Source organism: Schistocerca serialis, chromosome 2 (genome assembly GCF_023864345.2).
Source record: "Schistocerca serialis cubense isolate TAMUIC-IGC-003099 chromosome 2, iqSchSeri2.2, whole genome shotgun sequence".
NCBI classification, from domain to species: Eukaryota; Metazoa; Arthropoda; class Insecta; order Orthoptera; family Acrididae; genus Schistocerca; species Schistocerca serialis.
Window position 1 is genome coordinate 970,795,294 of NC_064639.1, and position 72,089 is coordinate 970,867,382.

The window sequence follows — 72,089 nt, forward strand, 5'->3', positions numbered from 1 at the left end:
TGTGCAATGCTGGCCGCAATACTTTGCAGTACTCATGAATTGCTTTTGGCTGATAAGCGAAAACATTTAAGAAAATGTGACCTGGACAGGGAGGAGGTACTGAATTGGTGAATTAGTAACACTGACCTTTTCAATAGTGAAATTGTATTCGAAGTTAAGTTTGGCTTTCCAAAACATCTGACAACTGAAATTACATTACACAGAAAAGTTACATCCTTTTTAATAATTGAGTGATAAACAATGAGATTTATAAAGAAAGTATTATTTAACCTCACTAAAAAAGCATAAAGCATATCATCAAATTGCCTATACCTTTGTTAACATATCTTAGAAACATTCATCATCATCATCATTTAAGAGTGATTATGCCTTTCAGCGTTCAGTCTGGAGCATAGTCCCCTTTATAGAATTTCTCCATGATCCCCTATTCTGTGCTAATATTGGTGCCTCTTCTGATGTTAAGCCTATTACTTCAAAATCATACTTAACCGAATCCAGGTACCTTCTCCTTGATCTGCCCCGACTCCTCCTACCCTCTACTGCTGAACCCATGAGTCTCTTGGGTAACCTTGCTTCTCCCATGCGTGTAACATGACCCCACCATCTAAGCCTATTCTCCCTGACTGCTACATCTATAGTGTTCACTCCCAGTTTTTCTTTGATTTCCTCATTGTGGACACCCTCCTGCCATTGTTCCCATCTACTAGTACCTGCAATCATCCTAGCTACTTTCATATCCGTAACCTCAACCTTATTGATAAGGTAGCCTGAATCCACCCAGCTTTCGCTCCCATACAACAAAGTTGGTCGAAAGAATGAACGGTGCACAGATAACTTAGTCTTGGTACTGACTTCCTTCTTGCAGAAGAGAGTAGATCGTAGCTGAGCACTCACTGCATTAGCTTTGCTACACCTCGCTTCCAGTTCTTTCACTATGTTGCCATCCTGTGAGAATATGCATCCTAAGTACTTGAAACTGTCCACTTGTTCTAACTTTATTCCTCCTATTTGGCACTTAATCCGTTTATATCTCTTTCCCACTGACATTACTTTCGTTTTGGAGATGCTAATCTTCATACCATAGTCCTTACATTTCTGATCTAGCTCTGAAATATTACTTTGCAAACTTTCAATCGAATCTGCCATCACAACTAAGTCATCCGCATATGCAAGACTGCTTATTTTGTGTTCACACATCTTAATCTCACCCAGCCAGTCTATTGTTTTCAACATATGATCCATATATAATATGAACAACAGTGGAGACAGGTTGCAGCCTTGTCTTACCCCTGAAACTACTCTGAACCATGAACTCAATTTACCATCAACTCTAACTGCTGCCTGACTATCCATATAAAGACCTTTAATTGCTTGCAAAAGTTTGCCTTCTATTCCATAATCTCGTAGAACAGACAATAACTTCCTCCTAGGAACCCGGTCATATGCCTTTTCTAGATCTATAAAGCATAGATACAATTCCCTGTTCCATTCATAACACTTCTCCATTATTTGCCGTAAGCTAAAGATCTGGTCCTGACAACCTCTAAGAGGCCTAAACCCACACTGATTTTCATCCAATTGGTCCTCAACTAATACTCGCACTTTCCTTTCAACAATACCTGAGAAGATTTTACCCACAATGCTGATTTAAGAGATACCTCTGTAGTTGTTACAATCTTTTCTGTTTCCATGTTTAAAGATTGGTGTGATTACTGCTTTTGTCCAGTCTGATGGAACCTGTCCCGACTCCCAGGCCATTTCAATTATCCTGTGTAGCCATTTAAGACTTGACATTTCACTGTATTTGACGAGTTCCGACTTAATTTCATCCACCCCAGCTGCTTTATTGCACTGCAATCTATTGACCATTTTCACCACTTCCTCAAATGTGATCCTATTTCCATCCTCATTCCTATCCCATTGTACATCGAAATCTGAAACATTACTGATCGTATTTTCACCTACATTGAGCAACTCTTCAAAATATTCCCTCCATCTGCCCAAGGAATCCACAGGATTCACAAGCAGTTTTCCTGACCTGTCCAAAATACTTGTCATTTCCTTCTTACCTCCCTTTCGAAGACTGCTAATTACACTCCAGAATGGTATTCCAGCAGCTTGACCCAAAGTCTCCAACCTGTTTCCAAAGTCTTCCCATTACGAAAGGGAAATATCTAACTAGCCTTTGCATCAAATCTGTTTACGTACATTCTGGGGTTACTCAACAATTGCCAATTATCAGGCAACTCATCTAAACTAGCGCGCTGGCAAAACGAAAGCCCTAAATATTAAACATCTTTACCTTGCTTGCGAGAAGTTTGCTTCCAGATCTATGGTTCCAGCAATACATGTAGTCGTAACTCCTACATTATAATTTAACAGTTGGTGGCTTCACAGAGCACACCACAAGAACTGCCTCCTCCATCCTCTTTCGCTCAGCGAGAGCTTGCTGTGCGCCAAGCACTCTCTTACCCCAACACTACAATCTCAGACCAGAAACAGTAACTTTGGCTCTGCGGTCGTGCACAGTCAGCGTTCAGTTTTCAGATTTATAAAGCCCATGAGAGACATACACCGTTTATAACATAATAGTTTCATTTTAGTTTTCATTAGTATCATTACAATATTCGGGTGCCACATATAAGAGTATATTTATTAAGATGGTATACAACTCCGCCATACCCGGTCCCAAGGCCGGTTGAGCAAGGAGGAGGGGGAGGAGTAACACCTCGTTAAAAAACCTTGGATCGCCTGGCCCGGGTGATAGTACCTCGTGAGGGCCCCTTGCCAGGGATACGGTGAAGCCCTCAACGGCAGCGAAGGCGGAGAAGATGGACTTCGGTACGGCGGAGCTGGCGGAAGAGGCAGCCTCTTGTCCAAGGCACAATGATGTGCAAGAATAAAAGTTACACCCTCATAAACTGTCATGCACCTATAAATGCCGACTACAGAAGAAATCTGGAGAAAGTAAATAAATTCTGGGATCTTTTAGAATCTGAAATTTCTATCATACCTAAAAAGAACGTTAAAATACTTCTTGCTGGCTTCAATGCGCAAATTGGGAGGGAAAAGAAATTTCGAACTATTGTAGGTGAATATCCAGCACACTCAAGAACAAACAGAAATGGTGAAAGACTGATCACATGTGTAAAATGTTCCAGTTAAAATTCATGTCCACACATTTCCGCAAACTGCCAAGAAAAGCCAAAACATGGAGACATCCAAATCCAAACCTAGGCGAATTTCAACTGGATCACGTAGCCATATCTAAAAGGTACATCACGGAAATTATGAATATTAAAATAGTCAGAAATGGGGAATTCGATTCAGATTATTATCTCTCTAAGATTAAAATAAAATTTCTCCCATCTAAACCAAAAAAGGAGACCAAGAAAGTGATCAGATACAACACCACTACAGCTAATACTACAAAAGAAAATATAGAAAAATTTAGAGAAGAAATTGAGACAAGTAAAGAAGGTGATTGGCGTGAACTCCAGATGAAAATAACTCAAGCAGCAGAGAAAACTTCAGGATTATCCAAGAATAAAAAGAAGACACGGTGGAATGAGGGGTGTGAAGAAGCACTAGTACAAAGGGCTCAAAAATGGAGAAAATGGAGATGTTCGAAAAAAGAGGAAGACCTTGAACAATTCAGACAACAAAGAAAAGAAACATCAAAAATAATACGGAAAATCAGAAGGAACTTTGAAAATTGTCAGCTTATTGAAATAGAAGAAAATTTCACCAAAAATAATTGTAGAAATTTTTCCCAAACATTTAAACACATACTTAAAGGATATCAGGCACCGAGTATTTGTTTCAACGATGAAAATGACAAAATAGGATTAAATAATAAAGAAAATTGTGAAATTTTAGCAAAATTTTTTGAAAAGTTGTTAAACTGTCCACTTCCAACAGATAAATTAGAATTTCCAGTGACACCTCAAAATCTAGAGGAAGATTTCCCGCCAACAGAGCTAGAAATTCATGAAACCATCAAAACACCCAAAAACAATAAAGCAAGTGGTGAAGACTCCATTACAGCAGAATTGTTGAAGTGGTCAGAACCAAAAATCATAAAGGATCTACAGCTGCTTTTTGAGAACATTTGAAAAACTGAAAAGATTCCAGTTGAATGGAAAACAGCATTAATCCACCCGCTACATAAAAAGGGAGACAAACAAAATGTAAGTAATTACAGAGGAGTGCCACTTCTGCCATTGGCATACAAAATATTATCAAAAATTCTCCTCAACAGTGTGGTAGATACTTTAGACAAACAACTAGGAGAATATCAGGGTGGTTTTCGAAAGGGAAGATCCTGTGCAGAACAAATTTTTAACTTAGTAAATAATTCGCCATATAATGTTAAGCAGCAAACCAATACTAGTGTCATTTATAGATTTCAAGAAAGCATTTGATTGTATAGACTGAGAAACGATAGATAAGGTCATTAGAGAATTTGGTGTTAAATCAAAACTAGCAAAGATAATTCGTGAAACAGGTACAGTATCTAAAGTCAAATTTATGGGAGAAGTATCTCAGCCTTTTGAAATAATAACTGGTGTTAGACAAGGTGATGGTTTGTCACCTTTACTGTTTAACTGTGTTCTAGAAAAAATTGTAAGGATCTGGAATTTTGAGCCAAAATTCACAAAATTGAACCAATAACCCTGGGAAGGAAAACAAATGAAATTAAGGTAAACTTGGCTTTTGCGGATGATTTCGCAATACTTTCAGAAAACCTGACAGAAGCAGTTACTCAAATAAACATTCTGGAAAAATTAGCAAACAGAACTGGTCTCTCAATTTCAGCTGAAAAAACAAAATTCATGACAAATATAAAAAATGCACCAAAGTACATAGAAACACAAATAGGAAAAATAGAGGGAGTAAATAAATTTAAGTATCTTGGAGAAACTATACAACAGAATGGACTAGAAAAATCTGCAATAGACGTAAGAATTAACAAAATGGAAAGAGCATATGGTTTGACCAATAATATTTACAACAAGAAATGTATATCTAGAAAAACAAAACTAAAACACTATACCACAGTGATACGACCAGAATGTTTATATGGATCTGAATGTGTAACGATGAACTATAAGATGGACAAACTAGAGGTATTGGAAAGAGGGATTATTAGAAAAATAATGGGTGCAATGAAAACTGCAGATGGTTGGAAAATAGGAAGTAATGAGGATATCTACAAAAATATAGAGAAAATATCTGAAGTAATGGCTAAACGAAGATTAACCTTTTTTGGAGATCTCTACCGAATGGATGGAAATGGACTAACAAAACAAATGCTCCGATATTTTTGGAAGAAGAAATCGACAATAGGATGGATTACAGAAGCAAGAAAAGATCTTGAAAGAAACAACATCAAAGAATCAGAAATAGCAGAAAGAAACGGTTTTAAAAAGAAAATACTAAATTTGGAAGGCTTTTAAAGCAGAAGAAATAAAAAATCGGGAACAACATGGACAGAAGAAAGGAAGAGACTTCATGGGGAGAAAATGAAGGAATACTGGAAAAATAGGAAACAACAACAACAAACAATATATAAATTTGACAATCTTCTTCTGTGCGGATGCACAAACAGTGCCCGAACTTTTACGGGAATCGGCAGCAAAGCCGCGAGTTGTGAGTATGATGGGCAGGGGCACTATGAATGTAGTGCGGGACAGCACGGTAGCTCAGCGTGTTCAGAGGGTTACCTGTCCTCTGTAATAAAAAACTGAGTCAACGGCTCAACACAACTGGAACGGTTGTTGTGGGACATCCGCACCGAACAAATGCAACGGAAAAAATGGGAAAAAGAAAAAAAAACGATAGATAGAGCGTCTGCCATGTAAGCAGGAGATCCCGGGTTAGAGTCTCGGCCGGGGCACACATTTTCAACTGTCCCCGTTGACTTATATCAATGCCTGTATGCAGCTAAGGGTATTAATTTCATTGTAATTACATATAAGTGTGTTCCAGTTGATTCCTTTCAATGTGACCGCTTGTGGAAAGCCTGAATAACCACCTTTTGCAGGACGGAGTGCTGCAAGACGTACAGGAAGACAGTCAATGGGTTCTGGAAGGTACGGATAGCGATGTGGAGCCATGCTGATTCCAGTGCCGGGGCCAGCTGGGCTAGTTTCCTTGGCTGAAGATCCACGACGCCAACAACATGGTCGAGATGGCTCCACAGATTCTCGGCTGGCTTTAAATCCGGGGAGTCTGGTGGCCATGGAAATACAGTAAACTCATGGTAGTGCTCTTCGAACTACGCACGTACACTGCAAGTTTTGTCACGCACTGCATTGTTCTGCTGGTAAATGCCATCGTGCAGAGGAAAAAATTCATTTCACATAGGGTTGCCTATGGTCCACAAGGGTAGATGTCTATTTGTTTTGATCCACTGTGCCTCCCAGAATGATAAAACCAGTCAAGGAATGCCACGAAAACATTCCCCGGACCATACCTCCCCCCTCCTACAGCCTGGAGCCTTACAACGATTGTTGCACAGTGTTTGCGTCCAGATGTTACACGCCACTGAGCGGACACCAGCAGCGGTACTGGCCTGCAAGTCCCAGCTTTCGTCGCTGATGAAAAGCCGACGGTATGGGTCCATGAATCAGGCGCGTGCTGTGGAGGCCCATATGCAGCAATGTTCACTGAACTGTCGTTGAGGGGGCACTGTAGGTAGCCGCCCTGCTTTTGTATCAGTTAACTGTACCGCTCACATGAAAGGTAGGTACACCACTGAAAATCATCCTCTGGATGAAATCGTCCTCTTCCATTAAGTGCTGTGGATAAATGAAAAACTTTTCCTGCAAACGTTAGTCGCCATGTTGGAACAACTGAATCCGACATGGTTTCATTTCCAGGCGGTTCCTCAGCATTTCCCGAAGAGATGGTTGTGGAACTCCTAGCTTGTGACTGGCACGGGACGTGATTTTTGTCGACTTCAGAGGAATGTATCCCTGATCTGTTCAACTTGTTCCTCAGGTGCAGACGACCGCCCACTGCTTTTCCCTTTACAAAGAAATCGTCTTTCTTAACATTTCTGTATCCACTCGTAAATAGATTGTCCAGTAGATGGAGCTTTGTTAAATGTGGTCTTGAATTTGTGCCGGAATCTGGTTGCGGACTCGCTCTTGCAGAATTTCGCACGGAAAATGCCTTCTCCGTTGGTCTGACAGCCAAGTTGCTGGAGATCATTGTAACAAAAAAACATAAAAAAATAACTTCTTTAGATTTTCACCCTGCAGGAGAGCTTCTGGAAAGTTTGGAAGGTAGGAGAAGAGGTACTGACGAAATTAAAAGCTGTGAGGATGGGGCCTGAGTCGTGCTTGGGTAGCTCAGTTGGTAGAGCACTTGGCCGCGAAAGGCAAAGATCCCGAGTTCGAGTCTCGGTCCGGCACACAGTTTTAATCTGCCAGGAAGTTTCATTTTCTTTAGTTACTGTTTCCATACGTACAGCGATTGGACAAAAATATGGGAACACCGCGAGAAATGCTCGCGTGAACATGGTATTGTGTATATGGAACCGGGGACCTAGAAACGAAGGAGAGGCTTCGTCCCGCCGTAGCCCTCAGTGGTTCACAACCCCACAACACCCCACACGGAACCCTGGGTTGTTGTGCGGTTCGGTCCCAGTGGACCCTCCCCCCCCCCCCCCCCCAGGGAACGTCTCATACCAGACGAGTAGACCCCACTTGTTTGTGTGGTAGAGTAATTATGGTGTACGCATACATGGAGACAGAGTTTGCGCAGCAATTGCCCACATATTGTAACTGAGGCGGAATAAGAGGAACCAGCCCGCATTTGCCGAGGCTGATGGAAAACCGCATAAAAATGATCCACAGGCTGGTCGGCATACCAGACCTCAACACTAATCCGCCGGGCGGATTCGTGTGGGGACCGGCACGCCTTCCCGCCAGGGAAGCAGCGTGTTAGACCGAACGGCTAGCCGGGCAGGCTGCGTGAACATTAATTCGAATACTAACCAATCCTGCAGGTTGCGCTGTTGTATTTCGCCACGAACGCCACTTGTGCGGTATCCTCAATACGCTGGAACTGTCAGTCATGGTCTGAACACTTATACGTAGCGAGCGCATTTATCGGAGCCAAGTGAATTCAAAAGTGCGCAAATTATTGGTAGTCGTTTGGTTGGTGCTTCTGTAACCAAGATAGCCGAAGTACGTGGTGTGACAAGAGGCATCGTTTCGAAAATTTACATGGCATACAGGGAAAGAGGAGAAATCGAATATTTATACTGTACATAGGGAAAGCTACACTACTGGCCATTAAAATTGCTACACCAATAAGAAATGCAGATGATAAACGGGTATTCATTGGACAAATACATTATACGAGAACTGACATATGATAACGTTTCCACGCAATTTGGGTGCATAGATCCTGAGAAATCAGTGCCCAGAACAACCACCTCTGGCCATAATAACGGCCTTGATACACCTGGGCATTGAGTCAAACAGAGCTTGGATGACGTGTACAGGCACAGCTGCCCATGCAGCTTCAACACGATACCACAGTTCATCAAGATTAGTGACTGGCGTATTGTGACGAGCCAGTTGCTAGGCCACCATTGACCAGACGTTTTCAATTGGTGAGAGATCTGGAGAATGTGCTGGCCAGGGCAACAGTCGAACATTTTCTGTATCCAGAAAGGCCTGTACAGGACCTGCAACATGCGATTGTACATTACCTTGCTGAAATGTAGGGTTTCGCAGGGATCGAATGAAGGGTAGAGCCCCTGTTCATGACACATCTGAAATGTACGTCCACTGTTCAAAGTGCCGTCAATGCGAACAAGAGGTGACCTAGACGTGTAAGAAATGACACCCCATACCATCACGCCGGGTGATACGCCAGTATGGCGATGACGAATACACGCTTCCAATGTGCGTTCACCGCGATGTCGCCAAACACGGATGTGACCATCATGATGCTGTAAACAGAACCTGGATTCATCCGAAAAAATGACGCGTTGCCAGTAGTGCACCCAGGTTCGTCGTTGAGTACATCATCGCAGGCGCTCCTGTCTGTGATGCAGCGTCAACCGCAGCCATGGTCTCCGAGCTGATAGTCCATGCTGCTGCAAACGTCGTCGAACTGTTCATGCAGATGGTTGTCGTCTTGCAAACGTCCCCATCTGTTGACTCAGGGATCGAGACGTGGCTGCACGATCCGTTACAGCCATGCGGATAAGATGCCTGTCACCTCAACTGGTAGTGATACGAGGCCGTTGGGATCCAGCACGGCGTTCCGTATTACCCTCCTGAACCCACCGATTCCATATTCTGCTAACAGTCATTGGATCTCGACCAACGCGAGCAGCAATGTCTCGATACGATAAACGGCACTCGCGATAGCCTACAGTCCGACCTTTATTAAGTCTGTAGTACGTCATCTTTGTGGTGTAGCAATTGTAATGGCCAGCAGTGTAAGTGACAAGGCGGAAGAAATCCTGCGTTGAGAGATCGTCACGGACCGTCATTGTAGGGGATTGCAACGAAAATCAAGAGGACGTCAGCTGCAAAACTACAGGAATGGGTGTCGCAGTTGTGATGTCTGTCAGCACGAAGCAACACGAAGTAGGAGCTCCATAAGCAGGGAACTGCAGGGCCAGGTGGAATTCCACAACCACACTTCAGTGACGCAAATGCCTGTGCAGGGAAACGAAGTGCTGAATCCATAAAACCTGGAGTATGGGGCAATGGAAAAAGTCATTTGTGAGGATGTGTCACGTTGCAGATTGTTTCCAACTTCTGGCCAAATTTAAGTCCCAAGAGTGAAACATGACGGGACCTCGCTGATGATTTGGGCAGCCGTATCGTGGTATTCCATTCGCCCCAAGGTTACTCTGTAAGGTCGCATTACTGCGAACGATTATGTGACCACTTTGGCTGATCAGGCCCATCCAATAGTACAATGTTTGTTCCGCAGTGGTGATGCTGGGTCCCAAGAGGAGAGGATCCCTGCCACGCATCTCGGATTGTCCAGGACTGGTTTTACGAGAGCGAGGATGAATTGTCGCATCTCTCCTGTCCGCCACAGACACCAGACCTCATTATTAATGTGCCTTTGCAGTTTCTGCATCTACATCTACGTGATTACTCTGCTATTCACAATAAAGTGCCTGCCAGAGGGTTCAATGAGCCACCTTCAAGCTGTCTCTCTACCGTTCCACTCTCGAACAGCACGCGGGAAAAACGAGCACTTAAATTTTTCTGTGCGAACCCTGATTTCTCCTATTTTATCGTGATGATCATTTCTCCCTATGTAGGTGGGGGCCAACAGAATGTTTTCGCAATCGGAGGAGAAAACTGGAGATTGAAAATTCATGAGAAGATCCCCTCGCAACGAAAAACGCCTTTGTTTTAATGATTGCCACTCCAATTCACGTATCATGCCTGTGACACTATCTCCCTATTTCGCGATAATACAAAACGACCTACCCTTCTTTGTACTTTTTCTATGTCATCCGTCAGTCCCACATGATGCAGATCCCATACCGCACAGCAGTACTCCAGAATAGGGCGGACAAGCGTGGTGTAAGCAGTCTCTTTAGTAGACCTGTTGCACCTTCTAAGTGTTCTGCCAGTGAATCCCAGTCTTTGGTTTACTCTACCCACAATATTATCTCTGTGATCGTTCCAGTTTAGGTTATTTGTAATTGTAATCCCTAAGTATTTAGTTGAATTTACAGCCCTCAGATTTGTATGACTTATCGCGTAATCGAAATTTAGCTGATTTCTTTTAGTACTCATGTGAATAACTTCACACTTTTCCTTATTCAGGGCCAATTACCACTTTTCGCACCATACGAATATCTTATCTAAATCATTTTGCAATTCGTTTTGATCATCTGATGACTTTGCAAGACAGAAAATGACAGCATCGTCTGCAAACAATCTAAGACGGCTACTGAGATTGTCTCCTATGCCGTTAATATAGATCAGGAACAATAGAGGGCCTATAACACTTCCTTGGGGAACGCCGGATATTACTTCTGTTTTACTCGATGACTTTCCGTCTATTACTACGAACTGTGTGACTTTTCTCACAGAAAATCACGAATCCAGTCGCACAACTGAGGCAATGCTCCGTAAGCACGCAGTTTGCTTAGAAGACACTTGTGAGGAACGGTGTCGAAAGCCTTCTGGAAATCTAAAAATATGGAATCAATTTGACATCCCCTGTCGATAACACTTATTACTTCATGTGTATAAAGAGATAGTTGTGCTTCACAAGAACGATATTTTCTGAATCCGTGCTGACTATGTGTCAACAAATCGTTTTCTTCGAGGTACTTCATAATATTCGAATACAGTATACGTTCCAAAACCCTCCTGCACATCGACGTTAGTGATATAGTCCTGTAATTCAACGGATTACTCCTACTTCCCTTTTTGGGTATTGGTGTGACTTGAGCAATTTTCCAGTCTTCAGGTACGGATCTTTCTGTGAACGAGTGGTTTTATATAATTGCTAAATATGGAGCTATTTTATCAGCATACTGTGAGAAGAACCTGACAGGTATACAATATGGACCGGAGGCCTTGCTTTTATTATGTGATTTAAGCTACTTCGTTACTCCGAGGATATCTACTTCTATGTTTCTCATCTTGGCAGTTGTCCTTGATTTGAATTCAGGAATATTTACTTCGTCTTCTTTGGTGAAGGAGTTTCGGAAAACTGTGTTTAATATCTCTGCTTTAGTGGCACTGTCATCAATGACTTCGCCGTTGTTATCGCGCAGTGAGGGTATTGATTGCGTCTTGCCGCTGGTGTGCTTTATGTATGACCAGAATCTCTTTGGGTTTTCTGCCAGTTTACTTTGGGGAGAAGGGTACTTGATCGCTATCCACCTCTATCACTGTTACCTGAACTTTCCAGTACTTTGCAGGAAGAGTGGTATATTAGTCCCTCAAACATCATACGAGACCTGTATTTATCCATTCCCAGACGACTGGAAGTTATTTTGACTGCCAACGTTTTTCCTGTACCGTATTAGGCATGGTAATGTGTTGTTTTTCCAAGTTTTTGTCCACGCCCTTTATAACCATACACTACTGGCCATTAAAATTGCAACACCACGAGGATGACGTACCTACAGACGCGAAATTTAACCGACAGGAAGAAGATGCTGTGATATGCAAATGATTAGCTTTTCAGAGAATTCACACAATGACATGAGGAAAGTTTCCAACCGATTTCTCATACACAAACAGCAGTCGACCGGCATTGCCTGGTGAAACGTTGTTGTGATGCCTCGTGTAAGAAGGAGAAATGCGTACCATCACGTTTCCGACTTTGATAAAGGTCGGATTGTAGCCTATCGCGATTGCGGTTTATCGTATCGCGACATTGCTGCTCGCGTTGGTCGACCTCCAATTACTGTTAGCAGAATATGGAATCGGTGGGTTCAGGAGGGTAATACGGAACGCCGCGCTGGATTCCAACGGCCTCGTATCACTGGCAGTCGAGATGACAGGCATCTTATCCGCACGGCTGTAACGGATCGAGCAATCACGTCTCGATCCCTGAGTCAACATATGGGGACGTTTGCAAGACGACAACCATCGGCACGAACAGTTCGACGACGTTTGCAGCAGCATGGACTATCAGCTCCTAGACCATGGCTGCGGTTACCCTTGACGCAGCATCACAGACAGGAGCGCCTGCGATGGTGTACTCAACGACGAACCTGGGTGTATGAATGGCAAAACGTCGTTTTTTCGGATGAATCCAGGTTCTGTTTACAGCATCATGATGGTCACATCCGTGTTTGGCGACATCGCGGTGAACGCACATTGGAAGCGTGTATTCGTCATCGCCATACTGGCGTATCACCCGGCGTGATGGTATGGGGTGTCATTTCTTACACGTCTAGGTCACCTCTTGTTCGCATTGACGGCACTTTGAACAGTGGACGTACATTTCAGATGTGTCATGAACAGGGGCTCTACCCTTCATTCGATCCCTGCGAAACCCTACATTTCAGCAAGGTAATGTACAATCGCTTGTTGCAGGTCCTGTACAGGCCTTTCTGGATACAGAAAATGTTCGACTGCTGCCCTGGCCAGCACATTCTCCAGATCTCTCACCAATTGAAAACGTCTGGTCAATGGTGGCCTAGCAACTGGCTCGTCACAATACGCCAGTCACTAATCTTGATGAACTGTGGTATCGTGTTGAAGCTGCATGGGCAGCTGTACCTGTACACGCCATTCAAGCTCTGTTTGACTCAATGCCCAGGCGTATCAAGGCCGTTATTACGGCGAGAGGTGGTTGTTCTGGGTACTAATTTCTCGGGATCTATGCACCCAAATTGCGTGAAAATGTAATCACATGTCAGTTCTAGTATAATATATTTGTCCAGTGAGTACCCGTTTATCATCTGCATTTCGTCTTGGTGTAGTAACTTTAATGGCCAGTAGTGTGTAATACACATGCCTTATCTCAATACAAACATCTGTTACAGTCGGTTGAAAGTGTCTAGATCACAAAGTTAAACGAGACGCATTTGTTTGTGGCAACAGCAGCTAAACAAGGAAATATTGGTGCCTTCATCAGATCACAGACATGTGATCTTTTTCCAGCTTTACTTGGGAAAAACCGCTTGAGAAATCGTTAACTCGCAGGGTAACAAACAGGCTCTAAAACCTGAATGGCAGTAGCGTGTTTTATTACTACTATTTTCTTTCACTGAATGAAGCGGCAGCAGTTGCAAACATTGTAGTAAGGATTCATTAAGGCTGACGACATTCGGCGGGTAGGTTGCGAAATTCAAGGTCACCTTCTTCTGGCCGTGTAGAGTGACACAGCGAAAGTCGCATCCCGGCGGCGTGTGTGTTTACTGCGCAGCTCACGAATGTGCGCCTCAAGATACATTGGTAACCTCATCATCATGTGTGACGAACGTCCTCCAAACATGTTACGGGGGTCTTGCCACGTATAGCCTAATCAAGTCTGAATCTGAACACTGCAGAACATTTCCTTTAAACTTAAATTTGGCCATTATGCATGGAATTAATTGGGTCTGCGACTGCATTTCATAATTTGTAAAACAATCCTTTCTCAGCTCCAGCCATGTTTATTTTCCGTTGTGTGTTGACTCGATGCTTTCTGCCAGCATGCTGCGGCTGTCAGTTTACTTATACATCAATTATTAATTACAGACTCATGTGAACTGCGAAGAGAGTTACTGAGCAACTTGGCAAAACATTGAGTCACCACAATTCTTTGCTGATGAACATACATTGATATGCAACAAAGGTTTTACAAAAGAGAGCGGATGTAGTGCAATAAACAGCGGTGATAACAAAAAAAATTACACAATGTTTGTCTTTCTTTGGTTTCCTGGGGGCCTTGGGAGGTATGAAACGGTACAATTACAAGACAGTTTCGTTACTATTCTCTTGTACCTACAAACATGTACTGATGAATGTCATTTTCTTTTAAAAACAAAAATGGCTAGTAAACAATCTTTTGCAGAAAGGCTTCGTATACCTACACAACAACGTGAAATTTTGTTCGCTACTTTTCTACCCAAATCAGTGAATGCGGAACATAGGAAACGTCCATGGGATGCAATACCTGCATTGTTTAACGTACCAAATAAGCCACCATAACTGTAGGTGAAGACGAAAACCACGCAGACGTCATAATACTCGCAAAACGTCAAAAGCAATAAAAAAATTTCCAACACAGAAGAAACCAATACTACCATTGTTGCTAGACCCGAGCCACAAACGGCAAGAATATCTTAACACAGTCGTATTCTGAAGAAAAGTAACTACGTTTACGAAAGTAGCCGTGTGTTAGAACGCCGAGTGATATGTAAAAATGAGCGAATTATTAGCTTTTGTGCAAATTGTTACATGTGAAGAAAAGTGCCTATCATAAAAACAGATGAGAGCAGAAATATATGCTTTTCATGCATGGAATATTGTCTTTATATTTTCTTGCTCCGACGCGGAGTAAGCTGCAACTATAAACAAAATGGTAAAGTATTTCTTCATGAATATGGTGTAGCGTATGTCACGTAGTGAGATCCAGCTCTTTTTTAATTTACTCGTTTGTCGATATCATTCATATCTCTTGATAATTTACTTATGCCTGGGTTGTAAAAAATATAACTAATTCATCAATTAAGTAGAAAAGTAATTAAAAACAGACATTATTCTTAAGGCGTTTTCGCTCCGTTAGGGTCGCTAATGTCGTTCCAGCTGTCAGATGATAATTTTCACATCAATGAGTGTCGCGACGTATAATGTTGGACTGCGATACTCCTATAACTTTTTACGGATGAATTGTTATTAAAATAAATAGTACATCACTCATCTCAGTATTTCTGCCATACTTTTTACATTCTATTCAGGAATTTGTTAATTTTCACTGCTTCTTCCGAATCACATCATAACGCTTACTCATCATTGGCACGTTGGTACGGCGATGGTCTACTCTAGGAGGTTCTTATAAAGCTGTTCCAGCGTTTTAGTAGTCAAGTAGCAGCCTAATTTATTCTTGAAACTAGACACTTATCTCTGCCGCGGGAATCTCACCAGCTTCCGACACAAATCTGGTCGGCTATAACTTCGTCAACACTCTTAGCTACTTTCACTGCTGCTTTCACTGACGCTTTCATCTGTAACGAAGACGTTTCTGTTAGCTGCTCTGCAATGGCTGTTACGTCGTTTTCGTTTTCATGTACTACAGTAATGTGGATACTGTGTCGGCTCTATCGTCTAGCTCTGCCCACGTTGTTGGTCCTCGAGTTGCTTCTGCCATGTTCTTCTCGTGTTTGTTACAGTCCACTTGCTCATGTTTAACATTTAGCCATCCAAACATATTGCGGAGTGATTATAGCATCTTCCGCTTTTTTTATTCTGTATTAATTTCACTTTCTCTTTCAAATTCTGAAGGTGGCAGGGGTATAATACAGGGAGCGAAAGGCTATTTACAATTTGTACAGAAACCAGTAGGCAGTTATAAGAGTCAATGGGCATGAAAGGGAAGCAGTTGTTGGGAAGGGAGTGAGACAGGGTTTTAGCCTATCCCCCAAGTTATTCACTCTTTATATTCAGCAAGCAGTAAAGGAAACAAAAGAAAAATTCGGAGTAGGAATTAAAATCCACGGAGAAGAAATAAAAACTTTGAGGTTAGCCGATGACATTGTAATTCTGTCAGAGACAGCAAAGGACCTGGAAGATTAGTTGAACGGAATGGACAGTGTCTTGAAAGGAGGATATAAGATGCACATCAACAAAAGCAAGACGAGGATAATGGAATGTAGTCGAATTAAATCGGGAGATGCTGCGGGAGTTAGATTAGGAAACGAGACGCTTAAAGTAGTAAATGAGTTTCGTTATTTGGGGAGCAAAATAACTGATGATGATCGAAGTAGAGAGGATATAAAATGTAGACTGGCAATGGCAAGGAAAGCGTTTCTGAAGAAGAGAAATCTGTTAACATCGAGTATAGATTTGTCAGGAAGTCGTTTCTGAAAGTTTTTGTACGGAGTGTAGCCATGTATGGAAGTGAAACGTGGCCGATAAATAGTTTAGACGAAAAGAGAATAGAAGCTTTCGAAATGTGGTGTTACAGAAGAATGCTGAAGATTAGATGGGTATATCACATAACTAATGAGGAGGTATTGAATAGAATTGGAGAGAAGAGAAATTTGTGGCACAACTTGACATGAAGAAGGAATCGGTTGGTAGGGCATATTCTGAGGTATCAAGGGATCACCAATTTGGTATTGGAGGGCAGCGTGGAGGGTAAAAGTCGTAGGGGGAGACCAAGAGATGAATACACTAAACAGATTCAGAAGGATGTAGGTTGCAGTAGGTACTGGGAGATGAAGAAGCTTGCACAGGATAGAGCAGCATGGGGAGCTGCATCAAACCAGTCTCTGGACTGAAGACCTCAACAACAACAATTTCACTTTTTCCAGAATCTAGTGAAACTTCATCAGTTTCATAAATATCATTATAAAACTTGTGTGGTTTCTTGTCCATTGGCTGATGGCCGTAAGATTTCCACTGGTACCAATACCTATCTATATGTTTGTTCCCTCCGAGTTCGTACAAACGTTTTTGAAATTGTAAAATAAGTATTGCAACATTAAGAAGTAGTTATTTTGGGTATATTTACTACATCTGTATCTACATTTACATACATACTCCTCAAGCCACCGCACGGTACATGGCGGAGGGTACCAGGTACCACTATTAGTCATTGCCTTTACTTCCCTCTCGTGTTAAAGGCATATTACTGAGTAAGAATAGGTGCAAAGAAATTTTCCAATTTACGTTGTGAAGTGAACCCTCTGTTTTCTTCAGTATACAACCAAGAGTGGCCTTACAATGTGGAATTTGCATTATCATAAGTCGCATACAGGAGCATATTTCTACAGGTGTCGACAAGAGCTTATTGTTGCCTTCAGTGCAAAGAGTTGATGCAGCTAATCCACCCTGTGCAAGCCTTTTCATTTCTGCGTAACTACTACAATCTACATCCATTTGAACCTGAATTTTGTAGTGAACCTTTACTTCCCTTCACAATTCTGACCTCCCATACTTCTCTCTATTACCACACTGATGCCTGTAGCTGAGTCCTATCAACCAGTCACTTCTTTTAGTCGAATTCTGCCATAAATTTCTCCTCAGTTCGATTCTGCACCTTTGCATTTGTTACGAGATCTACTCATCTAATTTTCAGCATTCTTCTGTAGCACAACATTTCTCTTCTTGTCTGAAATGTTTGTCATCCACATTCCACTTCCGCACGAGGCTACACCCCAAATACGTTCGGAAAAGACTTCTTAAGACTTAAATTTATATCTGATACTACCAAATTTCTCTTTCCCAGAACCCCTATTTTGTTGTTACCTGTCTGTATTTTATATCCTCTCTACTTCAACCATCATCAGGACAGTGCTTCTGCTTGTAGCTACGTTTTGCACCTTACGCAAAAAGGGACTTTTTTGAATAAAATAATTGGGACTATTGCGCCGCGCTATTATTGATTGATTTATTTAACCTAGCAAGATTAGGGCCATCAGGCCCCCCTTACATCTAACCAGGCATTCTACTTATTTTACATTCGTATGTTTTGGTAGGCATGCTAAACTACATCAGTACAAAAAGTGAAATAAACAATTACAAAGGCACACTTGGAAAAATACATACATATAGAGTTTATATTCGTAGATGATAAGTACTGTTATAATTAGACATTTTGAAAGAGACAGATTTTAAACTTGCGCAAGGTAAAGGGCAGTTTGTTCCAGAGGCGGACAGCGGTAACTGAGAAGGAGTTTGCAAAAGTTTTTGTTTTGTGAATGGGCACAATTAGGATACCAAATAAGAGTGACCTCGTGTTTCGATTATGACGGCATGAAAGGTGTTTAATCTCTGAAGAAAGATACTGGGGTGCTTACGCGACGCGGAGTCGGTGAAGTAGACATAGAGTGTGGTAGTCACGCAATTTGTCCGCCCGCAGCCACCCTAGCTGGAAGTATGAAGCACTAACATGATCATATCGGCGAATGTTGCAGGTGTAACGCAGACAGGCATTCATAGTTAGTTCTAGCCTTCGGTTGTTGCCTTGCTGAATTACATCACAATAGTGGAGGTTCGGTAGAACGAGTGCTTGCACGAGCTGGCGTTTCAAGTCCTGTGGAAATACGTTCCGAAACTTTTTGAGAGCATAGAGACAAGCGGACGTCTTCCGGCACACTGCGACTGTATTCTCCGCCCAGTTGAGATACTCATTCAAAGTTATAGACAAGTTCTTAACTAGAATGAAATTTTCACTCTACAGTGGAGTGTGCGCTGATATGAAACTTCCTGGCAGATTAAAACTGTATGCCGGACCGAGACTCGAACTCGGGACCTTTGCCCTTCGCAGGCAAGTGCTCTACCGACTGAGCTACCCAAGCACGATTCACGCCCCGTCCTCTCCGCTTTAATTCCGCCAGTACCTCGTCTCCTACCTTCCAAACTTTACAGAAGCTCTCCTGCGAACCTTGCAGAACTAGCACTCCTGAAAGAAAGGATATTGTGGAGACATGGCTTAGCCACAGCCTGGGGGATGTTTCTAGAATGAAATTTTCACTCTACAGCGGAGTGTGCGCTGACATGAAACTTCCTGGCAGATTAAAACAGTGTGCCGGACCGAGACTCGGTAGAGCACTTGCCCGCGGAAGGCAAAGGTCCCGAGTTCGAGTCTCGGTCCGGCACACAGTTTTAATCTGACAAGAAGTTTCATATCAGCGCACACTCCGCTGTAGAGTGAAAATTTCATTCTAGAAACATCCCCCAGGCTGTGGCTAAGCCATGTCTCCGCAATATCCTTTCTTCAAGGAGTGCTAGTTCTGCAAGGTTCGCAGGAGAGCTTCTGTGAAGTTTGGAAGGTAGGAGACGAGGTACTGGCAGAATTAAAGCTGTGAGGACGGGCCGTGAGTCGTCCTTGGGTAGCTCAGTCGGTAGAGCACTTGCCCGCGAAAGGCAAAGGTGCCGAGTTCGAGTCTCGGTCCGGCACACAGTTTTAATCTGCCAGGAAGTTTCAAGTTCTTAACTGTTTTCTGATATGGTATTGGAATACCGTCGAGCAGAATAGGAGGCAGCCGTTCGCGGAAATCTGAACTTAATAATTTCTCTTTCTATTATGAACTATTGAAGCAATTAAACTGGCGACGTTTTGGCCGACACGCTGCGCTGCTCTTCAGAGTGGTTCACTGATAAAACAGCTGAACTGCCAACATTTCGACCAACTTACTGCGCTCTTGCGCAGGGCTGGTCACTGCTAACCGGCCTGAAAAGGACCGCGGCAAGTCGGTGGAAACGTCGGAAATTTACTTTTTTTTAGTAGTTTTTAATGATACGACCCAATACCCAAAATTAATTTTTTGAAAATGACACCGGAGTCTACGATCTTACATCAGAGACATCTCCATCCGGACAGCAACATAAGCCAGCCGTGCCGTCGACCCCCACGCTGCTTGCGTGGACAGTACTTGGGGCACTTCCGCATGCGCGTCACTATCGACCGCACCAGCTGCACGTTTGTGTACGTACATTCGGCTCTAGCACTTTCGGGGGTCGACAGTATTGCGCAGCTCGGCTGCGACAGTCGACCGGCGCCGTCGAGTATCGATTGATGCGCAGCGGGTGGGGAGGTGCGTGGGGGGAGCAGCCTCACGTGGACCGCCGCGTGACGTCGAGCGCCGCAGGGTTGGCAGCCCTGTGCCAAGGTCAGCGACACGGGGCGAGCCCTCCTGTTCCACCCTCGCCACTGTTGCAGCAGCTTGTAGACACGCGGCGTGCAGTCACGTGCTAGCCGATCTCTTGTCTACTTTCATGAGGCCATTGGTAGTAGTTCCGGGAGAGATACGACAGCGTGAAGTGAAGCTGTCTTCAAGAAAAAGGTTGCATTGAGCACAACACTGCTTTAACGATCTATTGATACGTAATCAGCATGGTTTCAGAAAACATCGTTCTTGTGCAACGCAGCTAGCTCTTTATTCGCACGAAGTAATGGCCGCTATCGACAGGGGATCTCAAGTTGATTCCGTATTTCTAGATTTCCGGAAAGCTTTTGACACCGTTCCTCACAAGCGACTTCTAATCAAGCTGCGGGCCTATGGGGTATTGTCTCAGTTATGCGACTGGATTCGTGATTTCCTGTCAAGAAGGTCGCAGTTCGTAGTAATAGACGGCAAATCATCGAGTAAAACTGAAGTGATATCAGGTGTTCCCCAGGGAAGCGTCCTGGGACCTCTGCTGTTCCTGATCTATATAAATGACCTGGGTGACAATCTGAGCAGTTCTCTTAGGTTGTTCGCAGATGATGCTGTAATTTATCATCTAGTAAGGTCATCCGAAGACCACTATCAGTTGCAAAGCGATTTAGAAAAGATTGCTGCATGGTGTGGCAGGTGGCAGTTGACGCTAAATAACGAAAAGTGTGAGGTGATCCACATGAGTTCGAAAAGAAATCCGTTGGAATTCGGTTACTCGATAAATAGTGCAATTCTCAAGGCTGTCAATTCAACTAAGTACCTGGATGTTAAAATTACGAACAACTTCAGTTGGAAAGACCACATAGATAATATTGTGGGGAAGGCGAGCCAAAGGTTGCGTTTCATTGGGAGGACACTTAGTAGATGCAACAAGTCCACTAGACAGCTTACACTACGCTCGTTCGTCCTCTGTTAAAATATTGCTGCGCGATGTGGGATCGTTACCAGGTGGGATTGACGGAGGATATCGAAAGGGTGCAAAAAAGGGCAGCTCGTTTTGTATTATCACGTAATAGGGGAGAGAGTGTGGCAGATATGATACGCGAGTTGGGATGGAAGTCATTAAAGCAAAGACGTTTTTCGTCGCGGCGAGATCTATTTACGAAATTTCAGTCACCAACTTTCTCTTCCGGATGCGAAAATATTTTGTTGAGCCCAACCTACATAGGTAGGAATGATCATCAAAATAAAATAAGAGAAATCAGAGCTCGAACAGAAAGGTTTAGGTGTTCGTTTTTCCTGCAAGCTGTTCGGGAGTGGAATGGTAGAGAGATAGTATGATTGTGGTTCGATGAACCCTCTGCCAAGCACTTAAATGTGAATTGCAGAGTAATCATGTAGATGTAGATGTACACCTTTAATAGGCCATTAAAACAATATATGTGCAAGTAGTAAGGTGAACTATTCTGGCAATTCCAAGGAAATCGCAAGAGAAGTTTTATGCGTCTATTACGTGGAGTATGTATCTGTGCGTAGGTGCCGCACGTTGCAATTCATGGAGGCCAAGTGGTTCAGCTTTGCTCGCGGAGTCGTGAGGCGAGGACGCCCGCTGCGCCCCACCTGTTGTGGAGTCCGAGCGCGCGTTGTTTACTTCTCGCCGCGGTTTCGTGTGCTGACTCCCTCTTACGAGCGAACCATGGCATACTCTTACCGCCGCTCAACGATCAAGATCGCATTCCACGCAGAACATGCACGGCCAAGACATGAAATTGACAACTTTATATGGGCTGGTCTTAACCTGGATTTGCAGGATATCAGTGGCATTCACTTCTCCATCACTGGGAACGTTCTGTATGTTAAGATACACACCAAAGGACTATGTACCAAAATTGCGAACCGCCACGCGCGAAACCTCGAGCGTAAGATCCCCAACGGACACGTGGGTATAGAGATGGGGCCCCTCCACGCCCGCACCAACGTGGTGACCAAACCAAAAGTCCTACTTTCACCTCCGTCAACATGTTACTTATCTAATTGGTGGATCACTGGATCTTGGGCTGTGATGTTATCCGTGCGTCTGGGTAAGACTACGCATTAACACGGTCCATCATGTGACAGATAGTGGACGAAACGCGAATGAGCGTAGCAATTTGAAGAGCAGAGGGAAAAAAGTGCCAAGGCTCGTGCCGTTGGGAAAAAAGACCCTCTGCGACAGTGGGATGAGTAGTAAGAGCAGTAGTGCCTTACTAGCTGTGATAGTTCAAGCAAGGTTGGGTTTGTTAGTGTGGGTATCATGCATGCATCGTTACTGTGGCAGGCGATGGCGATGTATCCCGGTTTGCTGCGGCCGCTCCATTCGTGGAACAATCAGGATCGTTATATACTAGTGGGAGATCGGCCATAGATCATCTCACTGTGTGGGGTGTGTGTGTGTAGCTTATCTGCATGTAGTGTACGGTACGGCTTCCCTGCGTGGTGCCAGTTATTCGGCAAGTTTGTTCCAACTGGATATCCAGTAATCTGCGAGTGTCTGGAGTTTCTGTATAGTCTTGTGGTGAGTTTGTGGATTGCCTCCGTGAAAGTCTCAAGTCGGTATTACCGGTGAAGGTCCGCGATGCGTGTACATCGCGGAGCATTGCTTATGATTTTGAGTACTTTGTTTTGTATGATCTGCAGGCTTGTGGGCGCAGCGTGTCCCCAGACAGGAGCTGCGTACGTCATCAGGGGTCGAATAAGTGTCATGTGCATGGACCTCTACACCCTTCTGTTCAGTGTGCTACGCCTGTTGAGCATAGGATAGAGCTGTTTGAGCCTCGCGCTAGCTCGGTTGGTCATGTGTTGTATGTGGTCCCCCCAGAGTAGTTTCCGGTCCAGCCAGACACCGAGGTATTTGACTTTCTCGCGGAAACGTATTGGGCGTGAATGTAGAGTTATTGGTCTGCAGTAGCGGTGTTTGCGCAGTTGCTTCGATCTTCTAGTGAACAGAACGGCTTCGCACTTGTTGACGTTTACTCTAACATGCCATTTCTCTAACCAAGGCTCAGCCACTCTGAGTGCGATCTGTAAGCGTGACGTAATGTTTGATGATTTCCAATCTTGCGCGAGGATGGCTGTGTCATCCGCGTAGATTGCCATCGTGGTGTTGTGTGTGGTTGGGAGATCGTTTATGTAGAGGTTAAACAGTAGGGGCCCTAGGATGCTTCCCTGGGGTACTCCCGCGTGTATACCGTGTCGTGTTGATTGTTTCCCCTGCACGTCAGTGTTGAAACTCCTGTCTGTGAGGTATGAGACGCGCCAGCCGGTCGGGGAACCCCGCGTCGCTGAGTTTGCGAATGAGGCCGTTGTGCCATAGACAGTCGAAAGCCTTTTCGATGTAGAGGAACACCGCCCCTGTTGCTTTGTTTGTGTTGAAACCATGTGTTATATGTTCAACGACCCTTAAGAGTTGTCGTGTTGTAGAGTGGTGATTCCTGAAGCCGAATTGCTCCGGTCTCAGGATGTCATTTGTTATGCAGTGCCTAGCGATGCGTTTGAGAATCACCTTCTCAACAGTCTTGCTGAGCGAACTCAGAAGATTGATGGGTCGGTAATTTTGTGGGAGGCTGTGGTCTTTCCCCGGCTTCCTGACCATCAGGACCTTGGCCGTCTTCCAAAAGGCGGGGAAGTGATGGTGTTTTAGTATGGCATTCCTTATGTGTGTTAGGTATTCAGTGGCTTTATCTGTGAACTCCTGGAGGACACGGTTTTGAATGCCATCATGACCAGGGGCTTTCCTAGCAGCGGAATGCATTATAGCCCAGGAGACTTCGGCTGCACTAGCATGTCGAATGTCGTCGCGCGATGGTTGGGCTAAAATGTGTGTAACCTCCTGGCCAGTAGCAAGTGTGAACACTGGATCTGATGGTACCAGGATCGGTGTGAATGACGCTACGAGTGTGCGGGCCATTAGTTCTGCTTTCTCCTCCGCTGAGTATGCAGGTCCGTCAGGCCCTTGAAGCGTTGGGGTGTATATTTTCTCCCTGGTGAAGTGTCGGGCTAGTTGCCACACGCCAGGTCGCGCGGTGTCCAGCCCCTCAAGTTTTTGGTTCCACTGTTGTATTCTATGTGTTTGTATTTTGTCGTGTATGATGCCCTGTAGCCTGTTAATGTGCCGTTTGAAGTACTGACGCCTGGTACGCTGCCATTGTCTCCTGAGGCGATTCCTCATTGAGATTAGGCTCGGGATTTCCTGGGGCAGGGCCGCACTGTGTTGTTGTGAGGTGCGATCAGGTATGGTGCCCGCCATTACGTCCTGGACGGCGTACCTGCACTGGCTGTGGCATGTCTGCCAAAACTGTGTCCGGCGTTACTTCCATTGCGCCATCCACATTTCTTCCTGTCATCTATACCGCGGTCACCGCACCAATGCCTATCTTCTGCACGAACCATGTGACTCATCGCGGGCGATGACTGCCTTAATGGAGACTAATCCGACACTTTCCACATCACTCCAACCAGACACTGTTAGGAGGAGCCACTTGCCTGCCTGGTACCGCTGACCATGGCACGAAGATGGATCTGACGCCTTGCGTTGTACCAGCTTCTGCCTTTCTTCCAAGGAGGAGGTGGACTACTGCTCCCACTGGAACACAGACCAGCATGTACGTAAACAGGAGGCGCCACGGAAGGGCCAGAAGCGACACTGTGCGCCATCGGATGGTTATCTTCAAAGAATTTGACCATAAGATGATGACAACTTGTCTGATGATGCAAAGTCCTCTGACATGCAGATGTCGAACGCTGATGTTCCGCCACCTCACTCCACGACAGCTTTATGTCGTAGTGATGCAGCAGCACCGAACCCTCCTGCAAGCGTCCTGTTTGGCGTCCCTGCTGCTGAGCCAACTCCACCTGTGTGCACAGTGGACGACCCATCCACCACATCTGTACTGACGAGCTCATGGGTTGATGACATCGAGGATGATGCTGTGCTACTACCTGCTGTTGTGGAAGAACATATCCCCATGGAGGTGTCGGGACAGCACTGACACAGTGACTGAAAATGCGATGGGTGCAGCAGCTGGTCTGCCCCTAATAGTCGCCAAATAAGTGGACGCCACCTTCCCAGCAGAAATGGAGATTCAACAATACCGACTGGCGACTCTCAACATCAATGCCATTCGTGTGCACCATAAACTGACTATGTTGCAAGATATCTGAATGCAGCGGATATAGATATTGTCCTTCTCCAGGAGGTCTATGTCGAGGATTTCGCCAGCCCTTTCAGATACACTACTCACGTCCCACACACGTCTCCCACTGGCAGTGGCCTAATTGCGGAAGACTTCAAGTTCCTCCCTGATGCGAGAGGCATGCCGCGCACTCTGCATGACGTCAGAATCTTTAATATTTAAGCGCCCTCCGGATCGGGACGACGCCATGAACGGTCCACTTTCTTTGTAGATCCAGTCGCGCCCCTCTTTACGGGATGCCAGTATGCCCTAATCTTCATTGGGAATTTTAGCTCTACCCAGGTCCTGAAGTACCAACTGCCACAATACGTTCCATGTCTGACACTCTCCAACCATCATGACCAACCTTTGACTCGTGAACAGGTGGGAGTATGTGCATGACCATAGGACAGGTTTCACGTACTACACCAGCCGTATACATGGCGTCCATCTGTCGCGCACAATTGTTCAGGCACATGGTCTGCTGAAATATGGCTTTTTCCGACCATGCCGTCTATAGATGCACAGCCACCTAGCACCGCCAGATGGTATAGCTTGGGCGAGGCCCCTGGAAATCGAACATGACACATCTACATTCGCCTGAATGCCGACAGCTCGTGGAGGCAACGTGGACGTCATGTGCCCATCGGTCAGGGGCTTACCTGACTGCGCACTCTTGGTGGCTGTTGCGTGCCAAGTCGTCTTTTAGGAAGACATTGATTGGTCATGGCAGGGAGATCGGCGCCTGGAGGCGGCACTCGCTAGATTTTTTTTTAGCGCATTCTCCAAGGCCGCACTCACACGCTATGAACCGCGCAGATGGGCAGATTACGGCACTTTCGAGGCAGCACCTCAAAGAGACATGCACCGTGGATAGAATGGACCACGAAGGGCCGTCGATATACCATTCTTCTGGAAACGCCAGCGTCGGCGACGGGAGCTGATCCATGCTGTAACTTTATCCAACGGTCTCTGTGTCACAACACAACGTGCGATCGGAAATGCTCTCTGCACTCACTATAGACAACTGTTAGCAGACCACCATCATCACCCAGACGCGATTGAGAAAATCTCTCGCCTTATGTATGGCACACTAATGCAGGACGCACAGATGGCGTTACTTAAGGACGTGACTGAGGAGCAGATCACTGCGGCTGTACTGGCTGGCGCGCCTCACAAGTCGCCAGGATCCAACAGCCTCCCATTAGAGCTTTCCAGGACCTACCACCAATACTGACACCTGCCTGGATGGACATATATAATGACTTGATGTCCCATGAAGTACAGCTTCCTGGTGTCTTCCTCGAATGACTGCTCGTTATTATCCATAAACCAAATGGTGGAATCTCCTTCTAAAAATGGTTCAAATTGCTCTGAGCACTATGGGACTTAACATCTGAGATCATCAATCCCCTAGAACTTAGAACTAGTTAAACCTAACTAACCTAAGGGCATCACACACATCCATGCCCGAGGCAGGATTCGAATCTGCGACCGTAGCAGTCATACGGTTCCAGACTGAAGCGCCTAGAACCTCTCGGCCACACTGGCCAGCGGAACTTCCTTCAGTGACTATCACCCCCTATCACTCAAGAACTGTGATACGAAAATCTTTACGCGGCTTTTGGCAGCATATCACAGGAAGGTCGCCCGAAACGTGGTGTCCCACGATCAGGCCTCTTTAGGAAGCAATCACAACATCTGGTTTGCCTTATGTAGATACCGTGACATAATCATGCTTGTGTGGGTGTTCCCCATCCTGGCCTCCCTTGATTTCAGGCTGGCCTTCAATAAGGCTCATCACTCCTATCTGACAGCAGTAATGTAAAATGTGAGATTCCCAGACAGCTTCATGGAGGCCATAATGCGTTTACTCTAGGGTGCAACATCTAGGATCCTGTAGAATGGTTACTTTCGCAGCCGGCCGTTGTGGGCGAGCGGTTGTAGGCGCTTCAGTCCGGAACCGCGCTGCTGCTACAGTCGCCGGTTCGGATGTGTGTGCTGTCCTTAGGTTAGTTAGGTTTAAGTTGTTCTATGTGTAGGTGACTGATGACCTCAGATGTTGATTCCCATAGTGCTCAGAGCCATTTGAACGTTACTTAACGCCGCCCATCCTGGTAGAATGATCTGTATGACAAGGATGCCCTCTTTCCGCAATCCTGTACGCTCTCTCCATGGAACCGTTACTTTGTGGCCCCTGACAACGCCTCACCTTGATGACTCATGGTGCACACACTTTTTGTTGCACAGCCTATGCAGACGACCTGGTCCCCCTCTTGCGCAATGGCAACGATGTTCAGGCAACGACGGAGTGGGCGGAGTCCTATGGCGCTGCTTCGGGCAGCGTCCTTAATGTTCACAAATCTCTGTGTTGCCCGTAGGCCATGAGCTGCCTGGTCAACGCGTCGCTCACCTGCGGACCTGCGATAGCTTTCAGTTGCGTAGCGCAAACAGCTGTAGACGAAAATAATAGCCGTCTATAGAGCTATGAATCGGTGTTGCCAAAGAGACGTTCACAAAATCGTGTTGTCATGGATGACTGTGGTCATGGAGCTTTCTCGGATCTGTCGTAATAAGCGCCTACTGTTAAGGGCCACTTGTCGCCGCAAATCCGCTGTAAAATCAATACCCAGACATCTTACCACGTCGCAGATGACTGTGACTACGATATCACGTCCGAATCGCTTAACGCTTTGCTAGGCCGGCCGGTGTGGCCGTGCGGTTCTAGGCGCTTCAGTCTGAAACCGCGTGACCGCTACGGTCGCAGGTTCGAATCCTGCCTCGGGCATGGATGTGTGTGATGTCCTTAGGTTAATTAGGTTTAAGTAGTTCTAAGTTCTAGGGGACTGATGACCACAGATGTTAAGTCTCATAGTGTTCAGAGCCATTTGAACCATTTTTGAGCGCTTTGCTAAATACGTTTCGTGCTGTGCTTGCACACTCGTTCTGACTAAGCCTTGCAAATGGTCCTGCAGGCAGAAACTGGCTGGCTGGGTGTATAAGGACCCAAAGTACTCGTAAACTTAATGAAGTAAGGGAAGGTGGCCGTGGATGATAGTAACATTATCTTCAAATATATACTGAAATCACATTTTCTTGACAACTCCCTGGAAGAATTTTTGAGTATTATATATATAAACTGCGCTCAGCCTACAGAAATAGTCCGGGATCATCTCACACCGAAACTACTGCAGGAGTACATATAAAATTTCGTTTCTAAAAGCAAATTGGTGAAATGTATAACCGGCCAATGCCGGGTTTGGCAGCCAGTGAAGAAATAAAAGGAGAGTAGGACAATCATGTCGATAGTCAGCATATCTTCATATTTTTACTGAGAAACTGTACCGTAATATTAAAACGAACTCATTCCACATTGTAGCGAGAAGTCGCAGTTATGATAGATGGAGCATACATACACTTAAGAGCCAAAGAAACTGGTACACCTGCCTAATTTGTGAGGGCCCCGCGAACACGCAGAAGCGCCACAACATGACATGACATGGACTCAACTAACGTCTGAAGTAGTGCTGGAGGGAACTGACTTCACGAATCCTTCTGGGCAGTACATAAACCCCTAAGAGAACGAGGGGATGGAGATCACTTCTGAACAGCACGTTCCAAGGCATCCCGCATATGCTCAATAATGTTTATGTCTGGGGTGTTTGGTGGCCAGTGGAAGTATTTAAACTCAGAAGAGTGTTCCTGAAGCCACTCTGTAGTAATTCTGGATGTGAGGGGCGTCGCATTGTCCTGCTGGAATTGCCCAAGTCCGTCGGAATGCACAATGGACGTGAATGAATGCAGGTGATCAGGCAGGATGCTTACTTACGTGTCACCTGTCAGAGTCGTATCTAGACGTATCAGGGGTCCCATATCACTCCAAATGCACACGCCCACACCATTATAGGGCCGAACCTTGGACATGCTGCAACGGATCCATTTTGCTAATGTTTATGCTCCATCGCAAATTCCACATGTGGTCCAGTGTCTGTGTGCGTGTGCGTGCGTCTGCATGTCTTTGTGCTACCAACTCTATTCGTAATAAATTTTCGCAGACAGTGACGCTGAATGTGCCTACACAAATATACCGATGAACGACACATAGTTCAGGGGTATGACACCATAAACACGGAGAATCGTGAAAAAATGCAACATAATGCATGAAGACTTAGTACGTTTATTATTCTTTACTACTAAGAAAGTCCTACAGTCTAGTAAAATTAAGGAAATCCCTGATACATGGCAGCGTCCTTCGCAAAGTGTAATAGTATGCGTGTAAAAAATGGTTCAGATGTCTCTGAGCACTATGGAACTTAACATCTGAGGTCATGAGTCTCTAGAACTTAGAACTACTTAAACCTAACTAACCTAAGAACATCACACACACACATGCCCGAGGCAGGATTCGAACCTGCGACCGTAGCGGTCGCGCGGTTCCAGACTGTAGCGCCTAGAACCGGTCGGCCACCCCGGCCGGCTATGCGTGTTAAGCCCGAGGGGTAAGAATAACTGACCAATCTGACTGATTCCCTCGTGAACGTGGAAAGACTCGTGTATTTCCAACACACTAGAGAGAACATAGCTGCACACTGCTTTCAATGGCCTGTTGCCCCTGACAACAGCGTGGTATACCGTAGGCCCGGTATAGCGGTACAGGCCTGCGTCTCAAAGACACAGGTGTTAATCTGTGGCCCCAACAGGTGCCCCCATTTGGCCTGCAGCCTGCAGCGTTACGGGCTTAACGGCGGCGACAGTGACCGTTGCGTGACAGATAAGCCGTTCATGTCCGCGTCGGCCTTCATTTACCCAAATGGCGCCACGTCACGGCACTATGCAGATAAGCGTGGAGGTCAGTCGGGGTACTGACCTGTTAATGGTTCACAACCCGGCAGGTTTAGAAAAGCACTTAAAATTCCCTCTCACGGGTCAGGATGGCGAGGTCCGAATTTCTTCACTGCATTGCTTGATCTGGGAGTTAATGCGTCCGAACCCTTAGAAATTATGCCTACGTAACTTTATTTCCCAGGCGTAAAAACTCTTTAAAATAGATGGTGTTGTTGGGAGACAATCACGCCTAAATGAGCGACAGTTTGTGTATCAGTAACTTCAAACTAAAATATTTCTGCTAAAAAGAGCGCTACCCTTGTTCCACATCTACGTCTACATGGATACTCTGCAAATCACATTTAAGTGCCTGACAGAGGGTTAAAGAGAAAGAATTAAAGGTTGTGGTAGTTCGTTGGACGTTTCAGACTGCCCAGATGAACCCGAGGTTTTCAACTTTGCACATTTTAGACCTGTCCGTAACCGGGATCACATCTCAGAGACAGTTTATTCAGTCCGAGGGAGTCGAGTGTCGTCACTTTAGGTGTGTATTTTCAAAATCAAAATTAGTTGGATGAAGCAGAAAAACCTGGTAAGGGAAACAGACTGCTAAAACACTGCTCTCTTATTGTCTGTGCCCCAGTATCCAGCATAATACATCTACATCTACATCCATACTCCGCAAGCCACCAGACGGTGTGTGGCGGAGGGTACCTTGAGTACCTCTATCGGTTCTCCCTTCTATTCCAGTCTCGTATTGTCCGTGGAAAGAAGGATTGTCGGTATGCCTCTGTGTGGGCTCTAATCTCTCTGATTTTATCCTCATGGTCTCTTCGCGAGATATACGTAGGAGGGAGCAATATACTGCTTGACTCTTCGGTGAAGGTATGTTCTCGAAACTTTGACAAAAGCCCGTACCGAGCTACTGAGCGTCTCTCCTGCAGAGTCTTCCACTGGAGTTTATCTATCATCTCCGTAACGCTTTCGCGATTACTAAATGATCCTGTAACGAAGCGCGCTGCTCTCCGTTGGATCTTCTCTATATCTTCTATCAACCCTATCTGGTACGGATCCCACACTGCTGAGCAGTATTCAAGCAGTGGGCGAACAAGCGTACTGTAACCTACTTCCTTTGTTTTCGGATTGCATTTCCTTAGGATTCTTCCAATGAATCTCAGTCTGGCATCTGCTTTACCGACGATCAACATTATATGATCATCCCATTTTAAATCACACCTAATGCGTACTCCCAGATAATTTATGGTATTAACTGCTTCCAGTTGCTGACATGCTATTTTGCAGCTAAATGATAAAGAATCTATCTTTCTGTGTATTCGCAGCACATTACACTTGTCTACATTGAGATTCAATTGCCATTCCCTGCACCATGCGTCAATTCGCTGCAGATCCTCCTGCATTTCAGTACAATTTTCCATTGTTACAACCTCTCGATACACCACAGCATCATCTGCAAAAAGCCTCAGTGAACTTCCGATGTCATCCACAAGGTCATTTATGTATATTGTGAATAGCAACGGTCCTATGACACTCCCCTGCGGCACACCTGAAATCACTCTTACTTCGGAAGACTTCTCTCCATTGAGAATGACTTGCTGCGTCCTGTTATCTAGGAACTTCTCAATCCAATCACACAATTGGTCTGATAGTTCATATGCTCTTACTTTGTTCGTTAAACGACTGTGGGGAACTGTATCGAACGCCTTGCGGAAGTCAAGAAACACGGCATCTACCTGTGAACCCGTGTCTATGGCCCTCTGAGTCTCGTGGACGAATAGCGCGAGCTGGGTTTCACATGACCGTCTTTTTCGAAACCCATGCTGATTCCTACAGAGTAGATTTCTAGTCTCCATAAAAGTCATTATACTCGAACACAATACGTGTTCCAAAATTCTACAACTGATCGACGTTAGAGATATAGGTCTATAGTTCTGCACATCTGCTCGACGTCCCTTCTTGAAAACGGGGATGACCTGTGCCCTTTTCCAATCCTTTGGAACGCTACGCTCTTCTAGAGACCTACGGTACACCGCTGCAAGAAGGGGGGCAAGTTCCTTCGCGTACTCTGTGTAAAATTGAACTGGTATCCCATCAGGTCCAGAGACCTTTCCTCTTTTGAGCGATTTTAAATGTTATTCTATCCCTCTGTCGTCTATTTCGATATCTACCATTTTGTCATCTGTGCGACAATCTAGAGAAGGAACTACAGTGCAATCTTCCTCTGTGAAACAACTTTGGAAAAAGATATTTAGTATTTCGGCCTTTAGTCTGTCATCATCTGTTTCAGTACCATTTTGGTCACAGAGTGTCTGGACATTTTGTTTTGATCCACCTACCGCTTTGACATAAGACCAAAATTTCTTAGGATTTTCTGCCAAGTCAGTACATAGAACTTTACTTTCGAATTCATTGAACGCCTCTCGCATAGCCCTCCTCACACTACATTTCGCTTCGCGTAATTTTTGTTTGTCTGCAAGGCTTTGGCTATGTTTATGTTTGCTGTGAAGTTCCCTTTGCTTCCGCAGCAGTTTTCTAACTCGGTTGTTGTACCACGGTGGCTCTTTTCCATCTCCTACGATCTTGCTTGGCACATACTCATCCAACGCATTATGTACGACGATTTTGAACTTTGTCCACTGATCCTCAACACTATCTGTACTTGAGACAAAACTTTTGTGTTGAGCCAACAGGTACTCTGAAATCTGCTTTTTGTCACTTTTTCTAAACAGAAAAATCTTCCTACCCTTTTTAATATTCCTATTTACGGCTGAAATCATCGATGCCGTAACCGCTTTATGATCGCTGATTCCCTGTTCTGCGTTAACTTTTTCAAATAGTTCGGGTCTGTTTGTCACCAGAAGGTCTAATATGTTATCGCCACGAGTCGGTTCTCTATTTAACTGCTCAACGTAGTTTTCAGATAAAGCACTTAAAAAAATTTCACTGGATTCTTTGTCCCTGCCACCCGTTATGAACGTCTGAGTCTCCCAGTCTATATCCGGCAAATTAAAATCTCCACCCAGAACTATAACATGGTGGAGAAATCTATTCGAAATATTTTCCAAATTATCCTTCAGGTGCTCAGCCACAACAGCTGCTGAGCCAGGGGGCCTATAGAGACATCCAATTACCATGTCTGAGCCTGCTTTAACCGTGACCTTCACCCAAATCATTTCACATTTCGGATCTCCGTCAATTTCCTTCGATACTATTGCACTTCTTATCGCTATAAACACGCCTCCCCCTTCACTGTCCAGCCTGTCTCTGCGGTATACATTCCAATCTGAGTTTAGGATTTCATTACTATTTACGTCTGGTTTCAGCCAACTTTCTGTCCCTAGTATTATATGAGCGTTGTGACCGTTTATTAATGAGAGCAGTTCTGGGACCTTTCTGTAGACGCTTCTGCAGTTTACTATTAGCACATTAATATTGTTATTCCCTGTTGCATTTTGCCTACTCCTACCTTGCTGCGTCTCAGGAGGCGTCTTGTCGGGCCTAGGGAGGGGATTCTCTAACCTAAAAAACCCCCATGTGCACTCCACATGTACTCCGTTACCCTTGTAGCCGCTTCCGGCGTGTAGTGCACGCCTGACCTATTCAGGGGGACCCTACATTTCTCCACCCGATAGCGGAGGTCGAGAAATTTGCACCCCAGATCTCCGCAGAATCGTCTGAGCCTCTGGTGCCTTCCACTCGGCTCCAAACCAGAGGACCGCGATCGGTTCTGGGAACGATACTACAAATAGTTAGCTCTGATTTCACCCCGCGAGCGAGGCTTTCCGCCTTCACCAATTCCGCCAACCGCCTGTACGAACTGAGGATGACCTCTGAACCCAGACGGCAGGAGTCATTGGTGCCGACATGAGCAACAATTTGCAGTCGGGTGCACCCAGTGCTCTCTATCGCCGCCGGTAGGGCCTCCTCCACATCTCGGATGAGACCCCCCGGCAAGCAGACAGAGTGAACACTGGCCTTCTTCCCCGACCTTCCCGCTATTTCCCTAAGGGGCTCCATCACCCGCCTAACGCTGGAGCTCCCAATAACTAATAAACCCATCCCCGAGTGTGCCCGCTCGGACCTTGCTGAAGGAGCAGCCACATGTCCACTCACAGGCAGAGCGGGCGATGCCACACGGCCAGCCTCCACATTGACCCTCCGCCTCGTGCGCCGCGAACGCCGCTGAACCCGCCACTCCCCTTGGGGAGAGGGTGGCCCAACCGCGCCCAGTACACGCGAAGATGTCTCGACAGCAGGGACAGTGGGTGAAGCATGTAACACGAGCTCATTCCCCAACCGTTGTAACAAGATGAAAGTTTCATACCTTTTTTGTCAGGTACATCTGCTGAAGGGCCTGTATAGGAACGGAGAATCAGAGTAGACGAGAAACATCACTGCTTGGTGACGCTGATCCGTCAAAGGGAAACGACCAAGTAGACAGGGAGGCTTGTGGGGATAACAGAACTGAACGATGTGCCACACCTCTACAGGTGGTAAACTAATCATGGGGTAACCTAATCATCAATGGGAAGAAGAATGGTTGAATATTCGGGACAAGAAGCTGCAGGCCGTAAAAGAAGCTGTCTGTCTGTGGCGTTCCTCCTTCAGGTCCCATTTCCTTACAGAGCACAGCCCCCTTACACAAGGTTGTTTGCTTCAGCTGAAGTATCCACATGTTTGTGGGGTATACAACTTATGCTTTTCCATACCTTCATGTAGTGCGTTTGATATTCTGAAGAGAGGGGAGCTGCAAATCGAACTTAGGACCTGTTCCTCTATTTTAGCTGTCATCAGAAGTGTGTGGCAAAACTTTTTTCGATTTTAAGCTTTTGGGCTGGAGTTTTCGTGATTTGCAACTTGTCCCATCTTTGTTTAGTCCAGTCATCAGCCATGCACAGTGAAACACTTCAGCATGGGGTTGGACTGTTCCATTTTTGTTGGACTCATTTAAGGAATTCTGTGTGACGACTGAGCCGATTTGTAGAATCCTGTTTGTTAATATCATGGGTAATGTTAATGATTGTAAAAATCAACCGGTTGACACCTATTTCATATCCTTTTTTTCTCTGTCTACGTACATGTTTATTTAATAAGTTGCACATCTCTGTATTAGAAATGGATAAGACGATTTCTAAAGGAAGATCCACCCAACGCCAAGTCTATGACCTGAATGCTTACCGGAAGGCACGATCTGACCGCGACGCCACTTTGTCATAGTGGAGCCGTGCTGTCCCATATGGCTCCAGGTCGTTAGAATTGCGAACTTCGTCTGGCATGGCAGATACGAATTCCTGAAAGGCTCGGTTTCGAAACAGTGTTGTGCGTCCAGCTAATGTCAAATTAATTATTGTATGAGCCACTGTCCCTGTCAAAAAGAACCTCTTCGTGGTCTTTTTCACTGACAGACCTTCCGAAAAAGCTGAAGGGACCGTCCTGCGCAAAAGACAGCTGTTATCACGTGGGAAAGCCTGTAACACCATAACTCTAGTGCTTTACTGATTTATTTTGCTTTTGTTTCATTTAATATTACATCGTTAAGCTTCTGTAAACGTGTTTGATTGAGTAGATAACACAAAATTGTATACTCTTTTCTTTGTTAAAACTTTGATGTCATGATTTGATTCTATGCAGTGTAGTATATCTGTCATTTAAATTCTTTGTCCCATTTGGAGGTAACAAAACTTACTATACATAATTGTAATTTCTGTGTGAATAATTTTTTGTAGAAATGTCAATATGTGAAAATGTTCTGTTTTATTTAATGTGTTTGTTTGCTGTTATGTAAACTGCTGACCTTCACTTAGGGTTCCTAGTGGGTTTGTATGTAAAAGGTGAAGTGGTTCCCCTCGGGAACGGAACTGTGTAGCCTGCGCAAATTGTGGTTGGTCTAAGTAGAAAAGGTGGAATTGAGAGTCAGTCGGGGACGAGCTACGAGTCGGGGACGAGGTACCAAACTGTGCACTGCCACGTAAATGTTGCATATTGTGCTGGTTCCGAGAGAGGCTTTTTCTGCCACTTTACAATGCCTCGGATGGATGGATAAATAGCTGGAACTATTCTGGAATTTGTATCTGTCATCGCCACCAAGAAATGACAGAGTCCAGCAGTTCTACCTGCAAATCCACCTACCAACATGCAGTTGCCACCACATTGCGCAATCACTGTATCGGAATGCTATAATAATGTACAGTGACGGATCAGCTTAATGGATGTGTTAGTGTGCTCAAATATAAGGTAATTTATAATTGAATTTATGTACCTACCTTGATTTTTCTCCTTATCATAACACTTCTCAGGTTCCTCTCTGTTTGAACTAAAGTGATTTTCGAGTGTCCTTACTGAAAGAACATTAAAGCCCAGTTTTTGCTAATTAATGCCTCTTGAACATAGTAAAAAGAAAGTTAAAGTTAATGTGGCAAGAGAGTGAGTTAAAGTTAATGATGATGCTTGCTGAAAATAATTTTCCTAGTAAAACAGCTTATTAATGTGTTGTTGCCAACTTCAAATTAAAAGTTCTTAAGACTGAGGCTTATAAAGTTTTGCTTAATAAACGATCACATTACTGCCTGTTGTAAATCGCAGAAGGTGAATCAGTATCTTACATATGTTAATTTTGTCTCTCAATGTAGTAAAAGTGGAAAACTGCAGTTGTGAAAAGTTATATACTCATGTTTGCTAAGTGTTTGTCTCTCTTGTGTATTAATAATATAACAGGATCCACAGTTTGTCTATTGTGTTAATGCTAGGTAACAAGTAATGGGAAGACCACTAATTATGAAAACCATAATTTCTTTATTCAAATGATAGTGAGAAGCAACCTGTTAGTGGATTCCAATTAACTTTCATTTTAAATAGTAAAGTATTTAACTGAGAGAGACTTAACCTATATCCAATTAATGATTCTGCAGTGAATAGTAATAATAACGTTATAAAGACCATCCAGTTTGTATAAGTCCTGAAAGTAATAGTGTGTTTCGGTACCTGTTATAATTTTGCAAATAGTTTGTGCTGCTCTAACTGTTAGTTTCAATCTTACCGTAAACATATGTATGTGTCAGAGTTCACTGGACTCGCGTGTGACAAAGTATAGGTTGTGTTTATCCATTAAAGTTACTAATAACTATTTTCTTGAACGAGAATGTTAATCATTCTCTTGCCTAGTTAGGCTGGCGACCGTTTTCTTTATCAGTTAAACAGTGCAGATAGGCAAAATTTTGTTTGTTACTGTTCAAATATTTACATAATTCTGACTTTCATTTCCGATAAGCCACCTCCGTTAGGTACAACACGGTCAATATAACAAAATTCCTCTCAGAGGGTAACACTGCTCTGTTGCTTTATACCATAATTGTTTTAACAAGATAGTTTTATTTCACGACCTGCCTACAACTTTAAGGTTATGGTATAGCATTAGCGGACGGTAGTGTTATAAGCCGTATGACAGTTAAAACTTTTCTTCTTCTTTGTGGTCGCAGAACCACATGAACAACAAATTTCTCTCTCGCAGTGTGGGAAAACATCTTTTTGGGTAGCTTAAAAAATACGCTCTAAGAGAAAAAAAAAGACGCATCACGAATGAATTATCAGAATGGACAGAATATCGGTAGATGTGGTGTGCGTGAACAGACAGACAAATGGTTACAATTTTAGAAAAATTGTGAGATTTATTGAAGAGAAAGAGCTTCGCAAATTGACCACGTCAATAACGAGTTCGTCATCTCTGGCTCTTCTGCAAGCAGTTCTTTGTCTTGGAATTGATTGATATAGTTGCTGGATACCCGCCTGAGAGATATAGTGCCATATTCTGTCCAACTGGCGCGTCAGATTGTCAAAGTCTGGAGCCGGTTGGGGGGCCCTGCCCATAATGCTCCAGACGTTCTCAATCGGGGAGAGATCCGGTGACCTTGTTAGCCGAAGTAGGGTTTGGTAAGCATGAAGACAAGCAGTGGAAATTCTCGCCGTGTGTGCATGGGCATAATCTTGTTGAAATGTAAGCCCAAGATGGCTTGCTATGAAGAACGACAAAACGAGGCACAGAATATGGTATGTACCGCTGAGCTGTAAATGTGCAATGGATGATAGTCAAAGGGATCCTGCTATGAAAAGAAATGGAACCCCAGACCGTCACCTCCGGTTGTCAGGCCGTATGGAGGGCGACATTAGGATGGTATCCCACCGTTACCTGGGGCGTCTCCAGACGTGTGTTTGGCCTGGAATCTCATTGACTGGAGTCCAGTTGTCTTCAGTGAGGTGTCCCGCTTCGGACTGAGCCCAGATGACCAGCGCAGACGGTCTGGAGACGTCCCTGACAGCATGGGCATACCACGCGAGGGACAGGGGGGGGGGGGCAGAAATGCTGCATGTTTTCTCGGATTGTACAAGTGCATTCTTGTATTTAAAATATTTATTAAAAGCAGTTTTTCACTGGTTTACTGTTTAATTTAATAAGAAGTGCTGTATGTTGTCTAGAGTCCTTGTTTCCTGAGACTAGTATGACCTGCCCCCCCCCCCCCCCCCCCGTTCAGACCCAGGGTACGCCCTTGCCTGACAGTATCAATCGATACCAAGCCGAGTAACTGCTTGTATAGGGCCACGCGTTATTGACTTCCTCAATTTGTGAAGGTCTTTCTTGTAAACAAACCATTCAATTTTTCTGAAAGTGTAATCATTTGTTTGACTGTATATGTATATGATATATTAAAAAACTTAAAACCCGCCTCGATTGCGAAAAAAGCAACCGCCCAGGTCATGGCCCATCGAATATAGGCCGGTGTGAGGTGGAGTTAAGTTAAATAGTGGAGTTAAGTTAAATAGTGCTTTTGACTTTGTACATATGTACTGTTTGTGGTTTCCTTTTCTTTTTCGTTTATAAATGTATAGCTATGGTGTTCTTTTAATCATTGACAAAAGTCTTCTTAGGCACTTGTGGGTTTTATTGTTGTTCTGAAGAAGGTGTAGCTATCTACGCCGAAACCTGGGCTAACAACACTAGGTGCTTTTTTCGCAATCGAGGCCGGTTTTTAGTTTTTTAGTATATTAACCAACGATTGCTGACACGCTGCGATGTTAAAGGTTCTTAAACGTATATGACATCTACCTATTTCTGGCTCCAGGTATTGCAACACTTTAACTGTTGATATATTCTGAGCAACAACAATTGCGCCATACTGCAAAAACATTCGGTGCATCATCGCAGGAGCTATACTTTATACTGTTTACACCTTCGTTAGATACAAATAATTGTCTAGATGAGATTGTTAAAACACCACCTATAAAAACATGTAAAACATACAAGTACGAAAGCATCAGTAAGTTATACAAATACAGTTTAATTATAATAAAAAACATAGCAAAGCGTTACTTAACTCTGGTCAAACATTGAGCTTGTAGACAGCTGAAAAAAATGGTTCAAATGGCTCTGGGCACTATGGGACTTAACATCTGAGGTCATCAGTCCCCTAGAACTTAGAACTACTTAAACCTAACTAACCTAAGGACATCACACATATCAATGCCCGAGGCAGGATTCGAACCTGCGACCGTAGCGGCCGCGCGGTTCCAGACTGAAGCGCCTAGAACCGCTCGGCCGGCAGGCCGACTGTATACAGCTGATAATGTGCTTATACTCACATTCATAGCATGACGTAAAAGAAGAGAATCACCCAGAAAGGGAAGAGGAAACGAAACGAAACTTCACAGGTAGAAGGGAATGTCATGTTATTTCCATGATTACAAAATCGAGTCAAATTTACGAAGACTTTGGCAATATGTGTCACCTCCTCTGGCTTGAATGCGTGTATTGATTCGGTTGGGTAGGTTGTCTTAAAGTCGTTGTATCGTATCCTGAGACAAGCTTGCCCATAACTGTTGTGACTGGTTCTTGATATCATGGACATTGACACTGAGGTGGAATTGGCATCCGAGCTGGTCATACAGCTGGGGAACCTTGCTGGCCACGGCATAGCCTCGTCACGCGGGCAATTCATAGAGACACATGCCATATATGGATGAGAGTTTTCCTGTTGTATGATAGTTGCACGAGACTATCGCAAGAGAGATAACACTTGAGGACGCAGAGTTGTGACGTCAGAGTTCACTCAATCATTACCAGCTGTGACCTGAAGTCATAACCAATGGCTGCCCACTCCATGACGCCAGGAGGAAAGCCTGTCAGCCGGCCGCTGTGGCCGAGCGATTCTAGGCGCTTCAATCTGGGACCATGCGGCTGCTATGGTCGCAGGTTCGAATCCTGCCTCGGGCATGTTTGTGTGTGATTTCATTAGGTTAGTTAGGTTTAAGTAGTTCTAAGTCTAGGGACTGATGACCTCAGGTGTTAAGTCCCATAGTGCTTAGAGCCGTTTGAACCCTTGAATGACAGTCCAAATTACCACAAGAATCGGACCGCTCCCCATGTCAGCTCCATACTCGCCGATGATGGTTATCCGGATGAATGCAGAACCGTAGTTCATCACTGAACACAATGCGACACCATTTATCAGCATTCCATGCTTCCCAGTCGCAGCACGCCTCAAAACGCTGTCGTTTGTGGTGTGTTAACGTCAGAGTGCACATGAGATGTTAATTCCCCATTCCGACTACTGTTAGTCTGCAGCCAACGGTGCAGGATGACCAGATTGTTGCTTGGAGTCCATTACCTGTTCCTCGGATGTCGGGCGCAGATGTGCGGGGGCTACGATTTGTCTGGCGCACAGTACGGCGATCTCCCTTGTGGTGGGTGGTCTGATGTGGTCGACAGAAACCTTCGCGGCGAGTATGCCTGGCCTCACGTTCCATGCATCCGAATGCCCCACGAATCTCGATACTGCACAATTCGACCATCCGATCAAATGGAGACGAAAATGGTACCCCTTGCGCTCTCTGTCCATGTGTCGATAACGCTGTCTCACACGAGTACGAGACGTCTATTTGACCTTCAACGTGATTAATCAACATCTGACGCTGTTCACACCCCTTTATACAGGGTGGTCCATTGATAGTGACCGGGCCAAATATCTCACGAAATAAGCATCAAACGATAAAACTACAAAGAACGAAACTCGTCTAGCTTGAAGGGGGAAACCAGATGGGGCTATGGTTGGCCCGCTAGATGGCGTTGCCATAGGTCAAACGGACATCAACTGCTTTTTTTTTAAATATGAACCCCCATTTTTTATTATATATTCGTGTAGTACGTAAAGAAATATGAATGTTTTAGTTGGACCACTTTTTTCGCTTTGTGATAGATGGCGGTGTAATAGTCACAAACGTATAAGTACGTGGTATCACGCAACTTTCCGTCAGTGCGGACGGTATTTGTTTCGTGATACATTACCCGTATTAAAATGGACCGTTTACCAATTGCGGGAAAGGCTGATATCGTGTTGATGTATGGCTATTGTGATCAAAATGCCGAACGGGCGTGTGCTATGTATGCTGCTCGGTATCCTGGACGACATCATCCAAGTGACCGGACCGTTCGCCGGATAGTTATGTTATTTAAAGAAACAGGAAGTGTTCAGCCACATGTGAAACGTCAACCACAACCTGCAACAAATGATGATGCACAAGTAGGTGTTTCAACTGCTGTCGCGGCTAATCCATACATTAGTAGCACGCAAATTGCGCGAGAATTGGGAATCAAAAACGACGGTGTTGAGAATGCTACATCAACATCGATTGCACCCGTACCATACTTCTATGCACCAGGAATTGCATGGCGACGACTTTGAACGTCGTATACAGTTCTGCCACTGGGCACAAGAGAAATTACGGGACGATGACAGACTTTTTGCACGCGTTCTATTTAGCGACGAAGCGTCATTGACCAACAGCGGTAATGTAAACCGGCATAATACGCACTATTGGGCAACAGGAAATCCACGATGGCTGCGACAAGTGGAATGTCAGCGACCTTGGCGGGTTAATGTATGGTGCGGCATTATGGGAGGAAGGATAATGGCCCCATTTTACCGATGGCAATCTAAATGGTGCAATGTATACTGATTTCCTACGTAATGTTCTACCGATGTTACTACAAGATGTTTCACTGCATGACAGAATGGCGATGTACTTCCAACATGATGGATGTCTAGCACATAGCCGCGTGCGGTTGAGGCAGTATTGAAAGCATATTTCATGATAGGTGGATTGGTCAGCGAAGCACCATACCATGGCCCGCACGTTCACCGGATCTGACGTCCAGGGATTTCTTTCTGTGGAGAAAGTTGAAGGATATTTGCTATCGTGATCCACCGATAACGCCTGACAACATGCGTCAGCGCATTGTCATTTGATGTGCGAACATTACGGAAGGCGAACTACTCGCAGTTGATAGGAATGTCGTTACACGTATTGCCAAATGCATTGAGGTTAACGGACATCATTTTGAGTATTTATTGCACTAACGTGGTATTTACTGGTAATCACGCTGTAATAGCATGCGTTCTCAGAAATGATAAGTCCACAAAGGTACATGTATCACATTGGAACAACCGAAATAAAATGTTCAAACGTACCTACGTTCTGTATTTTAATTTAAAAAACCTACCTGTTACCAACTGTTCGTCTAAAATTGTGAGCCATATGTTTGTGACTATTACAGCGCCATCTTTCACAAAGTGAAAAAAGTGGGCCAACTAAAACATCCATATTTCTTTACGTACTACACGAATATGTAATAAAAAGTGGGTGTTCCCATTTAGAAAAATGCAGTTGATATCCGTTTGACCTATGGTAGCGCCATCTAGCGGGCCAACCATAGCGCCATCTGGTTTCCCCCTTCAAGCTAGACGAGTTTCGTTCTTTGTAGTTTTTTCGTTTGACGCTTATTTCGTGAGATATTTGGCCCGGTCACGATCAACGGACCACGCTGCATATTGAAACTTCTTAAAAATGATTTTACTTAAACTGCTGAGTGCTTACTCAGTGTTCTTAAGCTGCAGAGTGAAACTGAACGTACTGAGCCTACTTACTCTTTAGTTATTATCATTTCAGCACTGACCCACAATATCCTAGCGTAACGCAATCTGACTGCTCAAATATGATAACCTGACTTCAGATAATTAATACAAAAGAATGGCCCTGAATTAGAAGAAATCCTGACTATAACTTATACATTTCATAAGTCACTATTTGGGGAGCAAAATAACTGATGATGGTCGAAGTAGAGAGGATATAAAATGTAGACTGGCAATGGCAAGGAAAGCGTTTCTGAAGAAGAGAAATTTGTTAATATCGAGTACAGATTTAAGTGTCAGGAAGTCGTTTCTGAAAGTATTTGTATGGAGTGTAGCCATGTATGGAAGTGAAACATGGACGATAAATAGTTTGGACAAGAAGAGAATAGAAGCTTTCGAAATGTGGTGCTACAGAAGAATGCTGAAGATTAGATGGGTAGATCACATAACTAATGAGGAAGTATTGAATAGAATTGGAGAGAAGAGGAGTTTGTGGCACAACTTGACAAGAAGAAGGGACCGGTTGGTAGGACATGTTCTGAGGCATCAGGGGATCACAAATTTAGCATTGGAGGGCAGCGTGGAGTGTAAAAATCGTAGAGGGCGACCAAGAGTTGAATACACTAAGCAGATTCAGAAAGATTTAGGTTGCAGTAAGTACTGGGAGATGAAGAAGCTTGCACAGGATAGAGTAGCATGGAGAGCTGCATCAAACCAGTCTCAGGACTGAAGACCACAACAACAACAAGTCACTTACTTCACATAATCTTCATTACACGAACTATAGCAATGCTGCGAGCACCAATACTGCCAGCTAAATAAAAGATTCTAACTACTGAAGGCTATAAATACTAATAGGCATGTGGTTAGCAAAGGAAAGATTTTGTTTCAGAGCAAACAATGTATTTACCTTAAGAATGTGGTAACCAATTCAAAAATTATATAATCGACCGTGGCATACAGTTTCAAAAATTATATAACCATGAATAATATTCAATCTCCAAGTCGGAGACGTCCAGATCGTCCGCTTTCGCTAACACTTCAAACCTCCAACCTCCATCAATGCAAACTACCCCCATCCAACTTCCATCGCTGCTGCCTGTTACCTCCAACTTCCATCACCGCTACTGCTAACTTCCAACTGCTAGTGCGATCAGCTACAGAGTCTCTTACACAGTGCCACAACGCTGTCACAGTTATTAATGCAGTGCGCTAGAGAGCCCTGCCAACATACGAGGGTAATCCCAAAAGTAACGTCTCCTATTTTTTTTATAAGTACATAGACCTGTTTATTTCTACAATGGTTTCCATCAGTTTACAGCTTGAACATTTAGCTATTTTTAGACATAATCACCATTTCTGTCGATGCATTTTTGTAGACGCTGTGACAGTTTTTGTATGCCCATGTCATACCAGCTCGCCGCCATGCTGTTCAGAAAGTTATGAACCTCTTCTTTCACCTCGTCGTCGGAGCTGAATCGCTGGGACCACAGTTAACGCTGACAGGTACTGTGAGACTCCGAAAAAACTGAAACGGGCGACTCGAACCTGAGAAGAGGAATGTTGAGCAAGGGCGTACACATTCTCTATGACAACGCTCGTCCATACATCCCTCGGCAAACCGTTACTCTCCTGCAACAGTTTCAGTGGAACATAATCACCCAACCACCCTACAGTCCTGACTTGGCGCCCAGTGATTATCACCTGTTCCCTAGGTTAAAAGAACATTTTGCCGAAAAGCTATTCAGCTCCGACGACGAGGTGGAAGAAACACATATTATATGTGGTAAAAAAAAAAAAGAGAAAAGAATAATTGAACTGGATGAATATAATTACGTGGGCAATGATTGTGTGAACTTTATGTAATAAAGAGAAACTATTATGTGTTATGTTTTATACTTGCATTGAATTATGTAACGATTTTTTTTAAAGATCATATCTCTGTCGGCGAGTACTGAAACCGCCACAGACGATACTTATTAAATATCAAACAAAGATGAGAATATGTCACAACGAGTATAAATAGTAGTGACCGAGCATTAATTTCACTGTCATCTTTTTGGAGTTACGTGAGTAGGAAGAGCCTGTGACGCTATATTGTATACTTGTGTAACTTCTTTTGTCAAGATTGAGAGAAGGACGCCATTAGGTATTGATTTGTAAAGGTGTGTAAGAATTTAATCTGTCTAAATGTTTTGAATAGAGTTACTTACAAGGGAACCTCCCCATCGCACCCCCCTCAGATTTAGTTATTAGTTGGCACAGTGGATAGGCCTTAAAAAACTGAACACAGATCAATCGAGAAAACAGGAAGAAATTGTGTGGAACTATGAAAAAATAATCAAAGTATACAAACTGAGTAGTCCATGTTGACGATAGGCAACATCAAGGACAGTTTGTACTTAGCAGTGCCGTGGTCCTGTGGTTAGCGTGAGCAATTGCGGAGCGAAAGGTCCTTGGTTCAAGCCTTCCCTCGATTGGAAAATTTAATTCTTTATTTTCAATTTATGTCACAAACTCTTATGTTTTCATCACTTTTTTGGGAGTGATTATCACATCCACAAGGAAACCTAACCAGGGCAAGGCAGAAGAATATTTTTACCCATTCGCCAGGTGTACAAGTTAGGTGGGTCGACAACATATTCCTGTCATGTGACGCACATGCCGTCACCAGTGTCGTATAGAATATATCAAACGTGTTTTCCTCTGGAGGAATGGGTTGACTATGGCCTTGCGATCAACTGTTTTCGGTTCCCATTGGAGAGGCACGTCTTTTCGTCTACTAATCGCACGATTTTGCGGTGCGGTCGCAAAACACAGGCACTAAACTTATTACAGTGAACAGAGACGTCAGTGAACGAACGGACAGATCACAACTTTGCGAAAATAAAGAAAATAAATTTTTCGCTCGAGGGAAGACTTGAACCAAGGACCTCTTGCTCCACATCTGCTCTCGCTAACCACGGGACCACGGGACCACGGCACTGCTAAACTTACACTGTCCTTGATGTTGCTTATCTTGCAGATGGACTACTCAGTTTGTATATTTTGCTTATTTTTCCATAGTTCCACACAACTTCTTCCTGTTTTCTCGATTGATCTATGTTCAGTTTTTCAAGCCCTGTCCACTGTGCCAGCTTATAACTAAATCTGAGGGGGGTGCGATGGGGAGGTTCCCTTGTTAGTGAAAACTTGCATTATGATTTGTAATAAGCTTGCCTGGTATTTTATCCCATCCTTTTAAGACATTTCCAGCTTTTTAAATATTATTCGTGGAGCAGAGCTGCGCTACGAACGAACGAGCCACTGCCGCGGCGCATTCAAACTGCATGAAATGAAACCAATCATACCGCAAAGAAGCGGACAGGTAATAGTGAACTAAAATTATTTCTTTTAGCTTTCGGGATTGCAGGGCAGAGCAGCAAATTTTATTATGTGTTTTGCAGGAGGAAGTGGGCTGCGGTTGATACATTATTAACAGTGCAAAAAGATAATTTACCTTCATGACATAAAAGAAATCTTGCTGTACGTAGTTCTGGTCTGGCAAACATAATAGTAAAAACATTTTTTCTCTGATAATAGTCTCATGTTCTCATGTTAGTCGTGGTACTTACTAGTGTTTTAATGTTAACAAAGATCCACTGCAAACTTTTGATGTTGAACAAACATTGCGTACTGTAACATCAGTATTGTTAACGAAATTATTTTCAGTAGCCTTTTCAGTAACTGCAAAGTAAGAAAGATATGTTGAACTTTATAGCGGGTTACAGTAACGAAACAATGTTCCTTTTATAGAAAGCCAGATCCAGAATAATAAGAACATAATATTTTTGTTTTGTTGAAAATTAATGATCCAAAGAAAGTCACAGCACAGCATCCCTAAAAGTATTTCAGGGTTCTTTTCGTAGCAACATATTTTATCTCATATATTGGTTGTTATGCGAGCAACAACAAAGAAAGACAACGAAAAAAAGGGTTCACAACTTTCTGAACAGCATGGCGGCGAGCTGGTATGACATGGACATACAAAAACTGCCACAGCGTCTACAAAAATGCATCGACAGAAATGGTGATTATGTCGAAAAATAGCTAAATGTTGAAGCTGTAAACGGACGTACACCATTGTAGAAATAAACAGGTGTATGTACTTATAACAAAAATAGGAGACTATACTTTTGGGATTACCCTCGTACAAACACATGAACAGCCTACTTACAATATCCCACAGGACAAATACGAACAACAATGACTGATGAACTTTGGTTGCCGTTCTACCTCTCACAAAGAAAAGCAACTCTAATCATTTACATACTCACCGACGGTCAGTACGTCTACGAAGTTACATCAACATCTAAGCATGTTTTCTGGGTGCTACACGTTTTCGTCAGGAAGTGCAAGTTGAACAGTAATCCCCAATGGAAAACTAAAACTGTAGGTTCTACAGTTTATAATGTATTACGTAATGTTTGTACCGTATTTTACGGACTATAAGACGCTACTTACTGACTATAAGGCACTGTGGACTATAAGATGCATCTTGATTTTCAAGCAATTTTTTTAAAATAACAATTTTAGATTTTTGTTATTAGATTGCAAAGCCAGACTAAAATAATTCTTAGTTTGTAAAACCTAAATGACCTTTAAAATCTCTGAAAACCTAATCTGAAATTTCTTCTTCTTCTTCTTCTTCTTCTTTTTTCGTCATTATCATTGCCTCTTCATATTAGTAATAGTGTTCAGTGCCATCAAGAGCGTTACTTATGCCGTATTTCTTGAAAAATTTAACAATAATGTTTTCTCTCACTGTATACCACGACTGTCTTATCCACTGACACACTTGTTTGATTGCAGGTCGTTTTAAAGTTCCCTTCGGCGTGAATTCATGTTGGGTTTCATCCATCATCCATTTGCTCCACTCGTCTCTCATATACACTTTAAATGGTTTATTTATCGAGACATCAAGAGGTTGAAGCTGTGAAGTAAGTCCTCCCGGAATAACAGCAAGCTCTGTTTTCTCTGTCTCAGTTTCATAGAATTTTCCAAATGACTGCTAAACTGATCTAGCACAAGAAGAGAACTTCTCTTCAACAAAGCACCTTTCCTTCTCTCCCATACTCTGTCAATCCATATTTCATACCAGCCTCGTCCATTCAACCCTTTTCATGTACGTGAACAACACCTGGTGGTACTTCAGAAGGCGTCGGTATTGGTGTAGTTTTTCATGTCCTCTTGTTCTTTTGTTACAATTGTAGCATCATTCATGGCAACAGTTCTGTTACTAGAGTCACAGGAGTTTCGTCCACATTCGTTATTTGGCTAGTTCCACACTGGTTTTCTTTCTATATTGAATAATAAAGCGATTAAAAGATAACACTTTCTCTTCGTACTCTTGTGGCACTTTCTGAGGTATTTTGGTTTTGGTTCACATTGATAAATCTGTAGCATCAACCAACTCCATCCTTTAAGTCGGTCAAGTTCCACTATAGTGCTAGCTTAAGAGCTTGTATTTGAATCACTTTTGTATTAATTCCAACACCATTTTGGCGATGTTATTGGATCCATTTCAAGGGCTGAAATGCCGCTCAGCTGCTCTGTTTCCAGGTTTTTCTGCACATGCCATTACTTTCAGTTTATAGCCTCCAACAAATGAATACCTTTTACTTTTTTCCATTACGGAGGTAGCTACTATCAAAAATATTGTACTGTTACCGATAACACAAATCACTTTCAATTCAACTTGACTGGCACAGTAGATTGCAAAGACGCGTCATGGGCTAGACAGTGTTCTGGGTTTGTTATGGTGGGGCGGGAGGGAAACAGTGTTAGTAAGCTTGTGAATCCCCGTGACTCACGTTCGTCACATCGGTAAACTGCTGCTGCCAATTGAATCCAGTGTTGTCAGATTGAGTCAGATTTCCCGCGGCATCGAATATATGGCCATTTTTAAGTCTGGCGGGAATTTTAAATCAAACACTGGACATTTTTTATTAATTTCGAGTATAAGAATTTTGGAAGCCATTTTTCAAAGAAAAAAGAGCGTTTTTTAGTCCGTAAAGTTTGGTACGTGTATTCTCTGCATAAGTGACATTATGCTTACATTGCATTATACTTGGTGAGAAATGATTTAATGAGGTGCAGTTTGCAGTTATTGCATACGCTTGACTTGTCTCCTTTGGTGCAAGTGTTCCGAGGATGGTTGTATTGATTGCCAAAATAAAGATCAGCAGAGTTGTACATTGCTATCCTTTATTGTAACTGTTCAACATCACCTACACAAAATATTCCTTCATTATCTCATTTCTCTTCGTGACTAACTGAGAACTGACAAACAAGTAAACATTAGAGAACAGTTTTGTGTGTGGGTAGGTGGATGGGCGCGAGCGGCTTGCGCGCGTGCCTGTATATGTTAGTGCGTTTGTATTTTATTGCTATTGGTTTTTAGGGAAGTGGTGAATTTTAATTCTTATCAAAAACCTATGGTTTTACCCCTTTTAGGCACATTCGTCTCACAGAAAATAATGTATGGTCACTAAAGACGTAGCGGTCGTGTATCCCAACACCATATCAGATTATTTATCATTCACAAAAAGACATGGCCGATTTCAAGTGCCTTAGTGAAAATGAGTGTGCAAACAAAATATGAGTCGTATTTAGTGGTGCCTCGATCTAACGTGTGTGAAGGCATCACAATCGCCTTAATACCAGTCTAGAGCTATACACCACTGCACCGGGTCAAAAGTGTTGCCTAACGTCAAAGAACTTGTAAAAAGAACTAGACACCCCGTGGGCACTGCAGACGCGGGGTATTTTGAACTTCTGCTCGACGATGCTGTGACTGTGCGAGTCTGGTAAGCTGAAGTGTATTGTGACTTGTAAGGACGCAGGTCGAATATTATACACTCCTGGAAATTGAAATAAGAACACCGTGAATTCATTGTCCCAGGAAGGGGAAACTTTATTGACACATTCCTGGGGTCAGATACATCACATGATCACACTGACAGAACCACAGGCACATAGACACAGGCAACAGAGCATGCACAATGTCGGCACTAGTACAGTGTATATCCACCTTTCGCAGCAATGCAGGCTGCTATTCTCCCATGGAGACGATCGTAGAGATGCTGGATGTAGTCCTGTGGAACGGCTTGCCATGCCATTTCCACCTGGCGCCTCAGTTGGACCAGCGTTCGTGCTGGACGTGCAGACCGCGTGAGACGACGCTTCATCCAGTCCCAAACATGCTCAATGGGGGACAGATCCGGAGATCTTGCTGGCCAGGGTAGTTGACTTACACCTTCTAGAGCACGTTGGGTGGCACGGGATACATGCGGACGTGCATTGTCCTGTTGGAACAGCAAGTTCCCTTGCCGGTCTAGGAATGGTAGAACGATGGGTTCGATGTAGGTTTGGATGTACCGTGCACTATTCAGTGTCCCCTCGACGATCACCAGTGGTGTACGGCCAGTGTAGGAGATCGCTCCCCACACCATGATGCCGGGTGTTGGCCCTGTGTGCCTCGGTCGTATGCAGTCCTGATTGTGGCGCTCACCTGCACGGCGCCAAACACGCATACGACCATCATTGGCATCAAGGCAGAAGCGACTCTCATCACTGAAGACGACACGTCTCCATTCGTCCCTCCATTCACGCCTGTCGCGACACCACTGGAGGCGGGCTGCACGATGTTGGGGCGTGAGCGGAAGACGGCCTAACGGTGTGCGGGACCGTAGCCCAGCTTCATGGAGACGGTTGCGAATGGTCCTCGCCGATACCCCAGGAGCAACAGTGTCCCTAATTTGCTGGGAAGTGGCGGTACGGTCCCCTACGGCACTGCGTAGGATCCTACGGTCTTGGCGTGCATCCGTGCGTCACTGGGGTCCGGTCCCAGGTCGACGGGCACGTGCACCTTCCGCCGACCACTGGCGACAACATCGATGTACTGTGGAGACCTCACGCCCCACGTGTTGAGCAATTCGGCGGTACGTCCACCCGGCCTCCCGCATGCCCACTATACGCCCTCGCTCAAAGTCCGTCAACTGCACATACGGTTCACGTCCACACTGTCGCGGCATGCTACCAGTGTTAAAGACTGCGATGGAGCTCCGTATGCCACGGCAAACTGGCTGACACTGACGGCGGCGGTGCACAAATGCTGCGCAGCTAGCGCCATTCGACGGCCAACACCGCGGTTTCTGGTGTGTCCGCTGTGCCGTGCGTGTGATCATTGCTTGTACATCTCTCTCGCAGTGTCCGGAGCAAGTATGGTGGGTCTGACACACCGGTGTCAATGTGTTCTTTTTTCCATTTCCAGGAGTGTATATTTAATGGTGCATGAATACAGTACTTCTCGGTAGTAACTGTACTGTACAGTATTTAAATGCAAGAATAAATTTGGGAAAGGAATATTGTGTTACCTTTCACAGGTACATGTATACATTTAGATATTTTGTGTTAAGGGCTTTCGGTCGCAGCACTTAAATTTTCGGAAGGAATACATCACTGACTTAACATTTTCTTTTCTTTTGATAGTAGCCGCTATTTTTGACAGTACTGGCTGGACTTGAGACTCAAAACGCTCCATTTCATGCTTCCGTAAAATGGTTCAGATGTTGCTGAGAACACCATACAATCGGCTATCAGGATTCACCTGCACACTGCATGTGGTACGAACGGTAATAATGTGGCGCACAGGATGCCAGAAAAATCATGCGATGCTAAATACATTTTACTTCAAAAATTTGGAGCACCAAACAACGGAATGATACAAGTGGTGCTCATGCCGACATAATAAGCTGCGTTTTGTTGTGAACAAAGAGTTACGGTAAATTTCTTGTATTACATAAGAAATTGGTAACCAGTGTCTGGTTGCCGTTTGTTCGTAAATTAAATAGCTATTTTGTAGTTACATATTTCAATGTGACATTATGTTTGTGACATAACTCAAAGGAAAATGTGGTACGATCAAAGGCGCGTAAGTTTATCACTAGAATGGCCGCCGAGGAGCCTTTCAAATTGTGTAGTAAAGGTTTTTGTGTGTCCATCCTTCAGATCGATGGTTTAAGAGACTTTAGCCATTCACTTATGTAATAAAATGGACACATACAGCCGTCCTTTCCATGTTGTCTGTTATATGGTTACCAGTTTCAAATTGTCCGCTGTTAATATCAGACCACTTATGGGATTGTAGTGCCTTGACTAAGTTGCTCTTGTATACGTGTTTACCCGTGACGCACCGCGCTACACGTTGCGACTTATGCGTTGGCATACGGCCGCTTGTCATGGGTGACTGTGACTACGATATCACGTCTGAATCGCTTAACGCTTTGCTAGATACGTTTCGTGTTGTGCTTGCACACTCATTCTGACGAAGCCCTGAAAATGGTCCTGCAGGCTGAAACTGGCTGCCTGTGTGTATAAGGAAAAACAGAGAAGAGTTTTAGCAACTGTGTTGATTCCCTTCATTAGGACGACTCTAGTCTCAACGTGAATGTATAGTTCTCTAGCAGTGTTAAAAACCATAATATTACTCACTGGAAGATTTGAACTGTGGAGACCGAAATACAACACAGTCTTCTGAAGTAGTACCTATTTTCTTTCGCGTAACTCTAACAGCGCATGCTATCGCGTAGTACAGTCAGCTTGAGGAGGGAATTCATACCAGCCTGCGGCATTCGAAATTTGCGGGTCACAAAGCAAATTGTCGCACGCAAGACCTTTGAAATTCCTACAAAGACTCTTTACGACCTCGCCAACAGCTTGGAATTTCCGTTTCGGCGAAAATCTCTAGTCACTCTTTACTTACACTAAACTGACACTTCAAACAAGAAATACTGTAGGGTCACAGATTGTAGGGTCTCAGATTCTGAAAACTTGCCGAAGGAACTGAGCCACTTACGGAAAGCATTCAAGGAAGACGGCTTCAACAACAGCCAGATTTCGCAAGCTATCTTTCCGAAAATACATAAGCAGAAAGACTCCAAGGAGGACTCGAAGAAGTTTGCGTTCTTGCCGTTTTGTGGCTCAATAACAGGGAAGATAAGCCGGCTCCTAAAGAAGCATAATATCGATTCGGTCTTCAGGGCTCCAGCAAAAACTCGACAACTCTTGAGGCCTGTGAAAGACGACGTAGGCCTCTTTTAGAACGCCAGGAGTATATAAAATACCTAGCCCGCCCGGTAGGCCGTGCGGTCTAACGCACGGCTTTCCAGGCGGGAAGCAGCCCCGAGGTACGGTAAGCCAGCCAGTCTGCGGATGGTTTTTAGGCGGTTTTCCATCTGCCTCGGCAAATGCGGGCTGGTTCCCCCTATTCCGCCTCAGCTACACTATGTCGGCGATTGCTGCGCAAACAAGTTCTCCACATACGCGTACACCACTATTACCCTATACCTAGCCCGCCCGGTAGGCCGTGCGGTCTAACGCACGGCTTTCCAGGCGGGAAGCAGCCCCGAGGTACGGTAAGCCAGCCAGTCTGCGGATGGTTTTTAGGCGGTTTTCCATCTGCCTCGGCAAATGCGGGCTGGTTCCCCCTATTCCGCCTCAGCTACACTATGTCGGCGATTGCTGCGCAAACAAGTTCTCCACGTACGCGTACACCACTATTACCCTATCACGCAAACACAGGGGTTACACTCGTCTGGTGTGAGACGTTCCCTGGGGGGGTCCAGCGGGGACCGAACCGCACAATAACCCTAGGTTCGGTGTGGGGCGGCGGAGGGGTGAAGTGGACTGCGGTAGTCGTCGTGGGATTGCGGACCACTGCGGCTGTGGCAGGGACGGAGCCTCTCCGTCGTTTCTAGGTCCCCGGTCAACATAACATATAAAATACCTTGTGGGTGTGGACGGTTCTACATCGGACAGACTGTGCGTACCACTGAACAGCGCTGTGCAGAACAGGGGAGGTGTTTCTGTGTACGGTACTCAGAGACATCAGCAGTAGCAGAGCATGCATTAGAAAACGGTAATCGTATTGCATTCGACGAGACATCTATTATGACACGGACTAACATTTTTGGGGAGAGCATAATAAAAAAAGGGATCTAAATAAAAATTTGTGACAACACGCTCAATAAAGACGGCGGCCTGCAGCTAAGCACAGCGTGGGATCCCGCCATCGGAAGGTTAAAGCGGGCGCGGCGGCCGCACAACGCAAAAATTACCATATATGGGACGGAGCGCGTACCAGTAACGTCACGGAAGGCGGTGCGGCTATATAAGGACGGCAGCAACAACCAGAAGAGATTCATCACCATCGTCCTTCAAAATGTTCATCCCTTTCAGCGCCCCCACACCCTCCAGCAGATCTCCCTTGCCGCCCGTTCCATATTCCAACTCAAGATGTACGCCACCTACTCCAACAACCAGGCCCATTTCACTTTCTCCCGTCTTGACACCCTCGTCTAAATCCCTGTCATGGCGCGACAGCAACGCATCCTTTTCAAGAATATCCGCTCCCTCTCCGCCAACAAGAACCTCTTCCTGCACACCCTTGCCACCCACTGCGTGGATGCCTTCCTCCTCAATGAAACCTTCCTCCAACCCCACCACTCCATCCACACCTCACCCTATCTCCTCCACCGCTCCGATAACCCCCTCCCAATTGCGCGTGGTGGAGTTGCCATTGGTCACCACCGCCAGATCCCCGTTCGGCTCCAACCTCTCCTTCCCGACCCCACCGAACACCTGATCCTTAGTCTCTTCTTCCCCAGCCTTACCGTTACCTGCGCCACCATCTATGTCTGCCCTAACGCCCCTATTCCCTTCGACTTCCTCTCCCACATTGACCGTACCTTCTCCTCCTATGTGATCGCCGCCGACCTCAACATCCATAGTCGTTCCGCCGCCCAGTTACGGCGGTGGCATCGGTTCCTCTCCTCCCTTCAAGGCGACCTCATCCCCATCCCCCAGCACACCCGTCCCAAATCCAACTCCACTCCTGATGTTATCCTCTCCTCCCCCAACCTCCTTGGCCGCATAACGGTGGATGTCCTGGAGCCTATTGGTAGCGACCATCTTCCTGTCCTCCTCACCGTTTCAGACGGTCGTCGCCCTCGCCCCGACCCTCGTACTGACCCTCCCCCTAAGTATGTCCACGACTATTCCCATGCCGACTGGAATGCCTACCGGGATACCCTTTCCACCCAGGTCGATAGCCACCCCTTCACCTACCACCACCCTGACGATGTTACCCATGCCGCCTCCTTTCTCCAGCAGACCTTGTCTGAGGCCGTGGAGGCCCACGTCCCTACTGTCGCCATCCACCCCCACCGTCCTACCTTACCCCCACAGGCCGTTCTCCTCCTCGATGAATCCCGTCGTCTCTACCGTGCCTTCCTCCGCACGCATGACCCGGACACACTACGACGCCACCGGCAACTCCAGCAACACATTCGTAATTTGCTCGAGGCTAAGAAACGCCGGGACTGGCGACAGACATGCACCCGTTTAAATGCTACCCTACCAATCAACTTGTCCGAGTTCTGGTCGGCCTTCCGTCGCCTTACCGGAACTAAACCCTCCCCCTATTATCCTCTTCTCCATGATGATCACGCTTTCCCTGACACCCTTAGTAAGGCCAATCACTTTGCCTCCTACCTCTCCGATGTCTTTTCCATCCCCGATGATCCCCAGTTCGATTACTACCTCTTCCCGGATGTCCGCAATCGAACTGACACCTCCGTCCCTCCCCTCGCTCCTGGTTTCCAGTACTTGGACAACATTGCACACACGGAACTCAATGCCCCTATCACTACACAGGATCTCATTGCTACACTCCGCACAAAACGCAACACCGCTCCTGGTCACGATCGTGTCACCTACCGTCACCTTCGTGAAGCTCCTGTCTCTTTCCTCTCCACCCTGGCCAGGCTCTACAATGTAGTCCTGTCCACCGGTTACTATCCCGACCTGTGGAAAACCTCCCGTATCCTCATGTTCCTTAAACCTGGCAAACTGCCGTCCGCCATCTCCTCCTACCGTCCCATCAGCCTTACCTCGGTCTTCAGCAAGGTCCTGGAATCTATCCTCACCCGACGCATCCACCAGCATCTCCGCCAGCACCGCCTCCTTCCAGTTACCCAGTGTGGCTTTCGGCCGTCCTTCTCTTCCGACGACCTTCTCCTTCATCTCACTCATCTCCTTTCCGAACAGCTTAATTCCCGTCGCTCCGCAATCTTCCTCTCCCTGGACCTCGAACGTGCATATGACCGCGTATGGCATTCCGGTCTCCTCTTCAAGCTCCAAACCTTCGCCCTTCCCATTAACTACGTCCGTCTGATCGGCTCCTTTCTCTCCCGCCGTCCTTCCTATGTCACCATCCATAACACAGATTCCTACACCTTTTTCCCTTCTGCCGGTGTGCCCCAAGGCTCCGTCCTCTCCCCCCTTCTGTACCTTTTGTACACGGCGGACATGCCGCCGCCGTCAGCCCCCGTCCACCTTCTCCAGTTTGCCGATGACACCGCCTTCCTTGCCCTTGCCCCCACCCTACAGCGCTCCCAACACCTTCTCCAATCCCATCTTGACCGGTTCACCGCTTGGTGCAACCAGTGGTTGCTCAAGGTCAATCCCTCCAAAACCCAGGCGATCATTGTAGGCAAAACCACCGCTTCCTTCCGCCTCCTTGATTTCTATCCCACCATCTATGGCCGTCCTATCGCCCTCAATCCCACCTTTCAGTACCTTGGTGTCACCCTCGACCGTCGCCTCTCCTGGACTCCCCACCTCCGGACAATCCAAGCCAAGGCACGCTCCCGCCTCAGTCTCCTCAAGCTCCTCTCTGGCCGTACGTGGGGTCTGGACCCCTCCACCATCCTCCACACCTATAAGTCCCTCATCCGCCCTATCCTTTGTTATGCCCATCCGGCTTGGATCTCCGCCCCCCCCCCTACCTTTTATAAATCCCTCCAAATCCTTGAACGTCATGCTCTCCACCTCGCCTATCGCATCCGTCTCCCCTCCCCCATGCGGATCCTGTACAATCTCATCCCCTTCCCCCACCTCCTCCTTTTCCTTGAAAGGATACGGATCCTGTACACCTCCCGCAAACTCGATCCTCCTCACCCGCTCGTCTCCCCGATCCTCTCCCACCCCCGCCCGCTGCCGCGCCTGTATTCGCATGTCCCACCTGGTCTCCATCTCTCCACCCTCCTTACCCTCTCCCAAGGTGGCTTCTGCCAGCTCCCCCTCCCTGATGATGCCCTCCTCCCCTCCATCTACCCCTCCTGCCCCACCCCCCACTTCTGGTGTCCTTTCCTTTGGGCACCCTCCCTCCCTTCTCTTCCCTTCCCTTCTCTTTCATTTTCCCACGTCCCCTCCCTCCACCCCTCTTCCCCCAGGTTTCCCCTTCCCTTTCCTCCCTCCCCCCTTTCTCCCCTGCCCGTGGCATCTCTGCTCTCCCCTCTCGCTCTCCCACTCCCCTTCCTCGTCCTCCTCTCTTGGCAGGCCCGGGACTCGCCACGCATAGTGAACATTCGCGCGGCGGAGATCATCGACATCAGTATCTCGTGTGTGTGCTTCGTTTTGTGTTTCGTGCAGTTACGACTCCACTGTTCACATGTGCCATCGCCGTTCTCCGTGTTTTGTGCGCCATGTCCACAAGTGTTAGTGTTTTTATCGTCCAACGTGAACGGCTTCATGTTTATTGTTTTTTTTTTTTTGTATCTCCATTTTTTGCCCGCCGTTTTTTGTATTGTCTGTATCACCTCTGTCATGTTGTTGTTCCACTTAAGGCTGAAGAGCAGCGTAATGTGCTGCTGCCAGCCCGCCTGTATAGGTGATTAAAATTACAATAAAGGGGAAAAAAAAACAGAAGAGAGTCACCACTTGACAATGGCCGGGGAGAACTCGGCCGAAAGCTCGTGGATTTTATACCACTCGACGCGGCTGGAAGCCCGAGAAACCTTTATTTGAAAGTCAAAGAGTATACAGGGTTTGCGAAGAGAAAATATTTCTCCCTAATTAGCGAAATATTCTTCAAATCAATAAGTTTCTTGTACTACTCAGTTTCAAAAGTAGCCTATGTTCTTCATCAGGATTCAAGCCATTTACATACCAAATTTCAGTCGGAATACTCCCCTTAGAAAAATTTATGAAGTGACTGAGCTGGTAAACCCCTTATGTTACTTGATTTTCAAACAGCTGAGCAAAACTGAACGTACTCAGACATTTCTCTCTTTACTTATTCTGATCATCACTAAACTGACACACAATATTTTTAGCGCAACGCAATCTGACTTTCAATAATCCCTACAAAAGAATGGCCCCCGACTAAGAATCACCTCACAAAAATCTTCGTTACTCGAACTACTGCAATATAGAGAGCGCCAATACTGCCAGCTAAATACAAGACTAACTACTGAAGGCACTAACTACTGATAGGCATAGTTAGCAAATGAAAGGTGAACAAACAATGTATTTACCTTAATAGCCGGCTGGTGTGACCGTGCGGTTCTACGCGTGTCAGTCTGGAACCGCATGACCGCTACGGTCACAGGTTCGAATCCTGCCTCGGGCATGGATGTGTGTGATGTCCTTAGTTTAGTTAGGTTTAAGTAGTTCTTAGTTCTAGGGGACTGATGACCACAGAAGTTAAGTCCCATAGTGCTCAGAGCCATTTGAACCATTTTTTTTACCTTAATAATGTTCAAAAGTCATAATATACATATATATCAGTTCATAACATCCAGTATTACAAATTTACTCTTTCTGGCGGACAACGTCCAGATCGTCCGCTCTTAAAATTCTGCCATCTCTCTCCCACATCTACCACTGCTGCCGGCTCACCTCCAACTGCGCAACGCTACGCGCTGTTCACATTCAACTGCCCAACACTACAATAGCAAATACGTATTCCAACAATGCAAATCAAACAGACTTCACACAGCACAGTCAGTGATTTTCATATAGAGCGCTACATGGCGTTACCAACATAAAAACCTAAACAGCAAACTTACATAATGGCGTTACCAACATAAAAACCTAAACAGCCTACTTATATAAGTTTCAGCAGGTTAGTGGTGAGAGCTTAACAGGTACTGTTTGTCCCGCATTTGCAATATTAGTACGGATAAAACTTTCAGCGGGGATATTCTTTTTTTCCGTGATCCGATACTGATGAACTAAAGTATGCTGGAGTTACGATATTTTGTCTAAAACTGACGTAGTGAGACTATGGCTGTTTACAATTAATGTAGGTTAATTCTTACAAAGAAGAAGACAGCAACCAGCCACTATTAGTGCTGCTATTTGTTTAGGTAAATAGCGCCGTAATCGGTTTCGAACTGGCAAGTTCATCATCAGACGGCTGTTCACATGATTTGCAAGATACACTTTATATAATAGTCAGTTTTCGATTTCGATCAGTGGAAGAATAAAAATCGAAAACTGACGATTATGTTTTCTTCTTTGTAAGAATTAACCTACATTAATAAGCTGAAGTTACCTGTGAAAACCGCATGAAAAAGATTAACGTTTTCAAACAGACAGATAGGAAGACTTTAGATCACGATATCTTTTTTTCCGTGATCCGTTATCGATGAAACAAAGCCTATGTGGTGCCCCAATCTATACACAAGTTACCTGCGGAAACACCACGAAAATTCGTCTAGTTAAGTTTGGAGGATCTTGTCCATTGATACAGAAGATGTCCCCGAGACGAGAGCGAGAAGGAAATTTCATATCTTCATTCCCTCTAAACAGGGGTGATTTTGTGTGACGTTAATTTTAATGCTGCACCCTCCAAACTAATTACTTGTGATGTCCAAGATGGCGGTGGATGTTCGAGAGGCTTCTTGTTTTGAAGAAAGATGCCAGAAGCGCAGCGATACCTTCCTGCGAGATAGTTGGCGCTGAGACCAACTAATAGATCTGGAGAGTTCCCTTAGAAGTCACTTAAGAGACGGAGTTAGGGTGGCAATAGAAAATACTGCATAGCCTGACAATCTGCTGTTTTCTTGTTGGGACCAAGTATCTATCCAAAAGCCAGCAGGGTTACTCAGTTATATCAGGGTCTGTGTAGTCAGCATCCAGCGTAGAGGAACTCATGGGTAGCGCCCCGTTAGCGAAAGTCAGCCCGTATGGCCCCACACACTTATAGGAATAGTCAGAGAGTTTGAAAATCGAGTATGACGTAAATGATATGCGTGTTTCACACAATCCGAAAACAACCGCCAACGGCCGGCTGTCTGCATATCACTGTGGGATGCTACGGCCTACAAGAATGGTAACGCACTATCATGCTCCAACTGTAGCTAATCACTGCTAGCGTTTATCCCTCTATTCCTCTCTCGCTCATCTCAACCCCTTTAATGACTTCCTTGATGTCATTTTGTAATCTTTATTTTTAATTGGTGCCTGACCACATGTGAAACTTGTCACTGACTACTGGTATGCTCTTTGTATAAAACACTCTTAGACTTCTTGCCGCGTCAGTTCAGAGTAAATACCCAAGCTTTCGACGATTGATTCCACTGTCTTCGTCAAGAGCAACGGGGACTGTCAAAACTGCTCATGTGGTGGTCTTATATAGTCCATAGAGACTTCTGATTGGTCGATAATTACTTAATGCTGTCCCCGATGGTGTCATCACCTGCGCTGGTGGCGACACCGCTCCTCTAGTAGAGTAAACATTGCGACGAATATCTCTGCCTCTTACCTGCATCGAGAGCTCGCTTCCATGCAGCGCTAAGATTATATCCGCTGAAGTTCCTGTCGCACATTCTTATTTCTACAACCTCTTTAATTACAGAATCCCACTGCGAAGCAGCCAGGGACAAAACTTTTGTTTCGTCAAAAAGTATTTTGTGTTCGTTCGTGGGAACAAGCATGGTGTTTCCCTTTTCAATCGGAAGTACCACAAGATCTGTTAATACCACTGAATATCACAACAAGCTGATATCGTTGTTGTATGGTAGTACGTACACAACTCTATCATGCAGCATAAAAACGGTGGAGCTACTGAAAGGATTCTAGTCTACCAGAGGATGTCATCAAAAATCATAGACCACAAGTTCCAAGAGCTCCCAGACTTTACGGGTTATCTAAATCCACAAGGAAGGTATTTCACTGAGGCCAGTTGCTAGCGCTGTTGGTTTTCCTATCTATAGGCTGGCCAATATTTAACCAAGCTGATGACGCCAATAGCTGGCCGCTGAGAACATCACATCATAAACTCTCAGATGTTCATTGATAAAATTAAACAGACTAGAGTTGGCACAAACGATATTTTAGTCACCCTGAATGTGATCTCACTATTTACAAAGATCCTATGGAGGACACATTGAAACTATTGGCAGAGTATTTTCCTCCTGAAATGATGTTGTTCCGACATGTTATCAGGATCATCTACTTCTTATATGGCAGCAAATTTTATGAAATGACCGGCGGAGTGGCTACGGGTTCTCCGTTGGCTCCAGCAGTGGACTGCTTTCTTATGGAACATTTTGAGGAACATGTATTAAATCTGGCTCCCTTTCGTTCACCTTCATTTTACCGTCATATTGATTCGTTTATTGCCTGGCCACGAGACATAGAAGCTCTTGAGCACTTCCTTGAAAGTCTGAACAATATGTACCCAAACATCCAGTTTACAGTCGAGAAAGAGGAGAAAAAGTCTGCCATTTTAGACGTGTTGGTACAATAAAGTCGGATGGATATCTCGAGCAGTCACTGTACAGCAAGTCGACGCACGCTAATTTATATCTTAGCTCCCAATTTTTCATCATCCAGTCCAGAAGAGATCAGTTTTAAATAAGTTGGTACACAGAGCAAAAACTGTTTCTTACGAGGATCACTTGAATTCCGAAATTAATCCTCTAAAATACGTATTCCGAAATAACAGCTATGGTTCACGTTATATGAAGTAAGAAAAGGAGGAGGAGGAGACTAGTGTTTAAGGTCCCGTCGACATCGAGGTCATTAGAGACGGGGCACAAGCTCGGATTAGGGAAGGATGGGAAAGGAAGTCGGCCACGCGCTTTCAAAGGAACCATCCCGGCATTTGCTGAAGCAATTTAGGGAAATCACGGAAAACATAAATCAGGATGGGCGAATGCGAGTCCAGCGTGCTAACCACTGCGCCAATCCACTCGGTTACAGGAAAAGGAGACGTGAAAACTTTGAACGTTCATGCGGTGAGCTAACGACTGCATTGCTTCCTTTCTGCGGCGCTACATCCAGCAAAATAGGCAGGTTGCTGGGAAGAGGAGGTGTAAGGCGCATTTTCCGACCTCCTACATTTACATCTACATCCACACTCCGCAAGTGTGGCGGAGGGTACTTTGAGTACCTCTATCGGTTCTCCCTTCTATTCCAGTCTCGTACTGTTCGTGGAAAGAAAGATTGTCGGTATGCCTCTGTGTGGGCTCTGATCTCTCTGATTTTACCCTCATGGTCTCTTCGCGAGACATACGTAGGAGGAAGCAATATACTGCTTGACTCCTCGGTGGAGGTATGTTCTCGAAACTTCAACAAAAGCCCGTACCGAGCTACTGAGCGTCTCTCTTGCAGAGTCTTCCACTGGAGTTTATCTGTCATCTCTGTAACACTTTTGCGATTACTTAATGATCCAGTAACGAAGCGCGCTGCTCTCCGTTGGATCTTCTCTATCTCTTCTATCAACCCTATCTGGTACGGATCCCACACCGGTGAGCAGTATTCAAGCAGCGGGTGAACAAGTGTACTGTAACCTACTTCCTTTATTTTCGAACTGCATTTGCTTAGCATTCTTCCAATGAATCTCAGTCTGCCATCTGCCATTTTAAATCACTCCTAATGCCTACTCCCAGATAATTTATCGAATTAACTGCTTCCAGTTGCTCACTTGCTATATTGTAGCTAAATGATAAGGATCTTTCTTTCTTTGTATTCGCAGCACATTACACTTGTCTACATTGAGATTCAATTGCCATTCCCTGCACCATGCGTCAATTCGTTGCAGATCCTGCTGCATTTCAATACAATTTTACATTGTTGCAACCTCTCGATATACTACAGCATCATCCGCAAAAAGCCTCAGTGAACTTCCGATGTTATCCACAAAGTCACTTATGTATATTGTTAATAGCAACGGTCCTACGACTCTCCCCTGCGGCGCACCTGGAATCACTCTTACTTCGGAAGACTTCTCTCCATTGAGAATGGCATGCTGCGTTCTGTTATCTAGGAACTCTTCAATCCAATCACACAATTGGTCTGATAGTCCATATGCTCTTACTTTGTTCATTAAACGACTGTGGGGAACTGTATCAAACGCCTTGCGGAAGTCAAGAAACACGACACCTACCTGGGAACCCGCGTGTATGGCCCTCTGAGTCTCGTGGACGAATAGCTTGAGCTGGGTTTCACACGATTGTATTTTTCTAAACCCATGCTGATTCCTGCAGAGTACATTTCTAGTCTCCAGAAAAGTCATTATACTCGAACATAATACGTGTTCAAAAATTCTACAACTGATCGACGTTAGAAAAATAGGCCTATAGCTCTGCACATCTGTTCGACGTCCCTTCTTGAAAACGGGGATGACCTGTGCCTTTTTCCAATCTTTTGAAACGCTACGCTCTTCAAAAAAATGGTTCAAATGGCTCTGAGCACTATGGGACTTAACATCTATGGTCATCAGACCCCTAGAACTTAGAACTACTTAAACCTAACTAATCTAAGGACAGCACACAACACCCAGCCATCACGAGGCAGAGAAAATCCCGGACCCCGCCGGGAATCGAACCCGGGAACCCGGGCGTGGGAAGCGAGAACGCTACCGCACGACTACGAGATGCGGGCGCTACGCTCTTCTAGAGACCTACTATACATCGCTGCAAGAAGGGGGGCATGTTCCTTCGCGTACTCTGTGTAAAATCGAGCTGGTATCGCATCAGGTCCAGCGGCCTTTCCCTTTGGAGCGATTTCAATTGTTTTTCTATCCCTCTGTCATCTATTTCGATATCTACCATTCTGTCATTTGTGCGACAATCTAGAGCAGGAACTACAGTATAGTCTTCCTCTACGATGATAAAGGAGATGCTACGCCCTGTTAAGGAAAGCCTCGACCTCAGGATCGCGAGGATTTATAACATTCCTTGTGAGTGCGGCAGCAGTTAAGTCGGTCACTCCATCCGCACCATTTCCGAACGCTGTGCAGAACATCAACGGCTTGTTAAAAATCGATAACTGGAGAAATTTGCACTTGCTGAGCACAGCCTCCCAAACAAATACAATATACTGTTTGACGAAACAAAAGTTTTGTCTCGTGCTCCTTCTTATTAGGATTATGTTATTAAAGAGGCTGTAGAAATGAGAACGTGCAGCAGGAACTGCAACCGTAGCAGCGGATACAGTCTTAGCGGTGCACGGAAGGGAGCTCTCGATGCAGGTAAGAGCCAGAGATACCCGTCTCAGTTTTTACGCTGCTACTGGAGCGGTGGCAACACCAGTGCAGACGCTGACACCATTTGAGACAGCATTACTTAATTACCGATCAATCAGACGCCGTCTAGGAACTATACAGGGGTACTATCACGAAATAAGCTTCTAACGAAAAAACTACAAAGAACGAAACTTGTCTAGCTTGAAAGGGGAAACCAGATGGCGCTATGGTTGGCCCGCTAGATGGCGCTGCCATAGGTCAAACGGATATCAACTGCGTTTTTTAAAATAGGAACCCCCATTTTTTTATTATATATTCGTGTAGTACGTAAAGAAATAAGAATGTTTTATTTGGACCACTTTTTTCGCTTTGGGATAGATGGCGCTGGAATAGTCACAAACATATGGCTCACAATTTTGGACGAACAGTTGGTAACAGGTAGGTTTTTTAAATTAAAGTATAGAACGAAGGTACGTTTGAACATTTTATTTCGGTTGTTCCAATGTGATACATGTGCCTTTGTGAACATATCATTTCTGAGAACGCATGCTGTTACAGCGTGATTACCTGTAAATACCACACTAATGCAATAAATGCTCAAAATGATGTCCGTCAACCTCAATGCATTTGGCAATACGTGTAACGACATTCCTCTCAACAGCGAGTTGTTCGCCTACCGTATGTTCTCACATGCATGGACAATGCGCTGACGCATGTTGTCAGGCGTATTCGGTGGATCACGATAGTAAATATCCTTCAACTTTCCCCGCAAAAAGAAATCCCGGGACGTCAGATCCGGTGAACGTGCGGGCCATGGTATGATACTTCGACGACCAATCCACCTGTCATGAAATATGCTATTCAATACCGCTCCAAACGCACGCGAGCTATGTGCCGGACATCCATCATGCTGGAAGTACTAGTACATCGACATTCTGTCATGCAGTGAAACATCTTGTAGTAACATCGGTAGAACATTACGTAGGAAATCAGCATACATTGCACCGTTTAGATTGCCATCGATAAAATGGGGGCCAATTATCCTTCCTCCCATAACGCCGCACCATACATTAACCCGCCAAGGTCGCTGATGTTCCACTTGTCGCAGCCATCGTGTATTTTCCGTTGCCCATTAGTGCATATTATGCCAGTTTACGTTACCGCTGTTGGTGAATGACGCTTCGTCGCTAAATAAGCGGCGTGCCAAAAATCTATCTTCGTCCCGTAATTTCTCTTGTGCCGAGGGGCAGAACTGTACACGACGTTCAAAGTCGTCGTCATGCAATTCCTGGTGCATAGAAATATGGTACGGGTCCAATCGATTTTGATGTAGCATTCTCAACACCGACGTTTCTGAGATTCCCGATTCTCGCGCAATTTGTCTGCTACTGATGTGCGGATTAGCCGCGACAGCAGCTAAACACCTACTTGGGCATCATCATTTGTTGCAGGTCGTGGTTGACGTTTCACATGTGGCTGAACATTTCCTGTTTCCTTAAATAACGTAACTATCCGGCGAACGGTCCGGACACTTGGATGAGGTCGTCCAGGATACCGAGCAGCATACATAGCACACGCCCGTAGGGCATTTTGATCACAATAGCCATACTTCATCACTATATCTACCTTTTCCGCAATTGGTAAACGGTCCATTTTAATACAGGTAATGTATCACGAAGCAAATACCGTCCGCACTGGCCGAGTGTTACATGATACCATGTACTTATACGTTTGTGACTATTACAGCGCCATCTATCAAAAAGCGAAAAAAGTGGTCCAACTAAAACATTCATATTTCTTTACGTACTACACGAATATGTAATTAAAATGGGCGTTCTTATTTACAAAAACGCAGTTGATATCCGTTTGACCTATGGCAGCGCCATCTAGCGGGCCAACCATAGCGCCATCTGGTTTCCCCGTTCAAGCTAGACGAGTTTCGTTCTTTGTAATTTTTCTTTTGATGTTTATTGCGTGAGATATTTCGCCCGGTCACTATCAATGGACCACCCTGTATACAGTCCACCACAGGAGCAGATTTGACGTCAGTTGCTCTTGACGAAGACGATGAAGGTAGCCGTCGAAAGCTTGACGTTTCACCCTGAATTGACTCGGGGAGGAGTCCGGGAATGTTTTTTGCAACAGTGCCGTCGCGAGAGACTTTCATTCTTTTAGTGCATTCTTTCCTCCTGATTTCGACGCCTGATATTCATTTTCCTGATATGAAACTTCCTGGCAGATTAAAACTGTGTGCCGGACCAAGACTCGAACTCGGGACCTTTGCCTTTCGCGGGCACCTGCTCTACCAACTGAGCTACCCAAGCACCACTCACGCCCCGTCCTCACAGCTTTACTTCTGTCAGTACCTCGTCTCCTACGTTCCAAACTTTACAGAAGCTCTCCTGCGAACCTTGCAGAACTAGCACTCCTGAAAGAAAGGATTTTGCGGAGACATGGCTTAGCCACAACATGGGGGATGTGTCCAAAATGAGAGGTCCCGAGTTCGAGTCTCGGTCCGGCACACAGTTTTAATCTGCCAGGAAGTTTCATATCAGCGCACACTCCGCTGCAGAGTGAAAATCTCATTCTGGATTCATTTTCCTGTTTGTTTGTAAATCTTTAATGCGGAATATATTTCAATTAATGACCCAAATTTTGGCTTAATCTCATTGTTATGACTGTCGTTCACGCCTTCGTGTCCACCTTCATCTCCATGATAAGCTTTGATTAATCGATCTTGAAAGCGACTGATTCACATCTGCAAGCAGAATCGAGTCAGACGCTTCCAAACACACATAGTACGGTATCATGTTTTATAGGTACCACTTATTTGAGGAAACAGAGAGCAGGTGAGGCGTACCACAAGTTCAGTTCATGATGATATTAATAAAAAATTATGGTGGGCATCATATGTTAATGGTATGCTTAGGAATTTAATTTACTCGAATTTTGATTAAAAATGTGGAATTTTCTATAGGGAAAAATGAGGCAAAGACGTGGTCGTTTGGCTCAAATCCAGTTTGGTAATGTGTACACACAGTTCCGAACGTCCTTAAGGCTGATTTGACCAATGACCACGAATATAATATTAATTACAATAGCGCAAGGTAAGTAATTAAACACAGCCCCGATGTTATTCAATCTTTATATTGAGCAAGCAGTGAAGGATACAAAAGAAAAATTCGGAGTAGGAATTAAAATCCATGGAGAAGAAATAAAAACTTTTAGGTTCGCCGATGACATTGTAATTCTGTCAGAGACAACAAAGGACCTCGAAGAGCAGCTGAAGGGAATGGACAGTGTCTTGAAAGGAGGATATAAGATGAACATCAACAAAAGCAAAACGAGGATAATGGAGTGTAGTCGAATTAAATCGGGTGATGTTGCGGGAATCAGATTAGGAAATGAGACGCGTAAAGTAGTAAATGAGTTTTGCTGTTTGCGGAGCAAAATAACTGATGTTGGTCGAAGTAGGGAGGATATAAAATGTAGACTGGCAATATGCAAGGAAAGCGTTTCTAAAGAAGAGAAATTTGTTAACATCGAGTATACATTTAAGTGCCAGGAAGTCGTTTCTGAAAGTATTCGTATGGAGTGTAGCCATGTATGGAAGTGAAACATGGACGATAAATAGTTTAGACAAGAAGAGAATAGAAGCTTTCGAAATGTGGTGCTACAGAAGAATGCTGAAGATTAGATGGGTAGATCACGTAACTAATGAGGAGGTATTGAACAGAACTGGAGAGAAGAGAAATTTGTGGCACAATTTGACTAGAAGAAGGAATCGGTTGGTAGGGCATATTCTGAGGCATCAAGGGATCACCAATTTAGTATTGGAGGGCAGCGTGGAGGGTAAAAATCGTAGAGGGAGACCAAGAGATGAATACACTTAACAGAAGGATGTATGTTGGAGTAGGTACTGGGCACAGGATAGAGTAGCATGGAGAGCTGCAACAAACAAGTCTCTGGACTGAAGACCACAACAACAACAGAAGTTTTTGAGTGGGATTTGCAACCTGCATACTTACATACGAGTAGGACTATTACGACTAGAAGAAGATAGTTTTTTACAAAAAAGAACATGTTTGTCTTTGTTATGGTGATACACCACAGAAATAACAGGAAGTGAACTAAGTTGCTGTTTATTTTTAGCTCCATGTTGACCTCGAAGTCCAGCGTGAACCGGTTTTTGGTGAAAATCTGCAAATCGTGTCGCCCCTCAGCCGAGACCTGCTTTGGCCTCTATCGGCCACCACTAATGAGCTTTGGAGTCTCCAGAGAACAAGAACTTGCTCCAGGTGTTCTCCAGGCCAGCTGCCATTCGGCACTGACGTGTTGAGGCCACGCGTGGTGACTTCGGTTGCTACCGGCGTTTACAAGGAAACAGCAGCAAGTGCGATTTTATGAAGCGTATGAACCTGGCTTCAGAAATTGACAGTTTATATCTTCAGTGATCGAAGGTACGGGGCAGAGCAGTTAGTATGAATTACCACTTTCCTATGAATTCATGGGTTTTGAGAAATGCTTTGTCTCTATTTTAATAAAATACATTATCTAACTAAAAAAGAAACACCCATAAGTACAGAAAGAAATGAAATGGAACTTGATGGGTTGAGGCAATATGTGACGTTATTTCAGTGGTGCACTGAGCCTGTTGGGAGGAGTGCCGTATAGCCGTTTATCCTCTCCTGAGGCCTTCTGACACACAACTGTTGTAACCAGTCCTTGATAGCCTGTATACTGACGCTGAAATGTAGATGGCTCCAAAGCTGGTCCCACAAATGTTCTATCGCCGTCACATCTGGGAATAACTCTTTGCTATTTGGGGAGCAAAATAAATGATGATGGTCGAAGTACAGAGGATATAAAATGTAGACTGGCAATGGCCAGCAAAGCGTTTCTGAAGAAACAATACTTACAATAACTTCGGGTCATTTCTTCAGGGTGCTGTACTTTTTTTTTTTCAAGCCTGCAACGCTCGTACCACTGTTCTTGACTATTAATATATTCAGATTTCAATTTCAATTTCAGTTAACTTCAACATACGGGTGAACTGTTGTGTTTTGTAAGACATTTGAAAACAGTAAGCACATCGTAATTTTTACTTATCATTTTCGATCCTTGCTCTCGACGAAAGTTCATCGTGACCATTCCATTACAGTCCTGCATTTCTTTTATTTTTGTATGATGTAAGTGAAATGAATGATTCTTGTATTACTAACGAATTAATTTCAGCATCCATTTTAAGTAAATAGATCAATTTATTCACATTATCTCCTTCTTGGTCACATAACATTTGTATCAAACAACACAGTTATTCAACATCTACTCGCAGAATGTCTTTTTGCATTTATCACTTATACAACTACTGTCAAAAAAAAAAGAAAAAAAACAATTCAGTTCAAAGATGTAGCTAGTGAGAAATACAAAGTTGTACGTGAGTTGACATAAACGAATGATTTACGTGTACTCGTTAAAATAACTTGAATTTCTAGAAATTAATTGTATAAAGTGAAATAAGTTTTCGAAACGTTTTACTTTTATATTGTGATTAGAAAAATAAATGAAAGTATTTTTTGAATGTGTCAGGATCACACACACAATTATTATTGACACAAATATTACCTCAGAAGCACATCTGTAACAATTTAACTGAACTTTATGTATGAAAATGACGAAATGAATTGATAGACGCTGCGTCAGAACTTAAAACGAAGAGACCGATTTCCGATGAAACGAACTTCTATGCATCGAGAAAAATTACAATACGTTGACAAAAACATTGCAGATTCAATAACAAGACGGAATGTAAGCAGCTTAATTTTAACACTTGACTTCTATGTACCAAATTCTCTAACCCAAGTACCTGTATTCTTTGAAAATTTACAACTTATTGATTTGATTCGCAGGTAGATTTGTTGGCTAGTTGTTATCTTGCACTTGTGAATCACACAGGGTTAGGCTCTTTATTGTCACTGAGCATGCGAGTTAAACATTGGTAGCATCCAAAAGGACCATGCAGAGGGAATTTAAGTGTCCTGGAATTGATAGCTTACAATCATTAGACAAATTTCCCAAGAAAACTCCAGATTGTTGACAGAATTGAATTCGTAACTGATGCAGAGTATACAAAAGTGTCGTGATGCAAACAGATTCATAAAAAAAAGTCATCATCAGAAATGTGACGATACATAATAATGTCATCACTGTTTTTGTCTCAATCTTTGGTTTAGTTTATTTCATGCATAACTTTAATGTACGGTTTTTACAGATGTGCAAACGACAAATCACATGTAAAAAAAGTGATGAAATAATTTGATTTTCATATAAAATAACAAAATTTTCCCCTGGGAATTCTAATAATTTGGTCACTGAGGAACATTGCTTAGTGAGCACTAAGTTCTGAAGGATATTTGAACATTTGTAGGATACTGTGGGGCCGGCCGAGGTGACCAAGCGGTTCTAGGCGCTACAGTCCGGAACCGAGCGACCGCTACCGTCGCAGGTTCGAATCCTGCCTCGGGCATGGTTGTGTGTGATGTCCTTAGGTTAGTTAGGTTTAAGTAGTTCTAAGTTCTAGGGGACTGATGACCTCAGAAGTTAAGTCCCATAGTGCTCAGAGCCATTTGAACCATTTTAGGATACTGTGGGAAGTAAACAAAAGTTCATTCTCTCATCTCAAAGACGTCTGAATGGCTTCCCAAAGATATAACGTCTTTTTTGGTACAAAAGAGGTTTCAGGCTTTGTAAAGTCCAACGCACAAGCACGACACTGCGTCTTAACACGGCGGCGCAAATTTCCTCGGACGAGGAGGAGCAGGAGGAGGACATCAGTGTTTAAGGTGTCTCTGAGCACTATGGGACATGAGGTCATCAGTCCCCTAGAATTGGAACTACTTAAACCAAACTAACCAAAGGAAATAACACACATCCATGCCCTAGGCAGGATTCGAACCTGCGACCGCAGCAGCAGCGTGGTTCCCGACTGAAGCGCCTAGAACCGATCGGCCACAGCGGCCGGCTAATGTTTAACGTCCCACCGACAACGAGGTCACTAGAGACGGAGCACAAGCTCGGATTATGGGTGGCATGATGGAATAGGAAATCGCCCGTGCCCTTTCAAAAGAACCTTCCCGGCATTTGCCTGAAGCGAATCAGGAAAATCACGGAAAACGTAAATCAGGATGGCCGGACGCGGGTTGGAGCCGTCGTCCTCCTAAATGCCTGTCCAGTGTACTAACCACTGCGCCACCTCGCTCGGTCGAGTTTCCATCGAGAGTGGCATCAACTTCCCGGTTGCACGATATTCAATGGTCGACGCAACATCACAAAGTTCTCTATATTCAATGTATTTTTTCTTCGTGATTTCATATCTACAAAAGGGTCAGATCACTGAATTTGTCTCATACAGGTCTGCTATTCAGGGGGCAACAATAGCATAGTTT